The sequence below is a fragment of the Hemibagrus wyckioides genome, linkage group LG27, assembly GCF_019097595.1.
Source record: "Hemibagrus wyckioides isolate EC202008001 linkage group LG27, SWU_Hwy_1.0, whole genome shotgun sequence".
NCBI lineage: Eukaryota > Metazoa > Chordata > Actinopteri > Siluriformes > Bagridae > Hemibagrus > Hemibagrus wyckioides.
The window spans coordinates 11,058,111-11,130,199 of record NC_080736.1 but is presented as its reverse complement, the minus strand read 5'-3'; the positions used below and the strand labels follow the sequence as shown (position 1 = coordinate 11,130,199).

The following is a 72,089-nucleotide window of genomic DNA, read 5'->3' as shown; positions in this document are numbered from 1 at the left end:
CTATTACTACTATTGCTACTAATACTATTTTTATTTAGAATATCTAGGTGGTACAATTAAACTTAATCCAAAAATGTAGTAAAATAACACTGTGGTATTTGTAGTTTTTCCCAATAAACATCTTAAAATAATAGATCAGTGCTCAGTGTTTGTGAAACTCTCAGGTGGTCAAGAAGGTGTTCCGGAGTTGCAAAAGACACCTATTGTATTATATGTAATTCAGTTCTGGGAAAATGGCAAAGTTAGACCTGAGAAAACTATTTTTAAAAGGTCAGAAAGGATTTAAAGAGGTGAAAATGAGTGGAAATTGTGTGTCTGTGTTTAGAAAATGAATGATGGCGAAGAATGATGCTCTGAACAAGTCCATTTTGAACTATGATTCATATGAAAACATTGTGTGTAGCTGTATACAGTTGTGCTATTATACAGATTCACTCCGACATACAATACACTGGACAATGAAAAGATAAAACTTACAGAATATTGTTGTAATAAAAGTTTCCCAGAACAGCCACAGTCACAGTGTAAAGCACTCAAGAGCCTTAATGCCATTGTTTCATTCTGACTCAGGTTTTGCAATAGGATCTTCCTTGAAATAGTATTTCTTAACCGAACAAGCCCCATGCATACACCACGTTCACACAGATATTTCAAAATTAGAGTGGTATAAAAGGGCGGCTCTTTGCTAAGGCTTAGCAGGACAGAAAACATGATAAATCCAGTGGTTCATTTGGGAGATCTTGTCAACACTTTGTCTCAAGTATAGTATAACTCTGAGCGATTTATTGACATTACAGCCAAAAGGCACATGCTTTCATTTCATTCTTTGGCAGCCTCATGATTTATACACAACAGTGCTGTTAAAATAAACTATTATATCCTATTGATATTGATATTGACTTGAAAGATTGAAGGTTGTAGAAGGACTACCAATATTATTCTTAGGCATTTCTACACCTTATAACATTGCTGTTAGATTTCCCAATACATGCAATAGTAGAGTATTTTTCCAGTGATGTGAAGACATTTAGTCAATTAAATTAAGATGGACAAATTCTATATGTGAATGAAATGACTTTCTCTTTACAGCTACAATCTGGAGTCCGGTCATGTATACCAGAATCTAAAGATCTAAATGTCAGATCTAAATTTATTGGCTGTTTATATGGTAAATAAGATGAAATACATGCACATACACAAATGTTGGAGAAACCTACACATCCTAACATTGTTTATACAACACTGCAGAAATGACATTTTAGCAAGTGAAAATATATTGAATGTAATCAATATGAATATGGTCAAATATGCTGAATGTAGTCAAATGAATCTAGAAATTTCTATTATATAACAATAAACCAAATGTGATTATTAAATCTCTAGACATATCTCAAGCTTGAAGCAGTACTGTTCTATTGGCAGATATTTTTGATAATTCTAAGGGTTTGTTTATAGCAAGAAGCCAAATTATTATTATTATTATTAATCATTATTAGTAGTAATCAAGAATGATCAATTATTTTAAATGAATGTTTATAACTTTCACTTGCAAAGATGTCATTTATTTGCACTGTATCTCCTCTCATAGTCATGTGCCCTTATAAGATCTCCACAGTGAGCCTTCTTCCTGAGCAAAATGATCATTCTCCTTTCCCACAGAATATCCAGGATGTACCTACTCATTTCAGCCATCTTGGAATTAGTCCAAGGTTAAGTGGTGATAAAACATCCATCAGGATTTTGAGCTGCCATATTTCTGCTCTATGTTACATTTATTGGACATAGCACTTACAGAGCCTGATAAGTATCATTCTTCGATCGTTAGCAATGGCTCTTGGAGAAGATTTATAATTAAAAATGTGCATAACCTTACCATCTAGTGAATGGGAGAAAGTATTAAACTCTAAAGATATTAGACAGAATAAATCACTTCTAATGATGTATGGATTTTCTGTGCTTTGCCAAATAGTTCTGAAAATGAATGCAAGTCTCATTTAAACGTTAGAGGTTCTAAATGAGATTGCGACATTACAGCCTTCAATGGGATCGTTTGTCTTCATCAAGATAGAGAGAAGGTTGAGATAACTCAGGCAGGGTGTTGTGTGGAGTGATGGGGCCAGAGGAATGGAGCTTGGTTTTGCGGGGGGGCCTTTAACATATTCCCCTCCAGGGGGAGACACTTCCTCCACCATCACCCCATCAGATAACCAAGGGCACATATAAAACAAGAACATATGACTTGATCTATGTGACCGGTATAACCTGATATTGACTGAACACACACAGGTTTTGGTGCTCAGTCATTAGGAGCTGGTCTTAAAGGACAATATAAAAATGATGTGTTCACACATTTCTACAGGGTTTCAGTATATGATCTTTTTTCTTTAGTAGTTTTTACTTTACTGACATGTGGAATATATAGTGGGGTCCAAAAATTCTTTATAGAAGTCTTTCTATAATCTATAATCTAAATCTTTATAGAAACAGCTTTTATTTTACAATCTTTTCTAATTTAATACAACAGTTTTATGTTATGTGTTATGTGACTGATGACAACTTGAGTGAATTTCTTTTAAATATTTACATGAATTTCAGAGTCTCTTTGCATTTGGTATTTCCTTTTTTTTTACTTTAATGACAGTGTCCACTCAGACTGGCATGGACTCCACAAGTTTGTACAAAATCTTGTGATGTGATGATCTCTGTTAGATTAAATCCATTGGAGAGTCGTCTCATCAAACACTTCAGTTAAAGAGATAAGACAATAAGGGAAATCTGACATTTTCTACTAAGCAGTTAACATGGTCCATAATACAAATTTGCTTACATTTAGAAATAGACACATAGAAATAGGACAGAATCATGAATATTAATTATTAAAGTTATTGAACATGTGCTTTAAATATATATATTTTTTAATTTAAAACCTGCTGTTTATTTGCAAATTGAAATAAAAAAAAAATTAATCCCAGATTAATGATGTGGTCTCAGATTTTTGGACCCCGCTGCATATTTACAAGGATGTGATATAAAATTAAGTGTTAAAATAAAATGATCAAACTTCACAGTTCCTGTTAAAAACCTACTCCATTCCTCAATTCACAGCAGTCTGGATGTTAAAATTTGAGGGAATTAAAAAGTTAGAGGGCTTTCACAAGACCTACGCCCGAAGTAAGGTTTAAAAAGATGTGAAATTGTGTTTAGGGACAGCAGTACTGATTAAAAACCATGATTCAGTTAGAAAAATATTAAAAATCATGATTCAGCAAGGGAGAAAGCAAGAAATCAAGACCGAGGAGTGGAAGAAAAAATATCTGCTAGAGTGATTTGCAAAACAAATCCAAACAAACAGCATAAGACCTAAAGTCCTTAGAGGCATGTGGAGTAGAAGATCTATTTTATATCATATTCATATTCTCTCATACACTCGATGACAAATCGGTCTTCACGGACAGATATGAAAATTCTCTGTTCACTAGTGGCTCTTTATCTCATCTCCTGCTCTACAGAAGCTGCTGTTTATCTCAGTAGTAATGGCTCAGAGAATTTACTGTCAAATAGAGTATTACGAAGAAGCTGCTGAAGCTGTCAGCATGTTTTAAACCAGTGCAAAGTGCATCCAAATCCTCTGATCTCTGTCTTAACCACAACTACCATCGCAACCCTAAATCATCACTAATAATCAGCCATAACCGAGCACGCTGCAGGCTTCTCCTCGGGGCGTGACGGATTTTTGCGGAAAATGAAAAGGGGGGAAAGAAAGCAACGTGTGCATGAAAAAGTGCTGGGCTGCTGCCAAGTTCTCCGCGACCTCTGATCCCTTAGTTGGGAGTTAGCTAGTTTCCTCTTTCCTCTGACATCACTGTCCAAACCTTGAAGAACAATAACACGAGCTCGATCGCATGACATTACGGACTTGACGCGAAATCCCTCTCGCGCATAGACGCGCCGCCCGCGAGCTCAGTGTTCCCATTTCAGCGCAGCTGCACATCTGTCGTTCATGTGAGAAACACACACACACACCGAACTCTCATTGTGAGGACCTTATTAATGCAGCTAATTAATGATATGCGTCACCTAAATTTAATCCTATTCTCAACTCATTTAGGTTTTTAAATAAAACTGTAGTTTCTGTATAGAAAATATCTGTGGAGACCAAAAGGTAAATTGTCTCAACAAGATCAAAACTGTCACCTATTCTTGTGGAAGATATAGAAACATGGACACACACATGCGGACGAGAGCGCATGCACTCAGGCGCACACACACACACACACACACACACAGCACTGCCTGTTACAGAACGAAGACAAACATTTCCTAACACAGGAGTTTCCCAAATCTCTCACTGCACTCATCTAAACTTGGAGGGTCTCGCTGGCGTGCTTTCTGCATGACTGTGCTAACAGACTTCGTCAGACATGGTCACCTGTTATGCTTCTGATGTCACTCAAGATATTGAGGAAATAAATGTCTGGATATTCATCTGACAAACCGTGTTTAATAAATTTCTTTGCTCTAGGGCATGAGTAATGCTGTCTTGAAATGGCTTGAGTCACTGGTATGAAACATAGCAGTTGCATTGTGTTTTAATACAGCCTGCAAGTCATGTATCACAAATGGCTTACATTACAAAAGAGTTGAACATCTTTAACACAGAGTGGTCCCAGTTAGCTCACATATTCCATGAGCCTTTTATTTACAAGCCGAATGAATTACCCCGTCAACCACGTGAACCGAAACCCAAAAGATATGGGCATGTAGAATCCAGTCCACACAGCTGTAAAGCTCACCACACTCTTGGACTCTTGGTGTCTAGTTTACTGAAAATCCCCAAGGGAGTCTGGTTTTAAAATATTCAGGCAAATTGCTCTTTAAATTCAGCGCTTTTCACTGAGCTCTCAGATCTTAATTTGTTATTTTAGCCTATTTCAGAAACACAAGCCAAGTGCTACACATAGGCAAATGAAAGAGGCTGCAAAAAATGCACCTTGTGTGATTTATTTAATGCAGTCCAGATGTGCGAGAGGCCCAGGGAAACAGGTGACGATAGCATTAGGCTGGGATTGCACACAGATGGAAAAGGGCTTGAACCTATTTTTGCATCACTGCTGGTGCAATGTCTTTCACTTTCCCCTACAAACAATGAATACGATTTCCAAGTGAATCAACCTCCACATCATGCAGTCGTGCTGGATGGAAGGTCTTCTGTCCATTCCTGAAATGTCTGTCAAGTGAACAAAATAAATTGGGATCATCCTTCCATCATGGCCTTGTGTGTGGCCTTGTGTGTGTGTATGTGTGTGTGTCTGTGTGTCTGACATGCATGTTTCAATTCCATGCCACATGGCAAGATCATAAGTTCATTTGAATGTGTGCATGTCATATTCCTAGGAGGATATCACTACTCAGATTTTTAATTGCAGCAATTACGTACTCGCAGAGGGAGATGAGTTCAGCCCTTAAAGGCATATATAGAGGACCATGACTCTGCGCTCTGCATCCTGTCAGGTGAGAGGGCTTCTGGATAACGTCAACAGTAATCAGCGGCGATTGCGCGGCTGTCGGGGCTGCACTGAAGAGCCACTGCACGTGTCAGAGTTCAGTGCTCACCGACAGGGTGAGGACAGACGTTAAGCAGAACAGAGCTACAGATATGAGGGGGATACCAGAGTCTATCACTGGATGGAAAACCTAGTTTGCTCAACTACAGTTTTGAGGTTCTATTGATGATGACACTGATTTGCAGAGGAAGTTAACATTCAGAAATCAATCTGAAAAAAACAGAATGATGACATAAATACTGGAATTTACTCATAGTCTGGTTGAGCTGTGTTTCTGATTAAATGGAAAATATTACTTTGCCACTTTTCTCCGGGCCTGGATTTGGTTGAACACTGATGTAAACTGATGGTCTGCAGTAACAATATTATGCTAAATGGTACTATCCACTTTTACAATACATTGTTAATTAGACGCTAGTTGGAGAATGGAATGTAGAAATAGAATGGAAATTTTCTATTTATTGCCTAATTTTTTAATTTTATATTAAATAATAGTAATAGCTAATGAACATTTCTACTTTCACAGAGGTTGTTTATACATGGTTCTGCTGTTTTGCCATTTTGAACATTCTTCAGATCTCTACATATTCTGATACATATGTTTTCATGTCTTCGAGTAAACCTCATGATTATGATGCATTTTAAAGCACGCTATCACACACCAGCTAGGAATTAATTTCTATCCATCATCCATCAGAAAAAAACATGACTGAACTTAACCACTCCAGATTTTTTGAACTACAGAGATGTTTGCTAGCCAGCAGTAACATTAAATTCTTGCCAATACAAAGAGAAAACACAAAATGAATGTTAACATACAGTATTTTTTTATCTACAGTATTTTTTAATGCATGATGTATTTTTTTGATTGATAACTAATTGACTTTCAACGACTTGATGATTGACACCAGTGTGGTTAAACAGCATAAGAGCCGTAAGAACATAAACAACAAATTTCATCAAAACGACGTGAGCCACTATTTCAGACTGAATACTGAAGTACAGACTAAAAAAACTGTAAATTGTTGCACTTTACAGTTTAATTTAATGTCTCTTTTAAACATATTTTGACCAACCACATTGTGCTAATCACATTCGAACACTATTAAAGCCCTTTCAGTTGTTATTTGCTTGGTTTTGAATACTCAAAGTGTAGTTCATATTATGGAAAACATATTTAACCTGCATTTTAACATGTTTAGTGTTTAGTGTGTGTTCTCTGTGTCAAAAAAATCTCATGGCTTGAATAAAACATTGCTTAAAGTGTGTAATATCAGAATAGTTGGATTATCATTAGAAATGAAGTGCAAGCAACAGGGGGGGGGTCCTGTGGAAGATGTTCACACTGGAAGGGGTTTATAACTAGAGAACATTCGAGAGAACCTCAGTTAAATATTATAGTATCTATAATTTAACACGTCAAAACGTACTATTTGGGTACATTAGTCATTAAAAGTAAAACTTCTAAAAATAAAGCAAATTCATTGAAGTTCACTGCTCAGCGAAGTCCAGTGCTGTTGGAACTAAATGAACTCAGCCCTTTCAAATTTAACACACAATTGATAAAGAGATTTATCCAAGTGTTTCTAAGTGAGTAGTTTCCTGCACCCAAGAACTCTATTTCATCTCACACGGGTGCTTAACCCCACTCCTCTCTTCTCTCCCAGGCAGAATTACAAGACGCCCCTCCCGTCTCCTTAAAGTACCCCAAATGGGGCTCCTCTAGCTCTCTGTGGCAGCCATTTGGGAAGAGTGTTCAGCATGATGGATGCATAAGAAAGCGACACATTGTCCCAGCAAGGTGCCGGCGAGCTGCACGCTGATTTGGCCGCCCTTAAATCACCACGTCGCAGTGTGAAATGATTCATTGGCGTTAGCAGACATCCGTGTCCCCAGTGACCAAGCGCTCCCCACTCCAGATCTCACGCCCTCTCATACATGTTTATGCAGCTGGATTGTTTTATTGCACCAATTAAATTAAGTTGTGATAATTGAACGTAAGCACTAGGCTCTGGAGGGCTACCAGGGCACGTCCACCTGTCACACAGTGCTGCGCTGTGCTGTGCTGTGCTCCAGAAAACCCTCAGCACATGGCTCAGCTTGACACCTGTAACGTTTTAGCTTTTCAGTTTGCATGATTAAGTGCAGTTAAAAGAAGCTCATTAAAGATTAACATCAGGAGTAAGTGTTTGTACATGGCTTGAAAAAAAACCCTTCGTTTGGATAGCTGACAGTCGGCATCGGGTCACCGGCTGGGTGCTGCGACGTTTCCTGTCTTTAAATGGAGAGCTTTTGGAAAAAACTATTAAAATGCACAAAAAGATAATCTCATTTCCTTCCTTGAGATCGCATACCATGGCTTGTGACTCAGCAGCGGTGATGAGAACAAGAAAAGAGCATAGCGTGTGTTGGAGCTCTGTGGGCCACCTGACATACCTCTGAAGCATAAGCACTGAAAAACCACTCATTTTGCCTTTAATGCCAGCTGACTACAAATGTAATGGGAACATTTTTAATCTCCACCTGATTTCACAAAGAAGAATGTGCTGGATTTCCCTTTTGGCTCTACATTACATTGAAAGCATAAACAGTCATTGCATGATGGCATACACTGTAAACAAATGTGGGTGTATGGCAGAGTTTTATTATGTTTTATTACGGTGATGATTAAATGTAGTATTTTGTAGTGACTTATTTTTACTTATCTATACATCTATTCCTCCCAAAGGTTGCTTGATAGTTTATGTTGCTTTAGGCAAGATACCCATTGCAGTGGACAAAAAACATCTGATAAAAACACTTTTTTTAAAGAGTCATTCCTACATTAGAGAAGTCTAAATATCAAGTGGGTAAAAAAACAATTCTTGCGTAGTGGAAAAAAATCATGTCTATACTCAATAACATGTTGTTATTAATATTCCACTTTTTTTTTCTACAGTGAAAGACCAGAGAAGGCACTTTTTAATACCTTAACCACAGGGAACTGACTTTTACATCAGCAGCCTACCAAAAGTGAGCTCATGCTTGGAAGTGGCTTCAGGTCTTGTTCCTGATTGACAGTTTAACTAGTTTTCCTGATGAAACCATAGTACAAGTTAATGTTTTTGGTAAAAAAAAATGCTTCTTTCTACCAGAATTTCCTTTTCACTTTAGAAGTAGTTGAAGAAACAAGACATATTTGGTGCATAACATTTCTTTTTTGGAAAAGAGCATTCCAATATTATTATAAAAAATAGGTCTGTATTCACAAATTAAAGTGAAACTGTATCATCTACATAACCGCCAGTTTACAAATCAGCCTTCAAACCTTAAGGTGCTAGGACCTGAATGAAGTCTTGTGTTTATCCCACTCTGCTATTCACAATATGCTCAGCATATCATTTTAACACACTGTATAACTGTCTTAAACTCTTCCATATCTATAAACAGTCAATGTATAATCCCACTGTCATCCGGTTGAGAGTTTCGTCGTCATGTCATGTTTTTATTTGCCCCTTGCTTGTTCATTTGGTGTCAAATCTGGATATTTTAAAACAATTACGTTTTTTGTATTTACATTATAAAGTTAATGAGTTGAAAAGTAAGCACATTTATGATAGCAGCTGTTTTCTGGAACATGTCTACAGTATTCAGGTGAGATTTTCTGATAAAGCTGTGAGTCTTATCATTCCCTTGGCATTTCTGCCCCAAAACTCTACAGTGCTCTGTAATTATCAGACAAAACCAAAGATTTATATGCTCTATCCTTAGTTTACATTTCTTTACTCACCAATTATGCAAAACACAAAAACAGAAAAACAGAAAAACAAGACACACAATCCCCTGGTCCACAATGAATTATCCTCTGGTTTCATACAGATGTTCTGAGCCTGGCCAAAAGTGTGTCGATTTAGAAAAAAACAGGGATTTCTAAACAGTTTATGTTTTCAGGACTTAAAATTCACAGCTGTGCTGTCTTCGACTTCTTTTTCCTGAACGTACAGCTGCGAGTGAGTTTGAAAAAAACGGAGGAAATTGGATTTGACAGTGTTTTTCATTCTTTCATCTCCGAAATAACATCACCCCTGATTCCTCATCACCGACAAGTGATGAAAATGGACGAGGGCAAAGGTTTACGATAGGCAACGTTCATTTGAAGAAGGGGGCTGAGTGCTAGCGAGAGATAGAGAAGAAAAACAAATGTTAAGGGGTTGAGGTGCGGCACGGTGAGTGCTAGAATGCTCTCTTCCTCCAGCCATTGATGGGACAACACCTCTGATCTCTCATCTCGTCTAAGGCTTAATACTCAGCAGAGCAGCGGTGTTACTACTGAACACACACAGCATAAGCACACAGACCCTCTCACCCAAAGTGGCCACTGTAGGCCATTTGTTTTGTGAACTATGTGTTAAATGCTACAAGGTGATAAGCGAAGAGTGGTGGTGGGGAGCGGGGGGTGTTAAGACTTGAGCGAGAAAACACACTTGCTGTTGATTTCTGTCCTCCTTGAACTTCAGAAGTGACACCTAACACATGAGAAAGGATGGCTTCAGTGTGACTTGGCCAACAAAACCAAGCCTCGGATGATTCCAAATAAAACATGTTCCAATCCGAAACCCAGATCACCCATATATCTCAAAGAAAGATGCCGACATGGAGTTGTTTGGTTTCTAAACACCGCTTTGATATAAATCACACAACTGTTTACTGCTCGGAAAATAAAAATTCAAAGTACGATCCCCCAGAGGATGACACCATTTAGTCAAGTCCAATTCAATATGATTTATTCATATTCTTTTTTGTTTCCCAGGATGTGATACTAAAAAACTAGTGTGAGAATGTTTTACAAAGGAGGATCAGCACCAAGTGATTCATGATTCCTGACACTTCAATGAAGAGCAGGACAAAGCGCTGTGACATGGAAACATTTCTAGACAATATCTTACAGAGAAATATGAGCAAAAGAATTTATTTTTGATGGATGGGCAATCAAGGGCATCAAGTCCAAATAAGATCACATGCCAAACCGCTCTGTCCATAGTGCTTTCTTTCACACGGCTAGATCCCACAGCTGGTTAGATTCCCTCTAACCACGGAGGAAGCAAGTGTAGGGAGGGGAGAGCAGCCAGTATGCTGAACAGGCTTTCATAGTGATGACAACTGCTTCATTTTAATGAGAAAGGCCTCCCCTCTCCCCTGAGATAAGATAATGAGGAAGCCACTGATCTCACACTTCAATCTCTCTTTCGTTTAAAGTGGCAGATAAAAGCACATCATCCTGTTTGCTTATCCTGGCTTGGCCGATGCATGTGAGGTGCATTAAGGGTGATCTTAGCATGGATTCAACGCCGTCGGTCTGGAAAGTGCCAGAGTCCCAAAGCGTGGCTGCCATTCCGCTTTACTGATGCCAAAGCTTTTCTTTCTGCTCTCGTCTCCTTTCTGCTCTCCAGGAGAGCCGGTTTTACACTGTCCACATGCATTACGTCCCATGCCGTCTGAAGAGAGCTGCTGTCACCCGCCACTTCTCGCAGCATGCAGGCCACCCAGCTCGGACGAGCCTCACGCATACCATCAGTCTGTGTGGTCCTTCCAGAAGAGAAACAGATAGATGGCGGAGGAAAGGCAAAGCCAGTGCCAACGGGGAAAGAGATGTTTCAAAATCGGACAGTGTCATTTCTGGGAAAGGAAGGAAGTGAAGGAAAGGAAGAGTGGGGGTTAGAGAAAGCCCAATAAAACAAAAAAAGGCTTGTGAGTGTGGGCCGCCTGCCATCTGATGAAAGCAGAGAACTGGAAGGAAAGATCTATGAGGTGTGTGAGTCTATATATGTAAAGAAAGACAGAGAAAAAGAGGCAATGAGAGAATAAGACAAATCTTTGCCTTTTGGTAACACAGGCAAGTCGACGTTTTATTAGCATAGGACTCAAGAATGAAAGCCAGCCACAGAGGATTTTAAACCAACATGAATGCAGGAGAGCATGATGCTCCTTCCCTAGTTATGCTTCAGCACACACAAAAACATGTTATTTCAATCCACAGGGTATCCAACTGTTCATTAGGAGCTACTTTGCAGTCTTTACTGTCCCGGTCTCATCTAAGACATCTAAGACATGGGATCTCGTTTCACTATAAAAGCCCCCAAAATGGGCCCAGTAAACACAACAATTCCTTAAAGAAAAAAACAAAATCAGTCTATGTAAATCTATCTGTTAAGAGGGGGGAAAACACAACAGAATCCCTTCCTTTCCTTAATGGGGTTTATTTGTGGTTTGGTGAATTAAAAAGGCCTGTTTCCGGCCCACATGTTGGAGATGCTGGTTGCCCCTGAAGGTGTTTTGTGTGAGTGAGCAGAGCGAAGTAGAGAGGAGAAGAACAGCATTGCGTTGCAGGCAGCTGGGAGAGATTAATAAAAAGGAGCAGGCCTCGTAAACGCTGCCGCCCTGCAGTGATTAATGCCTCGCCAGACAGCAGGATGGAGAGATAAGGAGAAAGAAGACAAACGCTCCGTTCCGGCCAGGGACACACTGCACCCAGCCAAGCCCCAACCACCCAGGCCAGCAGGGCCAAGGGTCTCCAAGTACAGAGGAAACCAAAATGTAGTGGGACATGGGAATATTGAGCTCTGCCCATGTAACCTGGATCAGCAATATCCCGAGTGAGTCACTCTTGTAAAGAAGGACTACAAAAATAAAAAGTAGCAAATTATGCATGCACATGTTCCATCAACTCCTGTAAGCAGCAGGCAAGAGGAATCTGAAATAATGGCTGCCCATACAGACTCCACAAAAATTTAATAGGCAGGTAGGGGGAAACGTTAGGAAGGGGATGTACTTACAGTCAGACAGATGGCAGGGATTTATATGAAAACAAATATATAAAAGTCATGTTTTACCAGAGAGGAAGAATGCTGCGGTTATGCAATGGAGAGAGCGGAAAAACTGCGGTATGGAGAGAAGTTGGATTGTGCTTCTGGGATGATCTGTCCTTCTCATGGGAACAAAAGTCATATTCATGACCATAGATGAATACAACCAAATAGTATGTAGAGACCACCAAGGTGCGCAAATCACCCTAAACTGATTAAAATGAGCTTAATGTGTATTTGTGATGTCTCACTTTTCATCAGTCAGCACATGATTTAGTTAGAATACAAATATAGAATGATCATTTCAGTGTGCAATCTGATGAATTGTGCACGCAATTAGTGGAGGTGTTCTGCATGATTTAGACATTGAAATGCAATATGAAAAAAGAAATAAATAAACAAGCGAGTGCAAACACAAGCTTGCTTTTGTTCTTGAGGAAAAAAATATGAAAACCTCTCACAGGCTCTTTCAGTTCGTATGCTTGTGTGCTTATGAACGCAAGGAAAATATATTGTTCCAATTCAAATATTTTGTAATGCTGGGAAATAGCCTCGATACTAATATTAATATAATAATGGTTATATGTATAGTAAAAAGGCAGACACATGCATAAGCAAATTTATCACCTGCACTTCAGTTGTATTAATCTGACATTACAATTTAATGATCACAGTGCAGGTGTAAAACGGTTCATCACATTTTCCCTGCTCTGTATTGTGCACATTATACAAGTTGCGTTAATTTCTCCATATTTAAGACATATTTCTCTTTCATTTCGTGCCACTCTACTTCACTTTTCTCTTTCATTTATTCCCGTCATCACTCAGCTCCTTCCCCTCTCTCGTTCTACCACACTCCTCACTCCAGCATGCTGTCTAAGATAACAGTGAGATAAGGCTGCACTCAGGCATGCTTTAATTGGATATATTTACCATAATAGCTGTGCAAAGTATAGCAGTAACTTGTCCTAAAGAGACCATGGAGAATACCACAAGCACATGTGCTACATTTGCCATTGTTTGTTCTGTGCGTTACAGCCCGAGCATATGATTAATGGGTTATATTTTCTTGCTTTCTGCATGTCATCATCTTTATATAATTGGAGGGTGTGGGTCAAAAACTGGCACTGAAGATCGAAAAGAACGGCATTGTGTATGAAAAAAGAGATGCAGGGAAAAGGGGAGGCCAAGCATTGCCAGCTTATGATCGTTTACTCTGCCTCTAAATGCAGAATGGTGTCCAGCTAAAACACACTCTATCCTTCATTCATGCAAAGCTCCATCCTCTTCATCCTCTTGACTGTGAGTTCCTTAAGCAAGCCCTTTAAAAAAATGGCATCTAGCTCCCATAATTGTTTGTTTGAAGTGTCCCAGTTATTGACATTGTAAATATCTAATCTAGATTGAGAGTTTTCATTTCAGAAAATGCACTACAAACAAGTCACATAGAAAGCCAGAACTGTTTACTATTCAAATAATTGTCACATATAAATTACAGCACTATGAAATTATTTTGTCACATACTCCAGCTTGTTAGGAAGTTGGGGTAAGAGTACAGGGTCAGCATCCCTGGACCAGAGAGGGTTAAGGGCCTTCTCAAGGGCCCAACAGTGTCAGCTTGGTGGAGCTAGGGCTTGAACCGCTGACCTTCTGACCATTAACCAATAGCCTTAACTAAGCCACCACTAGTCCTGGCAAGCCATCAGTTAAGCAAGCAATTCCTTTCGAACTAGCAGATTTAAGACTTCTGCCTCTCCCCTATCACACAACAATTATGAGATTCTTGTGTTGTTGAGCTTGTGCTTCCTCTGAGACATATGAAGAAAGCCATAGCTTTTTTTTCAATGCACTGCTGAGCAGGACAACTAAATACTCGCCCTCTTCTGCAAACAAGAGCTCACAGACACCCATGAGTGGATAGAATTTGTGTGATTGACAGGAGAGATCCCTCCCACCAGAGAGCACAGAAAATTTCTGTGGCACCACATGAAAATCCAATCAGACAATGTTCAAGAAGCCCTTTTTCCTCAGTGCGTTATATTGTTTATTCACCACGGTTAAAATAAACAGAACTAAACTATTTGACTCTCATAAGTGTATTAATTATAAAATGATAACGGCATAGTTTAGCTTTTGCAAGGCAGTTAGCCAAAAAGTTTCCCAAGCATGAACTGACCATTCAAAAAGTTTTGATATTTGCTTATAGTTTTGATAAGAGCCATGTGGGAGTGAAAAAACATCAGCAATGTGACTGATGATGGAAACACTTATGCAAGCTTTAACCAAGACAAGTCACACCCAAAAGGTGAGCAATTTCTTTCGAACTAGCTCTAGGTACTGGAAATTCTACATAAACTAACAATCACTGATAAAGGTTTCCTTGGGCTTAATAACCCAAAAAGCTATTTATAAACTGTATGCTTGAGCTGAATTTCTCAATTACCTCAGATAAAGATATCTGGATAATTAATACTTATAATATTTAATATTATAAGTATTATAATACTTATATTATAATACTTATAATAATTAATAGCCATAGAGATTTTAATGGCTAGATGAACAGTGTCATTGTAACCATATGTTCATTAGCAGTTGCTGACAGTAGTTCACAATGTGAACTGAATATCTGTCACTGTGTTTTTGCTGCTGACTCAAAACAAAACCTTTTTCATCATTAAACTGGGGCAATCTGTAATGTATCTAAACCAACTGACAAATACGCAGTGCCGTCGAAGCCCAGTTTACTTAAACTGTCACACAGAATTAGTCTGTAAACTCGCAGAATCAGAAGAAAACTGGAAGACATTGATGCTTTCGACAGATTTAAAACTGAAATCAAAGTGTGTTCACACACTTAGGAGATATGAAAACAAGGATATCTTGCATCAAGGATCTACTATGTCTGTTATGTCCCCTGGCATGGAGCTGATGATGTCATGAGGCAGTTCCCGTGGTAAGGGGTCTGTGCAGGGGAGCTTTCCTTTACTGGATGTGTTTTTCTGGGCAGGCCATAAGGATTTACAATAACGGCTGGGGATCATTGTTGAACAGCGCAGCACATACATTTCCCCACCGATCACACACACACAAAACATTAACTCCTTTGAGAGAAAGGTGTTAATACCAGCGCTCAATACACTCTCTGTTTTGGCTACATCTCTGATATGTATCATGGATAGAAAGATCACCTAAGCTGGACAGAGTGGACTTTTCACGCCTTTTTTGTGTGTGTGTGTGTGTGTGTGTGTGTGTATTTTTGTGGGAGTCGATGCGTGGGCGATTATGTGGATGGAAAATGCAACACAATGACCAAATTGAGCAATTCTTATGTTTGTAAAATGGCATCCACTACCACACCCCAGGGAGCCGAGAAATGAGGGGTGAGGTTAGTTAACAATGACATAGAACATTTCAACATCATGGCGCACATTAACAAAAGGAGCACTTAATGAGAGACAAAGAGAGAGAGAGAGAGAGAGAGAGAGAGAGAGAGAGAGAAAGTAAAAAGCATAGGAGAGCAGGAACGCCAGCCAAGACGAAGGGCCAGTTTAAGGGGCTTCACTCATGACAAAACAATTGCTTTACAGCCTCAGATGGAGTCCAAACCTTTCTGTTTTCACATTGGCCTGGTCTTCCTGGCGAGGTGAAGGTAAGTTTGGCTGGGGTTCTCTTGAGGTACTTCCTAACAGTGTAGTCTCTCCATCGTACGTGATATGCGACTGGACAGGGACTCTCTTTAGCTGAATGGGTGGACAAATCTTTCATCTATCCTTGTTACATTGTGTCTGATGCTGTTAACTCAGAATATTCGTCATTTCACTTTACGGCATCCAAACTGACACACCAGCAGTCTGAGCTCCATCCGGACAGATGGATCATCTAAATTAAAGGCAAGGAACTCCAGTAATGACTCAACCAGAGATTAAGAAAAGATGTGTTTTAGCCTGTACAGCCTGAGGAGTGTATGCACAAATGGACAGATGTTTGAAGGATGCTAATTTACTCTGATGAGATCTTTTAAGTGGCCTTATTTCCTGTCCCTAGCTCTCAGAGCTCTTTATTGCAAATAGGTGCATTGTTTTCTGCATGTTTTTCCTTCTCTCTCTCTCTCTCTCTCTCTCTCTCTCATTTTCTACTACACAACTGGCAGGATTGACCACTGATCACTACAGTCCCAGGAAGCACACCCTCTGGCCATGGAGGCTCCCTTCCCCTGCGTGGCCTAAGTCTCTGCTTTCTGTACTGTAAATCCTGATGCAATGGCTTGCAGGTGTCAGTGTTAAAGAACGCTTGCTCGCTCAGGCCCTCCCTGCAGCCCGGCCACAGCTGGCCTTCTCTTTTTGCCAGTTAATGCTTTGCTATTTGTTTTGCTTTTGTAATCCCCCCTTCTCCCTATTTCTCCCTAACCATGTTACTCAGTGTCTCTCTCCCACCTCGAGTACATACTTCTTTTTGCATTCACTCTCTGTCTCTTGTTCTCACACTGCATGCCTTTTCCGGCTTCAGTACCAGGCCAGGAATGGGGGCAGAGCATAGAGCAGGGCATGGGAATCACAGTGCCCTGAATAATCTAGTCAGGATGGTGAGAGTGGAAAACTAGCACTCATAATTTAGGAGTGTGTGGTTTTAGATCTAGCATGTACATCCCTCTCAGCTGATACATGTATTTGAAACACAAATTAGTCACGGAAAAAATAGTTGAACATTTTGCTGGATTTTACCGAAAGCATACGCACCAGAATGCTTTCAGCTGGGATTTGTCAGCTAGCACCTGTATCCGTCAGAGAGAAAATGGAGCTCGGTCTGCCTTGTTAATATTCAGCATGTTACAAAAACCATTGCTCTTGTTACAGGACATTTATTACATGTTAAAAATGATTCATATGATCAGTAATGCCATTTATTTATTCATCATATCTTTGGCTAGAACTAGCAAGCTGGATGTTAGCTAATAGGAAAAGCAGCTATCCTAAGTAGGTAGTTAAGCAAAAATTTAGCATGTTATCATACATCAATACCTCATTAACAGTGTTAACTGTGTTAACAGTGTTAATGTAACTGACCTCTCATAATTTAGTGAAGGCCTTTTTTTGGAGAACCCTAGCTCTTGTCCACCAGCACTAATGTGACCTTTAGTAACTGAAACAGTAATATTAATGTTATTTAAAAAAATATATATATATTTCTGTATTTTTAAAATACAAAATACTGTATGTCCCTGTCCAGTCATAGAAACTCGAACCTGACAGCTAAACGCTAACTAGACACAATGCCATATTCTAATTCGATTACTACCTCATCCTAATTTGACTACTCCCACATCTAAATCATCCTAAAACTGTCACCAAACTGCACTAATACCTGTTTATTCAGGCATAAAACAGGGTGTGATTGAGTGAGCCAGGGTGGAAAGAGAGGGGGAGAGTCAGCCAAAGCTCTGCGAGGAAAACCGCAGGATTAGGCCGAGCCAGTTCTGACAGAGAGACAGAAGCCCCCATGCTGCGAGAGAGAGTCTCTCTCCCGTCCCTCCCTCCTCTCTGAAGTGCCTGTCAAGAGCTTCTCTCCTGTCACAAAGTGGGAGAGAACGTGAGCAGCTCTATGCAGACATGAGAAAAAAGAGACGGCCAGTTCTGAGGACTGTTTTTTTTTTAAGTGCATGACTGCAAAACAACAATAGAGTCTGTCTCACCATTCCGGGTGCGCTCACATCTCGGTCCTGTTGAAGTGACAATCGGTAGGCGTTTGAGATTTAAAGGCATAAAAGGCTGTCAAAACACAGGTGCAGGAGTCTGAGGATGCCTCTTGGGAAGCAATTGAAGATGAAGTTGCTAGAGACATCAGCAAGAAATACAGCTCGATGATGAAGGAACACAATAAATCTCAGTGTAACGCTGTGAATCTACACTCGAGAGTAGAGAATATTATTGAGGTTAGAAAGCAAACTTCTGAAACAGCCAATTTGAGCTGGAAAGATAATGTAGCAGTGGCAACTCATCCATAGGGGCTAGTGGGGAGGAACCACACAATATATACCGTACCTGCATCTCAACAAATATAAAACGTTTAATCTTACCTCTACACATTTTAAGCTATCTTGAAAAACTCACATCTTTTTAGTAATTAATCATCTATTTTTACAGATATGGTGATATTCCATTGATTGCTATTGTAGACATTGCAAAATCATGGGGTTGTATTCTCACTTCACCAATTAGTTCCATTAGAATTATTATTGTACCACTGGATTGCCAGGGTTTTACACCAAATTGGACTGGATGAAAATATTCATCAGCTGTAAAATCTTGTTTTATAGCATAATCGAAATTTAGCAAACGTCTGCATAGAAAGGCAACCGGTACAAAGTCCAAACAGTGTATATTCTTTTTATTTAAGATAATGTTGTTAGTAATGCACCATAGAGACTAAACACAGGCCCTTTAATCCCAATCAGACAACTCACATCAGTATACAGAATACTATATCTATTAAAATATATATATCATATCATTAGACCTGAATCTCTCTGCGCTCTTCTCATTAAGAAAAGTATATTTTATAAGAGAGTAAATCGGAAATGCCTGCAGCTGTACATGATGGTGAAATATCCTGGACTTGCTTTTCAGAATCTGTACTGTATTTTCCAAGACACAATAACACATGCTCACAATTTGAAATAAATTCCCCCCAGAATTATGTAATTATTTTAAAACAAACAAAAAAACCCTTATTTTATTATGCTTAAGGTCAAATAGTGGACGAATAAGTAGATTAAGTTCAATTTCATTAAAAAAAATAAAATAAAAATAAAAAATGATTTAAAATAAAAAGGAAATGAAATATCATCTCCATTTGTGATATTTGTGATCTGCCACAATGCCAACATCAGTATGGTTTTGCAGTGAAGTACTCTCAATCATCAGAGTTTTCACTGTGTTGAAATAATTCTAGAAAAACGGATAAACTCTTCTCAACCTTGGTCCACTTCCTGCTCTTAAATTTCTGTGTATATCAATTTTAAGTAGAAATATACTGAATTACAGTAGAATTACGGATCAGAGGAAGCCACATCACTCCTACGGGAATCTGTGCTTGTTTGGCAACCGTGCAAATAAAGCTGAATATTTTGAGGATGAGACGGAATGAACAGATGGAACAGCAGTCTCATGATGCATGAAATAAACATGGAGAAAGAATAAGAAAGAGACACAAAAACTGAAGAGGACACAGGAGAGGAAAGAAGAGAGCAGAATTCACCTCTCTTGTTGAGTGTGTCCCTGCTTCATATGCTCTGTTTTATATTACTCTGAACTGTGGCACCTGTAAAGGCAAGTATTACCAGCTGGAGGCTACGAGCACTTGCCAGACTGTAATGCATTCTTCATTTGTCATGGTCCTGTGTGTAATTTTATTTTGTTTCACATTGGCATTGAACAGAAAAGCACAGGAAGGCAAACATCCCATATGCATTTTGTTAGAAATCTGGGCAAACACCCCACCCTGTGAGTCACTCCTGACCCCCCATTATAAAAACGCCTAGAGATTTGTTATACACGATCCCCATTTAGAATGGCTATGTTCAGAAACACTACACTTTGCCTCTGGATCCACACCTGATATTAATAGATGAGAACATAATCAGTATGTTCCAATGGGAAGGCAACTAGAGAGATAGCCTTTTGGGCAACATGTGAACACATCCAAGATAAACACAGACCTGTTAGGAGGGCTGCTGCCCACGCTGTCTGAGGAGTACACACTTTATCTTATCTCAGAGTTAGCCAATTTTATAAATGCTCTCATAGCTGTGTTCATAGATTGCCAGAAGTCATTTCATCATGGAACACAACCTCACAGCTAATGTGACTGTATGTGACTCAAGTTCAGAAAATCAGTCTCAGTCAGAAATCGGTCGATTCACATGCTTCTATCTATCTATCTATCTATCTATCTATCTATCTATCTATCTATCTATCTATCTATCTATCTATCTATCTATCTATCCGTCCACCCATCTATCTATCTATCTATCTATCTATCTATCTATCTATCTATCTATCTATCTATCTATCTATCTGTCTATCTGTCTCTGTCTGTCCGTCCGTCCGTCCGTCCGTCCATCCATCCATCCATCTATCTATCTATCTATCTATCTATCTATCTATCTATCTATCTATCTATCTATCTATCTATCTATCTATCTATCTGTCTCTGTCTGTCCGTCCGTCCGTCCGTCCGTCTATCTATCTATCTATCTATCTATCTATCTATCTATCTATCTATCTGTCTCCGTCCGTCCGTCTATCTATCTATCTATCTATCTATCTATCTATCTATCTATCTATCTATCTATCTGTCTATCTGTCTCTGTCTGTCCGTCCGTCCGTCCGACCATCCATCCATCCATCCATCTATCTATCTATCTATCTATCTATCTATCTATCTATCTATCTATCTATCTATCCGTCCACCCATCTATCTATCTATCTATCTATCTATCTATCTATCTATCTATCTATCTATCTATCTATCTATCTATCTATCTATCTATCTATCTATCTATCTATCTGTCTCTGTCTGTCCGTCCGTCCGTCCGTCTATCTATCTATCTATCTATCTATCTATCTATCTATCTATCTATCTATCTATCTATCTATCTGTCTGTCTATCTGTCTCTGTCTGTCCGTCCGACCGTCCGTCCATCTATCTATCTATCTATCTATCTATCTATCTATCTATCTATCTATCTATCTATCTATCCGTCCACCCATCTATCTATCTATCTATCTATCTATCTATCTATCTATCTGTCTATCTGTCTCTGTCTGTCCGTCCGTCCGTCCGTCCGTCCATCCATCCATCCATCCATCCATCCATCTATCTATCTATCTATCTATCTATCTATCTATCTATCTATCTATCTATCTATCTATCTATCTATCTATCTGTCTCTGTCTGTCCGTCCGTCCGTCCGTCCGTCCGTCTATCTATCTATCTATCTGTCTATCTATCTATCTATCTATCTATCTATCTATCTATCTATCTATCTATCTATCTATCTATCTATCTACCTTACCTTACCATCCATCCATCCATCCATCCATACTCACCTTTTAACAAGAATTTCAGTCCATGAGAACTGTGCTGCACTTGCTCAATTCAATTCAGTTTTAATTATACAAAGCAGAAATCCAAATGCAGATTAAGATACATAATGAGCAAGTCACATGTGACAAGAAAAAACCTGCCTGATATGACATGAGACAGGAACCTTGAGAGGACTCAAAGGGAACCTGTTCTCCTATGGGTGACACTGTTTACAGGTGTAAAAGAGAATGAAAACATGAGCACAGGACGGAATTTATGATTACAGTACAGTTTTTAGAACGAAGAGACCGACAGAATCCAGAAACTCCATTGAAATCCCTTTGTATATGCTGTGAATGTGACTTAAAACCCTGATCTACAATGATGTCATCGTTGTGTGTTCTTCACTCATTATCTCATTGCTTCCTCACTAATTACTGAACTGTGTTGTAATTATGTCTAATCCAAATTCAGCTGTCCCTACTGCCACTGTTATGCATATGGGTGTTAGCTTTCTTGATAAAAATACAGCATGTTGTCATGTCAGTGGCACGTGCAGACCGTGTGGTGCAAATTGGGTGGACGGACTTCAGGCGCTGTCCATGAAACGCAGACAGTGTGCTTTTGCAACTCATCTGGTGTCAATTCAAAGTTAAGCCACTGTCCAATTTTGCTGTCATAGACAAAAATCACACATCATACAAGAACTATTTGCTCATGTGTTGAGATGACGGACTTGTCCGAGGATAACCAACAACCAAGTTCTGGCAGCATTAAGCGAAATCTGATTTAAAAATTTCATTACTTCATTACTGCTATGACACTCATCTAAAACTAACACAGGATTACGTGAAAGGATTTTGAGGATTATGTGAAAGTCATCAAACAACTATAAACATGATAATGGCAACGATTTCTACACTAGCCATGTTGATTAATGAACTACGCAGAGTGCAGTAATTTACTTTAATCAAGGGTTTATCTTCAGGGGATCTTCCTCGTATAATGTGACATGGACAATGCATTATCGCATGTTATAAAATTGGACCAAGTTTTTTGGAATTATCTCTTACTGTGACAAGTAATCTTAAAAGACTGGTGTAATTGTTCAGTTTAAAAACTGACTAGTCTGTATATCAGCCACCATTACCCAATTTTAATACTGGCTGTGTACAATGGATGAAGATCAACCGCAGCATCTCCACCCTCATTGGAAAGAGATAAAGAGCTGGCTCACTCAGCAGCACTCCCTAGTTTTATGACGTACGTTTAGAAAAATCTTTTATACAAAGAAATAAACAACTGGATACAAAACTCCAACACACCCACATGATACACAACCTGATCAAGTTATCAAGCACCTAGGGATATAAAAACACTCTCACACAGACACACACACACACACACACAGAGCAATCAGAAACACCAGGACTCCGCATTCACAGTGCCGATTTGGCCTGAGCACAACATTACAGCACATAAACAAGCACCATACCGAGGCCTCACAATCATTCTGTACCCTTTTACTGTTGATGTAGGACAAACGGCCTAAACAGCAAGGTTTAATGGCCTGAGACCGCATTCACAACCTCCAAAACGATTCCCAACACCCCAAAACCCCACGCTGTAACAGTGCCTTAAATATTTAGGTATTTCAATTAAAGCAAATAACGTTGACCTTCAGCTTGTCCCTCAAATCCCCTCTAGGTCCTGGCCTACCCACCTCCCTCGCACCTGGAACACAGTAATGTGAGCAGGCTGTAATGATATTTGACATTTCAGTGGTTGCATTTCATGACTCTTTAAATGAAGTTAGCACTGTGCTATTTGGAACGGCTGGCACTATTCCCTGAGTAGCTGCTAATTCACACTCCTGGCGCTTGTCAGTTGGTGCATTCACTAATGAGGAAGCATGATTTCACATGAATAGCATGAAAATAATCGAAGCCAGCATTACTTTGGATTCATCAAGGCTCACTCGGCGACGGCTATAGATTGACCTCATGTACACATGTAGCAAGCCGAGCAGCTCTGTTGCTTGCAACGGCTATTTGGGAACCGAAACGAATTGTCGGAGGGCTATTCTGTCATTATGCGCGGATCTTCTCTCTGGCGCTATGCACTAACCAACTCAAACATAAGGAATAAACATTCTCCCCAGCAGCTGTCCAAAAAAGGGCCTCCTATAATACGAGGGAGGAAAATAATAGACAAAAGCACATTGTTGTTACAGTAATATGAATACAAGAATGTGCATTTTCCTGCTCATTATGGCCATGCTGTTGGGCAAGCGGCTCTTCTTTCTCTCCCCCACCGTGCCCTGGCATCCCGGCGCATCCCTGCTGTGGCGGCTTCCTTGCCGTGATGAGTTTTTGACAGGCCTCAGCATTGCCCGTGCCAGCCCAGACGTAGCAGGATGGCAGCTTCTTGGCCGTTGCTGGACTGCGCAAACCGCAATCCAATTTCTTTCTCTCTTCTCTTAAGCACACGGAGAAAGAACGGGCGTTCTCATGATCATTATCCAAAGGTCTCAGAGTTTGCTCAAGCGCAGATGTGGACTATGGTTCTAGGATATCCCATGGATTAGGGAGCGCTCTAGATAAGAGGTCCTATTTTATCTGATGCAGCCTCCAGATGCTGTGATCCAATTATTCATCCTGTCCTGATATATATGCAAGTGTGTCCACAATTAAGTGTACAAATATACAAAGGATTATATTTTATCTTCAGCTATAAGCCTTGAATAAAATGTGTGTCTGTGTGTATATGCATATTGAAGAAGAGGCAATAATCCAACTTAGTTTGCATTAAAAGTGACTTTAAACAAGTCATAAATTTGTTAAATTTTAAAATCATTTAAATTCACATTCTTATAATTGAAGATGACGGCTAGAATGAAGACTTATCTAACTTGAACCTTTATTTATTTATTTTGGTGGCACAAAAAAACTTAAGAATCATTTCCTACTAGGAAATCTTTAAAGAAAACATAATATTAAAGATTGTTTTTGGTATTAAACGTCTCAGATCATGTGGTTGAAGAACCTTGGCATTGCTGTGAATAACATTTCTGACATTTCCAACAAGTTAGAATGGATTTAATAAAATCTGGCAACTCATTCGTTCATTCAGAGTCACTAAGCACTTTATCCTGGTCAGGGTTTCACTGGATCCGGATCCTATCCCGGGAACACTGGGTGTGAGGCAAAGAAAGACACACCCAGATGTGCCACCAATCAATTACAAAGGACCATGCCCACGCACATTCATTCACAATTCAATAAAGACAACTTAGAGTTGCCAGTTTACCTACCCACGTGTTTTTGGGAGGATGAAGGGAACCTGATAACCCAGGAGAAACCCATGTGGACACAGAGACAACATAAACAAACCCCCACAGACAGTATCCCAAGCTGAGTATCGTACCAGAGACCTAGCTATTCATATACACTTATAGTGTTGTGTTAAGTATGTGTCTGTGTAGTAATGTTTGTCTTATATGAAAGCCTCAAGCCTCCAGGAACAGACTAATCCTCATCTCATACCCTGAACACACCTTGCTTTCTAAAACAGTCTCTTCAGGCATGAAAATCAAGCTACTGCTGCCATCTCCTGTCTCTACGCACTGTTTAAACACTTTTTATTAAAGCAAACCAAAAACAAGGCAGAATCCAGTACAATACATAATATATAACAATATTACTGAGATTGAATCAAGACATGCAAGACTTTTGTAGAAGAAAACAGAAAGCCACAGTTAAAAACAAGGAATGAAGTTAGTATTAGAACACAGGAGTACTGCAAATACTACTCACAACACACTTGATAAGCCTGCGGGTGGAAGAAGGGTCACTTTCATTAACCGTACTACACGTTTCCCTCCAAATGTATTGGAACAACAAGGTTAATACTTTGACTTTTGTTAAACACCGAAGACATTTGTGACTGCGATCAAAAGACGAATATGAGATGATAGAATTTCAACTGAATTGTCGCATATGCATCTCCAGATCTTAAACCCAAATGTCTCCAGTGTAGAGTACAAACAAAAGAATGAGCTTTGCCATTCAAATACTTTTGGAGAGAGCTCTATGTACTTACAAAGAACTTCTGATAACCTCAAAAGATTACAGCATGGTTTTCCAAATTGCATCCACGAGTGACTTAGGGCAAACCATTTCCCTCACACAACTGTTGAAATGAAAAGAAACTTGCACAATTATGACATCTATTATCAGATATATAGTTTATCTGATATTGGCCCTGTGTCAGCCTGAACAAAAAGCATTCGTTTATGCTTATTACTACACTGGCCTTTGCAATATGCAAAGTGCATGAAGCGCAACGTACAGGAATATGTACACACCCACCATCCACTTTATTAGGACCTGGACAACTGCATGTTCATATCGCTATCTAATCAGCCAATCATGTGGCAGGGGTGCAATGCATTAAGTCATGCAGATACAGGTCAAGAGTTTTAGTTGATGTTCACATCAAACAGTATGAAGAAAAATGTGATCTCATTGACTTTAACCAAGATCACATGCAGATGGGCTGGTTCACACACAACAGTATCGAGAGTTTACACAGAATAAGGAAATAAAAACACCACAGAGCACCAGTTCTGTGAGTGGATATACCTTGTTGATAAGAGTTGTTTGAGCTGCCAGCAAGGATGAAATAATCGCTTTTTTTATGGTGTGCAGAAAAGCATCTCGGCATGAAGTAAACATCAAAACATCAAAACATCGAGGTGGACGAGAGATACAACAGCAGAAGACCATATCGGCTTTCACATCTGTCAGTCAGCAAGAGGAATCTGAGGCAATTTATACAGATTCACCCAAAGCTAGACAACTGAAGATTAAGGGGGAAAAAACCTGCTTTTTATTTCCCACTCTTCAACTGTCCAGTTTTAGTGGACCTCTTCCAATAATTATTTAAATATATATAGTTTGAAAGGGGAATGTCCATGGCATGGCAGTCATCCATTGTGTTGTTTCAAACTGAGAAGTGACTCTTGACAGGACTAACTGACACTTGGCTTTAGAGATCCTTTGCAATGCTAGACTCTGTAGGTTTAGTTTTAATATGAATGCAAACATAAACCATCAAAAGATCTCATGTTTCTTCTTTTATTTTTTTTTTTAAATCAGAGATTAACAAAAAAAAATGAAATTTGTGAGGTGACAATGTGGAGAATTTTAATATATGTAGTATATGTAGTGTGAGATTGTTGAAAAATGTAGATTCTTATTAGCTGTTACTCTCAAACCATACAGCTTCTCCTTACTTGTGAATAGTGCAGCCTTTGAGAAAGTGAGCAGGTCATGTTCAGACAACGTCCAGTGTATTGTCCTTCACTTCTCATTCAAATGCAGTTGTTTCGTTGCTTTTCTCTTACCTCTGTCGCACAATATGGAAACGGGTTGTGTGCCTGTTGTACCATGGTTCTCCGAGCTCCATATTTCAGAATAATTGAATGTGTATATGGATGGTATAATGATGGTTTATTAAAGGATAAAGTTTCTAAATGTTTTAAAAGCGTCTTTACAAGCGACATATGGTATCTTGCAGGTGCGTTTTGTGACAGAAATGTCATATAAAAAAAGAAAACATTCCCCAGTTGACGGAGCAGAGGAACAACCGATAGTCTCCTTTCAGCCAGGCATTCAGTTGAAGTAAATACAATTTCTTGAATCTTTACACTTGAAGAAAGAGCAGATGTCGACTTGAAGAAAGAGCAGATGTCGAGTCACAGCTATATGCTGCTCATGATTGGATGATGCTGGAAGACTGACGGAGTGGCATTTTCTTCTTCACAGTAATCCCAACCACCTCATTTTCCAAAAAGCCAAGCATGCCAGCTTGCCAAATTCAACCGCTGCCATTTCAGCAGCCTCCAAATAATGACATCTGATGGCCAATTATAGAGCATCGTGCTCCAAAAACAGTTACACTGTCTCCTTAAAACATTTAAAACGGTCTCGACAAGCATCACACACCATTAATAGTTGTGTCTGCTCAGCTGTATCCTCTTAAATCTGTTACAGATGTACCCTGATATACTTACGCACAATGTGTTTGTGATAAAAATGACATAATAAAGCTGTTGTACATGATGGTAAGGAATCATGGGTCGATAAGAAACCCTGTTAGCTGGAATCTTGTACATCATTATTATCACAAACACATGGTCTAGACAACACAGTACACAATGTCGGAGATGCTCAGTCTGTGGTGAAGGGGTTTGAACCAGAGCGCCTCTGTGCTTGGCCTTGGTTTTTGAGGAGCACAGATTGTGGGAGGATTGTTAGCAGTGCAGGCATTGTAGCATCTTTCTTTTAAAAACAGCCACGTCCACGTCAAGGAAACTTGCGCGCCGGAGGTTTACTGAGAAAGCAGATCCCCTGTGAGGCTTAAATATTTTTTAAATAGACTTTGACGTATATACTTCATGGACGAGACATGAATCAAAACCCTAATAAAAGAAGCCAGGGAAACCTGGAAGATTTAATTAAATCATGTCCAAGTGGAGAAAGGCAGAGGGAAAGAGATGGTTTTAATTGGGACAAGGAGATAGAGTGAAACCCGATCTGCAGGAAGCCTCTGAAACGTCCCAGCACTGCATTACTTTACCACAATTCAGACGCTGTGAAAACCACAAAGGACAAAAAAAAATATCTAAATCACTAGTGAATGAAAGGAATGACATCAGAGTTCGTAATCTTGCAAAAATAATGCAGTTGTTCCCTTGCTAAATCAAATGGTGGTCAATGCCAATATATACATCATGCATGCTTGATATAATGCCATGCTGGCACGTCTTTAGAAAGACATTCAGAGAAATTATATACTATTGTTTTATCCCCCTCTTTGCCTCCCAGAGGTTATTCACGATCCCTATGGACGCGATCTCGGACGTGCTGTTGGAGAAAATCACTAGCAGACCCCATGAGGGGTTCATTAATCTGAATGGGTGTGTAATTCCCTGCATGCACAAACAAGTGCCAAAATGTACAGCTTAAAGGTTCTGGCTTCAGAGCCAACGCTCGGTTCCGAGCCAGCCATAATCGACATACGTGAGTAACCGTGGACAATGCTGATGTCAAACAACCTTTAATTGGTAATTGGTAACAGCCTCCAAGCAAGGTGGGCTTTAATTAACACCAGCAGTGAGAAGATCCTTCCTGGACATGTATGGCATATTTATTATCAGATGTCTGCACTCTGGAGCTCTTCATACTCACAGTTATGAACACAAAAGTGCCAGATGCACCAGGTTCCCACCATCACACGGGGCAGCAATCAGCAAAGGTTATCACAGAGCATCGCACCAGACTGAGTCTTATTTAAAGGAACGTACCTCTGACATTTAGAGAGTTGGAGAGATTTACTGTGAATGAAAGCTGGAGGGCTTTGAGGTTATTGGCGTTTCTTATCTGCACATTAAGCGGGAGGATTGTATTTGCCATATGTCATGTCTGTCTGCTGCCATCCCATCATGCACTGCCACTCTCTGCGGTAACATGAGCTAAATGCACTCCAGATGTATTCCAGTAATTTGGGCCAAATTTTTCAAGCTTCAGTATTTCACACTGCATATATATTAATCATGGGAGGCATGGCACAGATTTCTGCATTGATAACATCACACACTTTAAAGATGGCTGACTCGCCACTCTAATCAAACCAAAGTGGGGTCAAGGTTAACAAAACAATTCCAGAGAAAAAGAAACTTCTTTCAAGCAGTTGTTGCGCTCATATGTCATAACAATAAGTGCTTCCACATTGGAGTTTTTTTTTTTTAACTTATGGTAAAAAACTGACATCAGATCACAGACTTATGCTGTCAACATTATTTATTTTTGACTGCACACTAAAAAAAAACAGGTCTTGCAAAAAAAAAAAAAAAAAAATGAATAAATTCTTGCATAATGCGTTTTCATATTTCTGAAATCAAGTCATAGTTATACAGTGCTTTTCATTCCCAGTGTTCCCAGCGTTGTCATTTCTGGATGGTCCCTTCTGTAGAACACCCGGCTCGGCTCATGTACGGTTTAATAAAGCCCTGTCGAGCTAAATTAGGTGTTACATCAAAGAACAGAAAAAGATTTAGCGCTCATCATACCAGAAATTGATTTGAGAACGACTGTACTAGCGCTTTATTCAAAGCGCATTCCCAGTAGCAGCTTTTCTGTTTCCAAACTGGCTTCCTTGCAGTATAATCTGCAGAACGGCATCGTTATGAGTCAGTTAACTCAAGGAAGTACCTGAGACAACGCTGTTAAAGAAGCTGATCTTACAGCTCCAGATGTCTCTATCCACAGGCTAAGACAGGATCAGTCTCCTGGGTCAGTCTTCCTCTGAGAGTGCCCCATCATCATCATGCACCTCTCTGTATGCAGCCAGAGCGCCCCCCTCAGGATTATAGCTGTTCATACTGACACTCAGACCCTCTGCCAGCTTCTGGGCAGCCAGTTTGGCTTGGAGCTCCTGAAAGATGTTGGGAAACATATAAATACAGATGTGCATTCAGTAATTTGCCAGACCCGTCAGCCAAAGTGATGTGGGGGTTGAAACTAAATATAATGCCAAAGAGTGTGCAGCTATTAAACAGGCCAACAATACATACTGTACATAACATAGTAATAGCACACCTCTGAAAACAGACCATCAATCATTACAAAGATGAAAAGGCTTTCACTGAAGAAATTTCATTTTCATGCTTCACTACTACCCAATTAATATACGTTGTTAAGACTATAATCTGGTTACCTACATAGGAAATTTGTAAAAAGCACTGCATTAATTTTTTATAATACAATCCTTGCATTGTAACAGAGATTGTATGTCTTTAGATGAAAAAGAGACCCTCAGTTATCCATGTAGCATGAATTTTAAAACCACACTTTGCTATGACATTTAGATTTGATTCCCACTTTAGTTTAAGAGCACTAAAACCATTCACTTGGCTTGACTTATATCACTTGGCTTCATGAATAAGTTGAATTGGAATGGTGCTTTATAGTAATTTCGAATCCAAATGGACCACCAGCAAATTCCTATAAGAAGCAGATGCAGTAAACTTTCCCGGACGTAAAATGTCAGATATACAAGGCAGATTTCACAACATTTTATAAAATACAGTTGAGATTTAAAAAAAATTAAAACGCACAACAATCTAAAATCGTTGACCACAGACGCCTCTTCTGTCTTTTATGTAACGACAAAGTATAAAAACCTTTAATATCATCTCCTGAATATAACATCCTCAAACCTCGAGTACAGAGCAAAGAAAGAAAGAAGGCCCAGTGTATAAATCCTTCAAATAAACTATTTTTTTTTAACCACAGTACTATAATCCTATTCAAAACAAATAGACAATATAATCAGAAAGCTGTTTCACAGTGCTAACATTTAATCCAGATAACTATGAACCCTCACAGACATGATTGAGTTACAAAGGAACAGCTTTGTACAGCTTTATACAGAGCTAGGTAATAACACATTGTGAGGTTGTATAATTGTATGATTAGCTATAGGCAGCTGTACCTGATGCTTCTTTGTCTGCTCCTTCAGGAGGGTGACAGACTCCTCCAGTGATAGTAACTGTGCAGGACTGTGGTGCAGCGGAGGAAGCTTGGCGGCTGTGACATCATCAAGGTGCTTCCTGTCCCTCTGTCTCCGGACCTCAGTGCTGAGCGGGGTAACACTGCCAGGGGACTGACCGGGAGATGGAGAGGCTGACTTCACTGGCAGTCTGAGACACATAAGACACAATATCAAGTCTTTCTTGTTACTGATATAGACCTGAATGAAATATAATACAGAACTTAAAATATACATTGTGATGCCAAAAGTATGTGGACAGCAGACAAATCAAACCTATATGTATATAATGAAGACCATATTATAAATATAGTCCTTGCTTTACTGTTATAATAAGCTCCACTCAGGTTTTCCACTAGATGTTGTTTCGTGGCTGTGGGGATGTGCGTTTATTCAGCTACAAGAGCATCAGTGAGTTCAGGTGCTGACGAGGAGGTCTGGGGTTCAATTAATGTTCCAGTTAATCTCAGAGGGGTTCAGAGGGGTTGAAGTCAGACTGTGGTCAGGTACTGAATACTAAAGTTCTTCCACTCTGTACGGTGTACCATGTCTTCACAGAGCGCAGTTTGTGCACAGGTACACCACCATGCTGGACCAGGTTTGGGCCTCTTAGTCCCAGTAAAGGAAAATCTTAATGCTACAGCATACAAAGACATTCTATACAATCACATGCATCAAACTTTGTGGCAACAGTCTAAGGAAATATAACATATGGGTGTGATGGTCACATGTCCACAAACCTTTCACCATATGGTGTACTTTGAAGAGGAAGGCAGCTATTAAAGAAAACTATTGACCTTGCTGTGACCTTAACCCCACCTGGATCAATTTCAATATTTATTCAGTTCATGTGTTGGATACAATGATCATTTCATAAGTCTCAGACAGACTAAACTTAAACAATCAAGATAAAACATCAAGCTAAACTTTAAAGTACATCGGGGGAAAAAAAGTATGCACTCACTGATTGAGTCTGAATCGAGGTTTGGTCACACTTTGGTCTGATCTCTCCAACACTTCTACGTAATGTGGCTTCTTCTGTTGCTGTGAGCCTGAGAAAGGGTTTCTAGTCATGTCTCTAGGAGGAACAGGGTTCTCCTCGGTTAAAGTGACCCGTTCAAACGCCACCGTGAGATCCGTATCTGTAGCTCCGTCTTCATTCCCTGATGCTGCTGTGTCTCCAGATGTTGTCTCATTGTTCTCTATACACATGGACTCAAGGCTATTTTCTCCATCTGCTCTGCTCGCAGCTTCCACCGGGTGTGACGGCTCTGTGTTCACCTCTTTCTCTTTAAGCCTTGTTCTAGCAGCAGGTGCATCGGCGGAGACGACATGCCGGCGCTGAGTGAAAGCCTGCTGATATCTGGCCTGAAATTCTGATCGCACAGAGTCCAAGCTGGCCTGCTTCTTCTCTTCTTCGTCCTTAATCGCTAGAGCATGGCGGACTTTCTCCACAAACTCAGAAATCTTCTTTCCTTTGTCAGGAAGGGTTTGGACAAAACGCCTGCAGAGATAATGTTCATTATTTTATGTGATAGTTGTACAGACCAAAAACTGTATGCTACTTAATTATTAGCTCATTTTTAATAGGATGAATCATTGTGTGGGGGAAAAAAATTGTTCGCTTAAAGTGTTTTTTCCTTTGTAAGCAATTCATATTAGACGGTACAGCTGAAGGTTATACACACAGCACAATGTTGTTTAAATAGAATAAATACTGGATAATATAGTGCAACATTAAATGAAAAGGCTTATTGCTTTAACGTCAGTGTCAGATATTCTATAATTTATCACGTGTACATAAACAGTGATTTACAGGTGATGCAGCTAGAACACAATTTATGTGCAGGTAGAAGTGTGTGATTTACAGTGTGTGATGCAGACTATGCTACGAGTCTTGAAGACCATTATCTTTTAAATATAATTAGAGTTTATGGCTTGTCAGATATAATGAATGGACAAAATGCAAAACATTCTCTAAGGTACGACTATCTGAGGTTCTGTATCCCATCAGTCTGACTTCATCAGGCAGTCTGGTGCTGATAAACTTAGTCCAGAACCCTTTCTGTTCATATAATGAGGGAGTTTGACACATGGCCAGCAAACATTAAATAACCATTAGCATTTCATTTCAATCTTGTATCTAGAATATATCTTGCACCAAAATGCTCATTGGTCACAATATATCATTATATATTTATATATATGTGTATATGTGTGTGTGTGTATATATATATATATATATATATATATATATATATATATATATATATATATATATATATATATCTGTACATTTTGATGGTAGTTCAAGCCCCAGTGCCACCACCATTGGGCCCTTGAGCAAGGCAATCAAACCCACCCTGCTAAAGGGACACTGCATCATGGCTGACCCTGCACTCTGAACTCAACCTTCCAAGGATGGGATATATGAAGAAAAGAATTTCACTGTGCAGTAATGTACACGTTACAATTAAAGACAGCTTAAGAAATTACTATAAAATGATTGATGGTAAGCTGCAAATATTTAGCTTATTTTCCAATTTCAAATACACACCATTAAACCAGCTGTAAATAATTAATTAAAGCAGCCTAGAAACTAATCTAGTGACTTTTTGTCCATCCTTTTAGTCTCTGTTTAGTGTCCATTTTTTGTTATTATAATATTTCATAAATGTGTAAACAGTTCATTTGTGGTGCAATGAACAAAGACGATTTTTCTCCATGATAAATAAGTTCAAATAATCATAATTATTCATCTTCAAATTCTAGTCTGTTCTAACTGTCTTCAGAAAAAAAAAATATGATATAATACATTTTGATATGCAAATGACTATAAATACAATATATAGCCAAAAGTTTTGGGACACCCCTCCAAATCACTGAAATTCTGGTGTTGTTTTTCAGGGGTCCATGTCTTTATGGACCTTGCTTTGTGCACTGGTGTGCAGTCATGATGGAACAGGAAGCGGTCATCCCCAAACTGTTCCCACAAAGCTGGGAGCATGAAATTGTCCAAAATGTCATGATATGCTGAAGCATTAAGAGTTCCTTTTACTGGAACTAAGGGTCCAAGCCCAACCCCTGAAAATTACACCTGAATCCAATGATTTGGAGGGGTGTCCCAAAACTTTTGGCAATATAGTGAATATCAATTCAATATATTTGGAGACTGTCTGGGGACAGTCTCCAAATTAGTGAAAAAAAATCACACATTTATCTGTTTATACGTTTATAAAGACTAGAAGCAGTGCCTGGTGTCACTACTCGATCCGAACCGGTAATACGATTAGTACTGCGCATGTGCGGAAACTCTGCCCATGCGCGAAATTGCTGCCAACAACCCATTATATTATTAGCAGTATTATAACATACAGTATTAGAAACACCTGAAACTGCCTTAAATCGTTTCGTCATATGTTCGCACATGCGCAGTACAGATCATGTTTCCAGTGCGTAGTGAGAATATGTTGAGCTCCACAGATGTTAAGCAGCGCGGGAAACAGATACTCAACTTAAAGAGCTCAGTTAACTAAACCTAGCTAATAAAAATCACACACTTATCTGTTTATACATCTATAAAGACTAAAAAACAGTGACTTAAGATGAAACCTCTGTCCAGTTACTTACTTATTGTTCAGTAACTTTTCTTGTCGTGACAGTATTTCACCCAGCTGCTCCTTACTCTTGCTGTCCAGGTCTCCGATTAAACCCTGGCGCTCCATTGTAGCTAACTAAGCTAACCCAAGCCCGAACTTTAAAACCAGACTATAAATTAAAACTTCAACAGCATTTTCATTCATGTCCCGAACCTCACTAAAATCCCCATCTGGACCAGTTAAACACATGGCTAACAAGCTAAACGCCAGGACGCTACTGTCAAAATGCGCAACAGAGAATCTAGAAAGGTCCAATCTCAAATGACCATGACGTGAGAAATTTTTGCCCTACCTAGGGTGTATACATTATAATAGTGTACCCTAGAAAGTGCACCTATGTAGGTATGAGGAAGCTGTTTGGTATTCAAGCAGCGAATGAAATGGCAGGGTGAAGTTTCCGATTACACGTTAACGCATCTGTTTCAAAATAAAAGACAATAATTACATAATAAAGGGCCATAATGTCTGTTTTTTTATATCTTACACATTACCCCTATAACCATACTTTATGCTGGAATATTTTTAATTTATTTATTTTTACGTGTTTTAGTGTTTCTTTTTTCCTGTTTAGGAAACAAACAAAAATATTTCTGGTTGTTATTATTGAGTTGCTAGTTTATTATGAACTCTGTTCCCACCAGGTGGCGATGTGGAGGCTTTTCTGAAGATTCTGGAAGTCGTGAAACATTAGAGAGCGTCTAAATCATCCCCCTGATGCTTTGTTTTCGTTTGGAGTTGTGTAACTTGGTGCATGCAGTCTATTTTTGTTACAGTGAAACATATGAAACGTATTACCTAGAGCTTTCTAGTACATCGACTGTGTATGAAGTAATGCGTTAAAAAAATCTGCACCAGAATAAAATTTCTTTCACAGCCTTTTCATTCTAGTGTGCAAATACACCGATCAGCCATAACATTATGAGCACTGACAGGTGAAGTGAATAAGACTGATTATCTCCTCATCATGGCACCTGTTAGTGGGTGGGATATATTAGGCAGCAAGTGAACATTTTGTCCTCAAAGTTGATGTGTTAGAAGCAGGAAAAATGGGCAAGTGTAAGGATTTGAGTGAGTTTGACAAAGGACCAAATTGTGATGGCTAGACGACTGGATCAGAGCATCTCCAAAACTGCAGCTCTTGTGGGGTGTTTCCGGTCTGCAGTGGTCAGGATCTATCAAATGTGGTCTAAGGAATGTGGTCCAAATTCCCTAGATCTCAATTCAATCAAGCATCTGTGGGATGTGCTGGACAAACAAGTCCAATCCAGGAAGGCCCCACTACGCAACTTACAGGATTCAAAGGATCTGTTGCTAAGATCTTGGTGCCAGATACCTCAGCACACCTCCAGGAATCTAGTGGAGTCCATGCCTCAGTGGGTCAGGACAGCAAAAGGGGAATCAACACAATATTAGGCAGGTGGTCATAATGTTATGTCTGATCGGTTTACAGTATGTATTTTAGAATTTGTTTGATATTTTACATACAATGCTTTATAAAAAATTTTAGAAGATTAAGATAAGAATTCCACATGCATTAAATGATACTTTGAGCTCAAACTTTAGGTCTAAATATCTTTACACAAAATTTCTTTGCACATGTTTTTTATTCAAACGTTAAGAAATTACCAGCACCGTAAAGTCTGATAATAAAGTCTAATAAGGTTAGAGATCTTCACTCCTCCTTTTCATAGAGAATTTTCTTAATGAAGAATTTCATATCCACAATACCCTATTCATCTGCATAAACTAATGTCATTCATTTCCTTTATTGCAGTGAAGCAGAAACAGACATAGTCTAAACAGTTATTTATTCTCACCGTCACAGTTAGAATGCAACACTATCAGTATTTATGTAGTTATGGTTCTGGAAAGGAAATGTCGAGCTAAGTGCAAAATGTTTTCACGTTATATTCTGCTGCTTACTGAACTGAATTGAGGAGACACTTTACTGGATTCACAACATCCTGGGACATTAGCAATGGCAGCTAAGTGCTCTAACACAAGTTCACATCTGGAGCACTTGATAATCCTGGTTATTTATAGGACTACTTTCAGAAATGACCTGTCACTTACCAAGAGCAACGTGGAAGGGGTTTGACCCGCTGTTTCGAATGAGCACACGTATGACGTCTTATAGACCCAAATATTTCAGAGTAGTCTTTGTTTAATATCGCATCATATGTGAACGATGTAAATATTGTTACGCAAAATGATAACTGGGTGAGAAATGAACTCAAAGCTAGCTGACATAGTAAGAAAAGTGAAATAAAATTATAATATATCTTAGCCTATATTTTTGTAAACAACATGAAAAGTGCATCAGAAAATATCTATGTTGATGATATATATATATATATATATATAAACAATATAATGTATATACTTAATAAGTTATTCACAGCTCACTAGATAGGTTACAAAATGAATAAGAAGAAAAAAAAAGACAAATACTTTATTTTTTCAATTCAAAGCTTTCTTCACTACATGTAGCTTGGTCTAATTTACGTTTCGATGAGATCTCCATCAGCTTCATGTATGGTGTGTAGACTCGACTACTGGGTCGATGACTCCTGGCAAATGACAGTTCTGTATATGGGGAGGTAGGTGGCGTTAGTTCTTCATGATTGGGGCTTGGAGCTGGTGCTACGTTTTCTACAGGACTTGTTGAAGTATCCTGTGTGTTTGTTGTGAGCATACTGCTGTACTGCAAAGGTGTATATCGGAGTAAACTCTGATTCAGTCGGCTCGGAGGTCTCGGGTACGACGGAGCTTCGTACGGCTGAGGATCAGGGCGACTGTGAAGAATGAAAGCAAAGGATGTTTATGAAGCTGCAGATAATGTGACTAGAGCGGCCTAGAAATTTGAAATAGTATTATAATCCAGCACATATTTTTTTACCTAACGGGAAAGTCGCAGCCAACTCCGATATCTTTAGTGATGGGCTTATTTTCAGTGGCTTTCTGTACAGACATAAAATACTTCAGCTTGTCTTCTAACTCATTATTCTGGGAGAAGGAGCAAAGCACAGCACACAGTCAAACCAAAGAAAAGAAAAGTCCAAGTCATCAGAAACAATCAGAAATCATGTTCAGAGATCCTGTTCAAGAAATCCAAGCAATCCATGCTGAATCATCAGTGTGCATCTTTGCTGTGAAGTTGGTTTGGCCTAAATTAGTGGTCATGTGACTTTTGAAACATCTTCCTTAGAAAGGGGATGAAGGGAGGAAGAAATATCAGGAGCAGAGAGATGTTTGGTTGCACATGTTTATGGAACAGAATGGAGCTGTAAATTGTGTAGAAATCAATTGGTAACTTATGGTTTAATAAATTGCAAAGAGCCAAATATGCAAGGTTATACAGAGTTTATGAGCCTTTATTATGACTCCAGTTTAACAGGACGGGGTTGAGTAACTTTCCCTGAGCGGCAATTTGAGTGGCAAATTTGCGTATTCATAAAATCTAAGAATTCTGACGAAGGCCAAAAATCTATGCAAATGACACGATTTATTTTTTGATATAAATTATGTTCTTCAAAGCAAGCTTTGGGTGACTTTGATGATCCAGCGCCTACTATTAAAAGCTCTGGGCGCTTTCTAGATTCTTCCAAACTTCACAGCAAAAGCCTTTTGTTTGCCATGCTACTGCAAGAATGAAACATTGTGAAATAACTGCAAAAACAGCTGCACGAATGCTGAAGAGTTTCAGAATGCTCAACCCTTCTGTGCATATTGAGGACGAGAAGCATTCCAAAGCACAGCCCGCAAGCCTTCCCTCTTTTACCTCACACTCCACTATCGCTAGCCTGTCCAGCAGCTCGGAAATGTACACATCCTTCCGTGCCACCTCAGCTCGCAGCGTTGTCACCTGAACAAAAGAACAAACGGCGTGACTTTCCTCTTCAGAAATATCATTATATCGTATTATTTTACATAATATTGCAATGTTTTGAATTTATTCATTTTTTATTCAGGATGAGTTACAGCTAAGGCAACATCCAATGTTTGACGTTCAGGGTCTCAAGGCTCAGGCATTGTTCAGTTCTCTGGCATTGCTGGTATTCAAGCTCACATCATTTGTACAGAGCTGTAACCACTGAGCTTATCTCTATGCTAGAATTCTTGTTCTCTTTCTCGCTTTGGATAGAAAGCGAAGTATTTAACGTAGTGCGGCTCAAGACTGTGATTATAAAAGGGATAGTTTTCATTCAGAAATCATCCTTTGAAGACTTTACTATTCATACACCAGCACAATAGCTGAATTCTGTTTTGATGTGGCATGTTTTTAAAGCAGTAATCCCAATCATAAAGTTATTGTTCTGTCCATTGCATACCCTAATCTTTGCCCATTATGTTGCTTAGCAACTAAGCCTTACTCTTAAGCTAACTCCACTGCATGGTGTAAGAACTGCTTATTGAAAATATTTCATATAAATACGCTGAATTATAGAACACTGGATTTTATTATTAGTGCCTCATTAAAATCAAAGGGCATAAAAGTTGACCAGCATTTACTGTTTATATATGTTTTATATAAATATAGATAACAGTTGGTTTGAGGGAATTCAGTCTTTTGTCATTTCTTTGTTGCAAGAAGTTGAGTTTGTTGAAATTTGTTAGAGAATTGTTGATAAAGTGTTGTTCTGCAGTACAGCATGAGCTCTCACCTCTTCTATCATGCCCTTGACCTTTCTCTGCTGGCAGAACACCATGTCATTCAGGTGCTTTATTCTGTCTTTCAGCTCTGACGCCTCCCTCTGTAACTGCTCAGCCCTGAAACACAACACTCTGTTATCATGCTAGAAAGTGTTTTAGTCGAATTAAATCAAGCAGCACTGACTTCAGACCACTTCTGAGATCATTAATGTCTTTTATGCTTACTTTTTAGCTCCACCCGAGTCTAGCTGATCCTCACCCAAGCTGCGTAAGCGCAGTTCACATTCACAGAGTTTCTGGGTTAAGTGTGCCTTTTCCTGCAAAACAAGAACATGTGTTATCTGATATTTTCATTTATTAATGTAATATTTTTCCTTGGAGGTTTGTGTTTACAGACTTACCTGAGCCATGCAATCAAGCAGACGCTCCACCTCGCTGATCCTCTGGTCCCTTTCGGCTATTTTTGCCTCAACAATCCTCATGTTCCTCTCTGCCTCCTCCAGCCGACTCATATACTCCTCCAGCTGGGCCTGAAATTGATCACAACAAGGTGTTTCAGGTGTTAAGTTTCATCAGGAAATGCAGCTGTCATATTCTGTTCATCCCATCCATCTATTTTCTATTTCCTACACAGGGTTATGAGGAGCCAGGAGTCTACCCCAGACCAGGTGCAAACGGGGTGTCAAACTGTCAAAGAGCACAACCTCACTCACACTCATACACACACTACGGAGAAATCAACCTCTTTGGAATGAGGGAGGAAACCTGAGTACCTGTTGAAAACTGCTGAAGTACAGGGAGAACATGCAAACATAGGGCGGAGGTGGGACTCGAACACCCAGCCCTGGAGGTACGAGCATACAACCTAAGATATCGTGCCTCATCTCTTCAATTCTACTCAAAATGTAGTCACTAATATCATTCATATTTATTATAAATGTATTATAATTGTTTAGCTCTGTAGTAAGAAATATCATCAGTTTCCTCCAGTTTAAGGATTAAATATTTTTATTATTTCTTATCATTTTAATATTGCAGAAAGTACTATTTTCTTTTATACTGCAAAATATAAGACTATGCATAAAGTCATAAAGCTTACAATTTGATCTTTTAAGTGACAATTATATTATATTATATTATATTATATTATATTATATTATATTATATTATATTATATTATATTATATTATATTATATTATATTATACCTTGCTATTATTATTATTATTATTATTATTATTATTATTATTAGTTTTTATATTATTAGTATTTTATATATACATATATATATTATTTGTATTATTATTAGTAGTAAAATTAAGGCTTTTTCAGTTATGAATTTTTAATCACAACATTCGGTTATTACTATTAATTATCTAGTAAATGGTATCTAGAACGCTGTTTGCAATAACATGTCTCAGGTGTGAATAGAATAAATAGATGAAAGGTAAATGGAGTGATGAATGAATGGATGGATGGACAATTAAAATCAATAAAAATTATACCTAACTTCCAATCTAAATTTAGTAATACATTAACTGAAGAAGCCTAACTGTAGCTGGTGTAAATTTTAACGGATGCTCACAAATTCATGCATAACATTCCTATAATACGACAGAAGCTCTTTATGCAAAATGCAAAATACTGTCTGAGCTGTGGTATTTGTGAGGGTTATTGTGGCTGTGTTACAGTAAGTGTGTACCTGCAGAGCCTCGATTTCCTGTCTGTGTTTCCACTGCTGTTCCTGCAGCTGCTGGTCATACTGCTGCTGGAGTTTCGCACTCATCTCCCTCAAAGCCTGAGCACTGGCCTCTTTAGCGGTCTCTACCTGCACACACACACACACACACACGTATTCAGAGATGGAAACGAGTGTGCTTTAATTTAGATTTGGATTATCATCCATAAAGACAATGTTGTGTTTTGTTTATGCAAGTGAACAGATATTGATCCATATTTGCACTCCATATTTGAAAAGACAATGTGTGTGTGTGTGTGTGTACACAGTACCTGTTGTTTCAGTATGCGGTTTTCAGTATGGGCAGCAGCCAGCTGTCGCTCCCTCTCTCTCAGTTTCTCCTCAGTCTTTTCGAAGGAAATGCGCAGTGTTTTCATCTCTTCCCTGTTACCCACACGACCCTGACAGCTCTCCAGCAGCGACTTCTACACCCAGCACATACCAAACACACTGTCAGTAACACACCTTGAAAGGATAATCCAGCACATTTCACATTCAGGTTGCAGGGAGTTTGACTGTGGAGAGTGTTGTGTGTGAACAGAGGCTATAAAAGGCAGAGTATGTTTGTGTTTTGCATTTGTGTGGGTTCGTGGGAAATTCTAACCAGGCAAGTTAATCCCGTTAAACTTTTTCCTACTCATTTTTGGCGTTCATATCAGTACCTGAAGCAACTCTTAACTGACAGGGGGTTGTTGATGTTTTGTTTTTTTATTACATTACCTGCAAGTCGATGTTGGCTGATATGAGAGAGCTGTTCATCTGATCGAAACTATCGAGAGCTGCTCTCCCCGATTTGACTTCTGCTTCCAAATAGCGCTTATGTGAGTTAGACACCTGTAACACACACAGCCACAGCATGCTGTTAGGCACAGTGTAATGATTCCAGCCTGAAATGTATTAAAATACACAATACTATGCTTGCTGCCTGTTTGTGTTGGATTTGTGTTACTTAGTGAACATAAGAACACAACTCACATTTTAACACTCTTTAAACACACCATTGTTGACTTTCCTTTGCCTTGTTTCTTAGCTGACTCACACCACATGATCACAGAGACTGTTTCTTTACTGTACAGGTCATGGGAATTTTTTGGAAGAGTTAATAGCAGCATTTTGTTTGTTTATAAAAATATATTTTTTTCTAAAGGCGGCATGGTGGTTTAGTGGTTAGCACATTTTCCTCACACCTCCAGCGTCCTGGGTTCGAGTCCTGCTCACTGTGTATGTGTGTGGAGTTTGCATGTTCTCCCTGTACTTGGTGGGTTTCCTCCCACAGTCCAAAGACATGCTTCTAGGCTGATTGGAGTCTCTAAATTGCCTGTAGTGAATGTGTGTGTGCCCTGCAATGAGTTGGCACTCTGTCCAGGCAAGCACAAGCTCCCTGTGACCTGATGATAGATCAGATAAGTGGTACAGACGATGGAAGTGGACATTTTTTCTATATTCTTCTTCTTTTTTAATTCATATTTAATTTTAATTGTTTTGAAACTGGGTTCAGATTGTAAGTTGTGAATTACATGAATACACAACACATTCAATGGTTAATGTAAAATATAAAGTACAACTGAGGATTAAGGGCCTTGCAGTGGCAGCGTTTGGTGGTCATGGGATTCAAACTCACAACCTTCCAATCAGTTACCACATCTACCACTGTAGCTACTTTATCTAGTTTTATATGACACAAGGGAATTGGGCTACAACTTATTTTAGGTCTGACGGAATTTCTCACATAAATTATGCTGGTGTTTTAACTCAATTTGAGTATTGTTTTGTTTCATTTATTCATTTAAAATAGGTTTAAAAAATTAGTTTATTTTTAATGCCTTCTGATATATCAGTCTCAGCAGCTGAATTCAAGCGGCATTGTGGGAGTCATCATATATATCTGACTTTAGTAGATCTAATAACAGATTGCAAATTAATAGACTTTTATATGTAACTAGTTTAAATGTCATTTCACCACAATTTGTTACGGTTTTTAATCAGTTCTGGACATTGTAAACTTTGCTAGGGATGGAATCTGTCGATCCAATATGGCAACCCAGATTTCCCAGAATAATTGCTTCCTCTTAAGGGAGAAATGAAGAAGAAATCCAATAGCAAATGTGGATTGCAGTAGCATACTGATAACAATATCACATAATGGCATTAAGCTTAAAAAGGATTAAAAGAGTGGTGAAGTTTATAAAGGATGGATTACATCCACTCACAGCTGCTCTTTAGTCCTGAGTTTTTGTTCTTGTGTCCAGGTTGAGTTCCATTCTGTGCTACACCATTAATAATAATGCTTATTAATAGTTCAGAACACTTTTTATATTCTTACCCTTAATTCTTGTGAGAGTTTTTGTATAGATTGTTGCATCCCTCCAAACTGACCGTACATCCGCTCTCTGACTTTCTCCAGAGAGTCCCGCACCTGAAAAATAAATGTTTCCTACAATTATATCAGAATCAGAATCAATTTTATTCAACACATACCTTTACATGTATTAGGATTTTTTCTCGCTGTTTGGTCCAATACTGGCAACTCACATATCACAAACAACACAGCACAATTACAATCACAGTATACATATACTGCATTACAAATGTGTGTGTGTGTGTGTGTGTGTGATATGTGAGTTCATTCCAGTATTGGACCAAATATATTTGTAATAATATCAATGATACATATTGCACTGATAATACATATAAATATTTAATACATACTAATAAATTGTACTATTAATTAATAATATGAGAAAAATAATTTTAAATAATTTAAAAATAATTTACTACTACTACTACTACTACTACTACTAATAATAATAATAATAATAATAATTACAATAATAATAATAATAATAATCATCATCATCATCATCATCATCATAAAGTGTAGGAACCACGAATCGAATTATTCATAATAAAAAAAATTAAAAATAGTGTAGGAATGCTTGTTATTGGCAGGTCAGCACTGTAGTGATTACTGAATGCTGCCTAGCCCGAATTCTTATTAATAGAAATTACCAGTTGACAGAAGCTGTTTCGATGACGTGCACTTTTTGTTATCAGGAAGCAGAATCTCTTTCCTGGTGGTAGTTTTTGAAATTAGTAGGGTGGAAGGTGTGTCTGATGATTCTTTCTGCTTATGTCTATATTGCAGTGACAGTTTAAATGAGTTTTTATGCAGTAAACAACTGACAAGCTGTAAATCTAACAGAAGCCTGAAATGAAGAAACTAGGATGTTTTTACAAACTGCATTTAGATGGGAATTCAATTAGAAATGAAACTGATTGTATGTAAGATATGCATACAGTTTTTCAACCCTGGATGTTCATGACCAGGGCACAGAATGCAGCTTCAATGAGGCCTACAGTATGATGTCACTTCCTTTCTGCACTCAGAGGCAGGGAGACAATAAGGAGGAAGTTTTGATTGATTTCAAGTTAGACAAGATCCCTGTAATATATGTTCTAAGATGTAGACTGTTGGATACTTGGTCTCTTGTCCTTTCTGCACTTACTTGGTCTCGTCTCTTTCTGCACTCACCTCTCTGATGTACCTCATGTCATCTCTCAGTTCACTGGTAGGTAGCTCACGAGCCATCACTTCCTGCTGCACCACACCGAACACCCGGAGTCCCGGCAGCGTCTCTCGCTCAGCAACATCACCATTGCTCACGCTGTAAGAGTGCTGAAGAAGACAACGTGACGGGGTCAGATTTCTATCTGAATATATGTATGTGCTTGACAAAATGGGCGAAGGTGACTGTTCTGTTTATGCCATGTGTGCAAATATGTGTGTGGAGTGCACATGCTCAAAACACCTGTGTAAATATAAGGAACTGTGTAGTTTGGCTAGTGAGAAGGAGAAAGTGTCTGCATGCGCATGCTGGGATGTTTTGTTTTTCTGTACAGTGTTGCTGAGTTTTCAGATATGGGATGAGTGTTCAGATTTGTGAACAGGCAGTGACAAAAAGTCCTAACTGATGGTGTAGTATTTCTGGCTATACAGTGTTGAGAGCGCTCTGCCTCAGTGCTGCTGTCTCTCGCTCTGTCTGGGCTTCAGCTCATAGAGACAGAATATCTATAAAGTAAGCATGATCCTTATTCTGAAAACATTCAGAACTGTATTTTCACACTGATAACTTTTCTAAATGTGATGAAGATGTCATCAGTGGATGTGCTGGACATTTATATGTTTGGTATATCTTAATAATGTGCCTAGCTTAAAATAAACACTCTTACTTGCCAAATGTATTTCATGTAGTCTTCTAAACATACTGTATGTCACGATGACCAAGAAATATGCAAAAGTTATAATACACACTACATGTCAGGAATAATGAGAGCAAATATTACATCCTAGAGTTGTTCATAGAGTTGAGGGTTGTTAGAATAGCAAAGGGTAAATGCATACAAGCCATTTCAGAATATCGTATTCAATAAAGGGAGAAAATTACCTGAGCATCTCTGTTAATTAATAAAAAACACCTCACAACATTTCAACAATGTCACAGTGTCTGAACCATGTTTAGATCAATATTGCTTGAGTATTTTAAAGTTTGACCTAAGGGTATGCAAAGTTTTGCCCTTAGTTGAATCCACATATCAAGTAGCATGTTAGAACTCATGGTGTGGTAATGACCTGGAGTGTCATCACATTTTAATTAACACATGTTTATAGAGGGATATAGATATAGAAAATCCTCCTTTACATTAAAGAATAATAAAATATATAATATCTAAGAACAGCTTCACTAAGCGTAACTGTCTGGTGTGAAATTAGCATTTCAGATGGTGACTGCAGACATGACCTGAGAATCAAAACAATAAATGGCAGGAAACATGGACAAAAATAGCAGTATGAGTTATGCCATGCATACAGAATAGAGGATTCATCTAACAATGCTCCAGACAAATGCAGCTCTTGATTACATCCTGTTGATAAGGGTTAGAGCAGAGAAAATACAGGAACTAGCAGTGTGGAAACTCCAGGGATGAGCTGCAAGAATCATTTGATCCAATCAGATTTTGGTAAATTGTATTATCGATATATACATCCATCAATTTTCTGTACCTCATATACTACACAGTGTTGCAGGGAACCTGGAAACTATTCCAAGGAACCCGGAGCACAAAGGTGGAGGGCATCGTAGACAGGGTGTCAACCCATTGCAGGGCACAATCACACGAATGCTCACACACTACAAACAATTTAGAGTGCCAATAAGCCTGCAGCGCATTTCTTTAGACTCGGGGAGGGAACTGGAGTACCTGGAAGCCAATCCCTGAACCACAAGCAGAACATGCAAATTCCACATACACAGGGCGGAGGCGGGAGTCGAACTCTCAGCCTCATAGGTGCGAGGAAGACAACACCTTCTCCTGTGGTTAAAACAATCATCTGGGTTTAATTCTGATTGCCCACTGTGATAAAGTCACCCATCTGCTCAGCATCAGTTATGTTACTCGCAAGACCATTTGCCAATTACCATTTTACCAATTTATTCCCTCCTAATCTCTTCAGGATTAAAAAAAACAAAACGAAACTGAAGCTAAAATTTATGTGATAAAGAAGTAACACCAAAATGACATAAATTTTCCAAAAAAAAAACTTAAACCAGGATTAAATTCAGCTTAGAAAAAAACAATCTTGGTTGCATTTGAATTCATGAATAAATTGGACCGAGAAAGTGAGAAAGACTAGTGTTGAGAATCAGTAGAGATCCAAACATTCCTCAGGCACATATTAATATATTAGATAATATTTCAGTGCTCATAGTTCCTCTGTTTTGCGTCCTCCTCCAAGCAATAATAAAACAATCACATCGCTTTAAACATTCAGCTCATGGTGTGTGTTCAAGCAGCATTGCAGACTGTGAAACACGGTGACAACCAACATCTGTTTAAAGACTACACTATCATCGTCATCATTTTAGCACTTACCTACATGCTAGTGTGCTTCTGAAACCGAACAGCGAAATAGTATTATGATATTGATGTGTCTCCTACTCGTACCTTCTCCTCAGCAGGTGATTCTCTTCCTGGAGGTCGTTCTCTCAGCATGAGGCCATTCTTCTTCCTCATCCAGCTGCCATTGACCATCTTGCCGTCCTGCAACACAGCACACCTTTAGTTACTTGCGTCTGCAGATCTCTGAACTGTTTTTAATGAGAACTGTGCAGTCACCCATAGCAGGTGTGTCTCTTTGCAGCCAAAATGTCACAAAACAGGTATTTCTCCATACAACTGGCTATAATTGTACGTTCTCAAAAAACAGAAGACTATAATTGTTATCTGTGGCCTTTTTAATGCTGAGGTGGTGTGTGTTGTTTTATATGTTTTTTTGTTTTGTTTTCAAAAGTTATTTAAAGGGACTTTTTCTTGACGCTGGGGTGGTCAGCTCAGAGATTCAAGTTCAATCCTTTTTCCTAGGAAGGTATATGTGGTGAACCCTTAAGGTATATAAGGATCTTTAAGGTCTGGTTATGTACCGGTGACTATTTTTAAAGGTATAATACAGTCATGTTTTTAGATAAAGGATCCATATGAAAGATTTCCTATGAATTTGAAAGTTTACTACCTTTATTTTTGTGAGTATGCATAGTTTCTACCAGTTTAATTAAATAAACAAAGGAATACAAATTTTACCCCCAAATATGAGGCAAATACATTGACTACAATGATTTAGTGGCCAATTCAGTCAGACTTGTGCATTTTTGGATGGTGTGACTGTCTGATTCCTTTAATCTCATTCATGTAAGTGGAGGTTTAACTAAATCCAGACGTTTCCTCGAATTCAGGAAGAAGTATTCCCTTTTCACCAATGACCACATATTTTATCACAGATGTAACTGGGTTCATGTAGCAGCTGCGCCTTCTTCTGTTTTTCCTTTCTACAAAATGCAGACGATACTCGACTAAATTCCGTACGCCACCCTTATAAATGATCTCATCTGTAAATAATAGCCATATAACATTTCTCGTAGCAGTCCTGCATGTAAACTAAACTATTTATATAGTGATCTAATGACAACAGAAAATTGGCACACACACTTCTTTCAGGGAGACAAGAACAATGATTTCTTTCACCGTCCTTGACTGCAGGTATCACTCAGGAGGATTGCACAAAGAGCAGGTTGAGAAGAAAACAAATATGAATGGCTTGAGGAATTTTGAAAGGAGAGGCACCAGTCAATCAAACTGTGGCGGCTTCAATGAGCCAATAGAATTAGATATCACTGCCATGCCCTGTAATATGGTGTCGTTTTGGTGAATGAGTAGAGCACAGAGATAGCTTTCTAGAGTCGGCCATAATTAGATGCTTGATCTTTGGATTCAGGAGAGGCGACTTCCTGGCTTCTGCACACCCTGGATGTAACTTCAGACAGGCAGATAAGATAAAACTAGTCTTAAAAACAGTCTTAATCATCACAGGAAATGGTGGTTATGTAATCCTTTAAAAATCTTCGAACCACCCATACTGTTTACTGAACATTTTTTCTAGGAATGGCCAATTTTGAGCTATGTTATCATTATTGTGATAAATTATAACTGAAAAAATATCATCTGGTAGCAGTTTTATTATTTGTAAATATTTTTTCCTTCACTTCATTTTGAATGCTGTACTTCTGTAACCATTCACTGAGATATAAGTTACGTAAAACGTGACACATCAATGCACTGAATCTACAAACCCAACAGACACTACCAGTCAAAAGTTTGGACAAACCATCTAATTCCATGGTCTTTCCTGATGTTTATTTCTTTCTACATTGTAAAACAAAGCTGAAGGCGGCCGAAATCCACAATAATGTCCTTTGAGCAGTTGATATTGAGATATGTCTGCTACTGATGCTCTGTAAAGCCTTCATAATGGCTCTAATCTGAGGTGCTGTTAATTGGTGATTTCTGAGGCTGGTAACTCTAACTGAACTTCTCCTCTGCAGCAGAGGTAAGTTTTGGTCTTGCTTTACTGGGATGGTCTCCATGTGAGCCAGTTTCATCATGGTGCTTTATGGGTTTTGCAAATGCACTTGACAATACTGTTCTTGCAGGAACTATTCCAGAACACCTGACCTTCGTGTCTTAAAATAACAACTGACTGTTTTTTGTTGTCATTACATATGGATTACTTAAGTCCATGTGTGTTATTTCATAGTTTTGAAATCTCCAGTATTCTTCTAGAATGTATAAAATAAATCCCTAACCAAAAAACATTGCATTAAAAGGTGTGTCCAAACGTTTGACTGGTAGTGTATGTACATGTATGTATCATGAAAATGTGTCATTATATTGCTTCCTTCCAATAAAGAAACATCAATAATAGTAGTAACAAAGCTTTATTCATGTAACCCATACTGAGTAGCTGGTACTGTCAGAGCTGGTCTCCGATAGCCTGAATATCCACAGAGCATTAGGTTACTGGGCCAACCCTATTTAATTACATGATGGATCCCTATCAATTTTGTATTGTTATGCCTGTAACACAATATTTGTAGCATCTAAATATAAGAATGCGTTCTTGTGACACCTCGAGCTTCTCAGCAAGCTAGTTTTACTTGTTCTCTTCTTCTGCGTCACAGTGTTTTGTCCTTTTCTCTGGTCTGCGTAGGTGCTTAGAAATAAGTTGTTCTTGTTTTGGAGCTAAATTTAAACTTTGCTATGACCACTGCAGAGGATCTATCTATGATCATAATGAAGAATTAACATATGTTAAGCAAAAATAAGCAAAAAAGTTGAGGATTCCATTAAAATATTTATTTAAACCTGCATTAACACATAGAAACACGTACATGGTTTTATGAAAATATTCTAAGTTAAATATTAATATTTAAAGGTATAAAGGGGTAGGGAGGAATTCTGGAGGAAGTTAGATTTTAGGATTTTTTCTTTTCTATTTTTCCTTTTTATTTTTCCATGGTCTCCTTTTATGAGTAGTGATTTATGATTAGACTGACTTTAAGTGAAATGATCATTATAATTGTAATTTGATTTCTCAAAAATCAGTTTACAACATGTTAACATAAAGGCATTTACATAAAAATGTAATATAAATTAATCTCTAAAGATGTTTAAAAATACAGGAACTAATGACAGTAAAATTCATATTAATTAAAATAACTTAATTTTGTATGTCTTATTTACAACATGTTCTAATTTGCCGAATTTGCTCATCAAATTCAGATCAGCATATTTGATGAATATATTCCCAGTGGATCCTGACTTTACAGACATCCAGTATATTACAGTTAACCTAAATACATGCCAGTAAAATACTGGCAGACTCCCTATCTACAGACAGCAACTATAATCTTCTAAGCCTGTAGTCAGGACTGTTAAGAGGTGGTCTAAAGAAGAAAAGCTAGAGTTTTAGACTTCTAACATTTACCCACCAAGATTAAAAACCATTCACCTTCATAAAGCTACAGAAGTGTCCTACAGAAGTGGGGTCCAATTCCTACCAATACCAATCATGTATCATCAGGACAGAAACACATTGACAAAGGTGATAAATGCTAAGAGAAGCTGAAAAGCTGAGAAACAAGTTCTCAGGTAACATTACCGCCAACAAGCAAACTTCCCCACCTCTGTGTACAATAAACAGCTGATGAACTGAAGGTGTTCTATTATAGATTCCACACACCCAGACTTATGTGCCACACCCACTCCTATAGTCTCTCTATACATCCATTAATATCCACTCTAAAGTCTGTTAAATATAATGTTCTGTGAGGAAGATGTTTGTCAAGACATTCAGGAACAAAAGTCCAGTAAAGCAACTGGCCTTTGTGTCTGAGAACTTGTGCTGACCAGTCTACACACAGATCCTCAACAATGGAAATACCCTCCTGCTTCAAACACCACACAACTATCTTCATCCCCAAAAACCCCACCAGGCTCACAAAGCTATGGCTACAGACCAGTGTCTTTAACATTTGAGGTCATAAAGTATTTTGAGAGACGCACCTGTAGGACATCTCTGGCTTCCTGCTAGACCCCCCTTCAGTTTGCCTATCAAGGCTAATAGGTCAATGGTTGATGCAATCAACATGGGACTGCATTATAGTCTCCAACACTGCTGCCATACAGAGGTATGCAGGGATCCCATTTATGGACTTCAGCTCAGCATTTAACACAATCAACCAAGATCTCCTCCATACTAAATTGATTCTGCTCTCTGTGCCCACCTCCAATTGTCAGTTGACCAATACAGAGACAGCAACAGGTGAGGTTGGGGTAATTCAATCTTGCAACCTGCACGACCAACACAGGTGCCTCCCAGGGATCTAGGTTATCTACACTGTGCTTCTCCATCTCTACAGACCCTTTATTCAAACTGCTGAGGTTTGCAGATGATGAGTCCACACACTGAGACAAGGTCAAGCATTTTGTTGTGCGGAGCAGGCAAAACAACAAGCTCAAGACAGTTGAGATGACAGTGGACTTCAGAAAGAATTCCCCCAAAAGCCCTAGACCCTAGACTTCCCTAGACTAGCCCTAGACTTTCCCTAATAACCATAATGAACAGCACATTGTCAGCTATACAGTCCTTCAGACTCCTGAGCAACACCTCTCACAGGAACAGACGTGGGAGTCCTATATTGATTCCACAGTGGAAAAAAGCCCGGCAGAGGATGTACTTCCTCTCCCAACTGAGGAAGTTCCACAGGTCACAGGAGCTGCTGAGTCTGTTCTATGCATCTCAGTAACTGTCAGGTTTGGTTCAGCCACCATATCAGACCAAGGCTGTGAAGACTGCTCAGAGGGTCACTGTACACCCCTGCCCCTGTTTCAGGACATTCCCTTAGTCAAGAAGGTGACAGAAAGAATAATCACATATGCCACACACCCTAGGCATGGGGCAAATATTTAGTGTGACTTTTGCTTTAGGGTTAGGTTTAGCAAATGTTTTAAGATAAGATAAGATATGATAAGATAAGATAAGATAATCCTCTATTTGTCCCACAGCCAGGGAATTTGCAGAGCAAGGGCAGCTAAAGAAAAAGATAAAGAAAAGGATAATATCAAGGCAAGGTGAGTTGAAATTATAAGAGATATAAAAGATATTTTAGAGAGACTAATTATAGACGTCATTATAGAGAGACTTAATACATACCACATAAGTTACACCATCTACCTGTGTTATAAAGTTCAGAATATATAGTAATAAAAGGCTTTAATTCATCCCACCCTGGCAGTGTGCAGCTTATTACACAATTCTGACTTTTGTTCACACTCTACACAGGTTACAGGCCAGTTCCCATTTAATTAAAGTAAATACTGCTTTCAGACTCATCCACATTACTGCCGGTCTTATCCATTCTGTACTATATGAGCCAGTGGCTATCAGAAATGGCAGGCGGGTATCAGCTCAGCTTTAAGGAGGAGGCAGTGGTGTGGCAGTGAAATCATATCAGTCCAAGGTACAGAGAAGACAGAACACGCACACAGTGTGACAGACAGAGACACTGCTATTTTCTGTGTTAAATGTGACACTGCCATGTTCTTCTTAACACACGCTAATGTGTTAATATTTAACTGTAAACCAAATACTAAAATGCTTCAGTAACGTGTTCAGCAATTCAGCCATCAGTTGAAAACTGTATGAGCATGAGTTGTGCTAATGTGATAATATCTACATGTCTGATGTCATGTCTGATGTTATGTGTGTGTGTGTGTGTTACTACACTATTATTTGTCTATTAAATCCAATTCCTGTACCTTTTTAATTGATAAAACTAATTGGCCCATAAATAGCTGTATGTCACTGAAACCACAGTATTGCAGTATATGTAGTCATTCTTGTAGTTATTCTTTGTGTTGTCTTATTAATTTAATTACTGTGTATATTACTGTCATATTTTCATGTATACTGTGTACTGTGTATTCATATTTTGGTTTATTTTTTAGTAATATAGTACTCTTATTATTACTGTATATTTATTATTACTATAGTATTGCTGACTTGTTATGTAATTAGTAAAATGTATCAAATAATAACCATCAGATAAGTAAAATATATATTTATTAATTATTCAATAGAATACCTTCTAAATTTCCTACTAATCCGTATATGATATACTACTACAATTATTTTTATATTTCATTATTATTAATTCTATTGTAACACGAATAATAATAGAAGGGTTTTCTGTAAATGATGTAAATGAGGAGAAGTGACAGCTGAGAGGTCTCATCTATGCAGATTTTAGTGACGGATAAAAAAAATAAAACACTTACCGAGAGCACAGAACTCTTTGTCTTCTCATTCTGTCCAGTGGGGATGTCGTCAGATCGGAGGGTCAATCTCAGTCGCCTGACTCCTCTCTGAACATATCAGTGACAAACACACACACACATGCAAACACACACACACACACAAAACAAGGGTAATAAAAGGTCAGTAAAAACAACATGACAACCGTAGGACTAGCCATTTATCAAGGTCAGTCTAGTGAACATTTTCATTTTCTGAGAATGTTATCTCAGATCAGAATTTTATCTTCAGCAGTGTTTCAGTCAAACCCTGACCTCATTCAAGTCTGGTATTTTACTGTACTCTTCGAATATCTGCATTTTTTTTTTTTTTTTTTTGGAAGAAGCCTGGAACATTTTATATCATTTTGCTAATATTCAGATGGTCTGAATTTCAAAGAAAGTCCTACTCCCATTCCCTGCTTTCATCTGTTTCAAAGCCTCATTATGTGCATGTAGAAGTAGAGCTTATGGTATGAACGTGTTTTTTTTTTTTTTTTTGCAATTGAAAAATGATGGCAACACATTAGACGGTTAGTCGAGTATAAACAAAAATTAACAAACCAGCTTGATGACTATTGTGTTTAGATTCAAGCCATTGTTTACATGCTTTAGATGCTTTGTCAAGAAGGAAGGAAGGCAGGAAGGGACCATGAGGGAAACTTGGCGAAAATAAGACCTGTAATAGCTAGTGAGCTAAGTAAACACAGTGGGAGGGATAAATACAACATGTAAGTCTTATAATAAACTCATAATAATGCTTTATACAGCTACCGGGAAGTGATATAGCTACCTCTTTATTTCTTATACTCCTTATAAATTCCTTATATCACCAAAGTGGTCATTATTAATCACAGTAATAATGTCATGTGCTGCACTCTTGTTTGCTGCTGTCCACACTGGAGATATATACACGCTGTAACTACCACACCCTCGCTTACGGTCCAGGCAAATTAAACCCCATGCAAATATTACACATAATCATGTGTATGCTGAAGTAAATATAAACAATATTCCTTTCATTCCAGAGGCTGAAAAAGCAACCTTGAATAAATGTTAAATGTGTTTATTTAACAGGCATTACAGTTTTTCTGTAACACCAGCCATATCACCAGGGCATTTTGAATGCGGTATATAATTTATAAACCTACAGTTGTACACTCCTAACTTGTTCATTTATTACTTGTGTTTTGCTTGCTCTATAGCGGCCAGTTTATGACCCCAGTAGCATCTGATGCTTTTATACCAGCAGCATGTCAGTGTTTCTGTGCTGAGAATGATCCTTTACTTAAATTATCAGCTCAGTGATGGTCTTACGGTGATCCCTTTTTGTTCATAAGTAGAGAGTGATAGCAAATTGTATAGCAACAGCTACTAACTGTGAAATTACAAAGCATGAACTAATTTTCTTGAGAAAAGTGTAGATTATTGTAGATATGCAAGACAAAAGGGGTTTTCAGAACCGCAAAAAAATGTAGCTTAACAAAATAAACAAAACTGATCTGATGTTAGATATAGAATCTAGATCATTGTACTAAGTAATACATTTCCAAGCTCTACACAAACTGTCCACTATGTTAGAAACACCTTTACACCTGTTCATATCTAATCAGCCAATCGTGCCATCATGCAGCCATCAATCAGCCATCATGCAGATACGGGCCAAGAGTTTCAGTTATAAAGGGGAAATAAATGTGATCTTTGTGAAACAGTGGATGCTGGTGCTAGGCTGGTTTGAGCTATTTCTATAACTCCTTAGATTTTCACATACTACAGTCTCTAAAGTTTACACAGAATGGTACGAAAAACAAAAAACACCCTGTGAGAGGTGGGATGAAACACCATGATAAGAGAGCTCAAAGAAGAAGGATGACACTGGTCTGAGCTGACAGGAAGTTTACAGTAACTCTATCATGCACATAACAGCATCCCAGCATTGAATCTTGCAGTGGATGAGACCACATCAGGCTCCTCTCCTGTCAGCCAGGAACAAGAATCTAAAGCTGATAGGCACAAACTTGCCTAAACTGGACAGTCAGTAAATAGAGCAGCTTTTCAGATCTTCAAGTAATTTGAATGAATCTGTACCCATGATGTGAAAGTCTGTTATTGAATCCGAGCCCAATGTCAACTTCTGCTGTTCTAGCCATTCACCATGAAGATAGATTTAAGTTTTGCTCATGCTGAGATGCTTTTCTGCTCACCACAGTTTTGAAAAATGATTATTTAATTGTCCATATTCCTTCCTGGTGGCTCAAAAACGTATGGTCAATTTCCTCTGTGCTCTCATATCAACAAGGTGTTTTACACCAACAGAACAGTCACTCACTCACTGTTTTTAGATTTCCACACCATTCTGTCTAAACTCTAGAGACTGTTGTGTGTGAATATCACTATAGGAGGTCACCGGTTTATGAAATACTCAGCTATCTGAACCTTGGTACCAACAACCATGCCACGGTTAAAGTCACTGTTTCTTATTCTGATCTTTGATAAATGAAGCTCTCGACCTGTATCTACATGACTTTTTATATTGAGCTGCTTCCACATGAGTGGCTGATTGGATAACAGCTACACTGAGCAGGTGTACAGGTGTTCCTGTTAAAGCGGAGTGTGAGTGTATATCCTGTAATAATTCTACATATAGTTTTTTTTTTTTTAATATAAAAAATGAACTGTCTTTGAACCAATTTTTGGTTCTGACCACTATACACTTGTCATAAATTGATGTTTTATATTGTCCTTTAGATGACTTTTATGGGGATTAACTGAGCACTCGTGTTGATTAGCCGTGAGAAAGAGCTCTCTGACTGACAATTCAATGGCAGGCGCTGATAAAATAAACATGACAGGGCTCTGGCAGCTCTCATTACACTGCCTGTTCTCTGTGCTAATCTTATCCTTGAGCCAACACAGAGACCAGCTCTGAGAATGATTAGCCATGATGTGTTAAATTAAACCATAGCCCTGAGTGTGAAAGATAGACATGTAGCCAAAGAGAGAAGGATGTGAACAAACAAATATAAAAAACCCAACATTGGTCAATGGTCAAAAAGAAGGGAAATGAGAGAGGAAGTGAGACAGGACATGTCCTGTTCTCCAATGGTTCTTACTTACCTCACTCCTGTGCTCCGGAGTGGACGTGGTAGTGAGCGAGGAGCCTCCTGTGCCATTTCTCAGCATGTCTCCGTACTACTGTCCCTCTCTCAGACCACAGCAACACACACACATTCACACCCACTCAATGCTGCCACCTGCTCCACCACTCTGGGCAATTCAGCAACTTTAGAAGTTAGCGTGTGAAAGAGGCAGGATGGAAAAAAGAGTTTCCCTTGAGCAAAAGGCCTGTGCTAGAATTCCTTCCTCTGGATGGTAAGCAGCAGGGGAGAAAAAAAAAGTGGCCAGTACTCCAAAGTGCAGTGGACAGTGGAAAGAAACAAACTACAGCATAGGGAAAAAGTCCAAAGTGTGTTACACACACACAGAAGCATGCACAACACACACACCCACATGCACACACAGACAGGCTCCTCCTAACTAGAGATAGACAGAGAGAGAGTGAGAGAGAGAGTGAGAGAGAGAGTCAGTGGGCATGACAAACTGAGAGGCCACTAGAAAGACTGAATGTGCATGTGCGTGTGTGTGTGTGTGTTACAGCTATGTTGGTTGTGGCGCTGGTATGACCTGTCCTTCTACATTTCTCCTGTTCTATGGTCTCCACCCACTTGCTTGTATCTCAGGACTTTCAGCCTGCTGTTTCTGCTTCGTATGTGTAGCATAAACACACCAATACACACCCAGAACAGAAGGAGAACAGGCATCACTCCAGCACCGAAACTAAATCCTTCACCTGTGTGAAAGGTGGAAAGCTATGAAAAATTTACACTACGCTAATTAAACAAACCATCATCACAGCAGCTGCTCAATGACATCGTGAACTACAAGTTTATTTTTATTGCATTAAATGTTAAACTAGGTGGCATGGTAGGCATTAGAAGTATGAACCTCAGGCTTCCACATCATACAATAAAAATTTGAATCTTAAGGCAAGGTTTTAATATTTCATGATACACTAGCATTTAGATTAACATGACAACAATTCAATATTTTATGATACCTATGACTCTGCTATGATATACAATATAATTTGATTTAGTAGCCTCAGATAAATATGTGACCAGTATATTATTTGTTTTGTATTTAGGGTAGGCCAATCATTAACTTATGTCCTATAGAAGGTAGAAGTTCTGGGCAAACCATTTTAAAATTTAGCTCACCAAATTTAGCTCATTTAAACATCTGTTCACACATAACACGTTATTGAAAACCAGTTATCTGTCCCTTTTTAACTGATGTATTGGTCCAGATTATCTGATGGTTACACCTCAATACACAGTCTCTCAGGCAGCTGGATAAGATGACATAATCTTTGTTTTTTTTTTGTTAGCTAACGTATTAGCTACCCTGTAGACAGGCTAACAAATGAGGTAGATTGCCTGTGAACATTTCCAGCGTGGTGTTTATATTGTCAGATATTAAATCTATTGAAATAGATATGACCACAGCCAAAATGGTAACTCCCAGTTAAACCACTCACCGAACCAAAACAAAGGACTTTTCACCACTAATCTACATTTATAGCCTTTAGCAGACACCCTGCTTTACAGAGGGACTTACAGAAGTGCTTTTAGTAATCTCCACTAAAACAATATCATGTTACTTATGTCAGGGCCAAAGTATTTTATTGAGTTAATGTTTTGTTAAGGTGGATGATAAGTTAAAATAGCAAAAAATTAAAAACCAAAAAAAGAAGAAGAATACGAAAGAAAGAAAGAAAGAAAGAAAGAAAGAAAGAAAGAAAGAAAGAAAGAAAGAAAGAAAGAAAGAAAGAAAGAAAGAAAGAAAGTCAATGTATTTTTTATTTCATAGTCATGCCTATATTACAAGGATATGCTAAATGTAAATTTCCTGTTTGACTGCAGCTTTAATTTTGAACATATGGATAAAATATATAAAATATAGTATATACTATAAAATCTAAGAGTGACACAACTGAAAATCATTCTCCTTCCTGAAGAGAGATCATGACTTTGAATCCCAATGATGCCTCAGCCAGCCGTGACCAGGAGACAAGGGAGCAAAATTGACCATGCACTCTGCCTAGGCATCTGTGAGCTTGTGTATTTGGAAGAGGGTAGATAGAGCTGTCCTCTGGGTGTGGTATGCTGTCCACTAACTCTGCCCTTGGTGGGGAAATTGGCTGGTAAACAAACTGGGGAGGAAAAAACAGTTGAAATTAGGGTATATTATATATATAAAACACACAGCAAAGGTTTTACAGAATCTCAGCTCAGTATCTCTGGCATAGCTAGTTTAAAATGAAAATCACTGATAGGTATTTGTGACATACAATGCATGCATTGTTATCCCTGGTATAAACCTACAAACCAGATCTACTTGATTTGTTCATTTTAAAGCGATATGTACTGAACATTGCATTTGTCCTGCTGTGAGCTTTATATCTGAACATCCTGCAAGAGAATAAAAAAGCACTAGCTCCTTTTTTTAAGTTCCAGTGTACATATCTAACTTACACACCACAACCGTCACCCTCTCTGGAACAAATTATTGCCAGATGCTTTTTTTTGTTCATATTTTCTGGCTGACATAATGCTGAGGTAAGGTACAATGAATATCCAAATTATTACAGTATACATATGGCACCTCAGACAGTTAACTAGGTCTTCAAATATCCATACACACCCCTGATGTAGAAAAAAATCCTGGTTAAACTGGAACTTCTAAGCATTTTCTGTTGTCTAATAACATTTATGTTGAAAGTGCTGAGGCTTTCAGGACTGAACAGAAGTTGACAAGCATAAGCCTGTAGCAGGAGTTATCCTAGTGCCCTTGCTCTGTCCTGCCATGACTGAGTCCTTAAGGAAGGCTCTGAATCCTTAATTACTCTGAGGCAAAGGGACACATAAGGCTCAGGATACATGGAAAGGAGAATTCTGTGTTGCACCTCTAATTATCAGATACCGGCTCTGTATTATCAGTTTTAAAGGTACTTTACTTCACTTGAGTAAGTACTTAAGGGGGAAAAACATTGGCTTAGGGCTACAACAGTGTCAGCATTTGTACACTAAGACTGTCAATTTTTGATTTGTCAGCAAAGAGATTTTTGTTGATTTACTTGAAATATCTCATTGGGCACTAGATAGTAACTCATTAGCTCAGTCATTTAACACTGCACTGTGATGCTGTATAAACATTAACCAGCACATTTACGCTTTGCATCACTTGTGGAAACTGTTATTTTTGTGTTGAACAGGAAAACAGGAAAATCTAAAAAAAAAAATCTTTTAAGCCCCACAAAAGTGAAGTTTATTCCACCACAAAAATATGACAGGAAAGGGTTTCTTTTCTTGACAGAATGTGACGTGTTGTTTTGTCTTAGAGACGACAATTATATTTACACACCGAAGGAAAAAATACAAACTAACAACTAACCTACTGCTAACAACAATTCACTAATTACCTGGTAATCCATCTCTAGAAATCTTTAATGGTACAAAAGTTAATCCAGAAAGGATTATTTAACTAAATTCTATTCAGATTATTTAACTTGTTTTCTTCTTTTTCTTAAAAAAAACAACATTTATATAATAATTTTTAATTTCACATTAATAAAAAATACATTCAAGTTAATGACAAGGTTAGATATAATGATTTCTGCTTGAAATAACAATTTAGTGTGTTCATAAAAAAATCTTTTATTTGCAGACCTCAAAAACATCCTTTTAGACCTTTGCCATTCTGCCAGTCGGTTTCTTGAGGCAATTTGCATCATTCACTCTATTCTTTCTAAAGCACCTTCAACACTTTGGATTGACTTGGCTCTTTTTTAACCATCAAGTCAAGTGGCTCCAATAAAAAATAAACAGGGTTGAGATTCAGTGATTGCACTGAACAATCCATTACGCACAGAATACCAGCTGACGGCTTCTTTTCTCAGTAGGTTTTGCATAATGTGGAGCAGAGTTTTGGGTCATTGTCCTGTTATTGGGTGAAACTGACTCCATTTAAGTGTTGTTCTCGGGGTATGGCATGGCTTTGCGAATTGGAGTGATTGCTGTCTTTGTTCAAGTTTCTCTTCACCCTGTACAGGCCATTACATTCCCTCCACCATGCTTAACTGATGGCTGCAAGCACTCCGCCAGTCTCGTTTCATTTGTTCTGTGCCTAAATGTTCTTCCCTGTGATCGAAATTCCTCAAACCTAAATGTCTCTGCCCATAACACCTTTTTCCCCAATCATTGTCTGTTCAGTGTCTGTGCCTGTTTTAACCCTTTTTATTTATAGGCCAGTCACAAATATAGCTTATTTCTATGCAAATCTGCCTAGAAGGCCAGCATCCCAGAGTCACCTCTTAAGTGTTTAAGAAGATTGGTGTTTTGTGGGTCTTATTTAATAAAGCTGCTAGCTTAGGCATCTGTTTCTCAAACTAGAAAATCTGATGTATTTAATCTCCTGCACATTTGTGGGAGTAGAACACACCTTTTTAAGATATCTACAGATCCTGCCAATTTCTCTCATGCAATAGCTTCCACTTCTCAAAACATACTAAAAGCCAAGAATTTCTGAAGAAAGCTTTTACTCTTGAGACTTTTTTGAGACTGCCCAATGCTCCTGAGACTCAAGTAGCCCAAAGAAATCTAGTTTTATTGGTTCCTTAAGCAGAACAATGCTTTTCAGCCACGCTACATAACATAATTGCACAAGGGTTTGTGATGACAAATTAGCCTTTTAGCATACTAAAATCAGATCCCCCATGCAGGTAATAATAAATATTGTCTAGCCTGTATTTCTGATCTATATTGTGTTAATTTAGTTAGAAAAAAAGTGATTTTCTTTCAAAAGGTGATTCCAAACTTCTGAAAGGTAATGTGCATGTATTGTTGTTGTTGTTGTTGTTGCTGTTTTAAAGCCATGTTCAGAGTATTATTTATCCAATAATGCTTCATAAAAGCCTCTTCATATCTATGCAAAAGACAAAAAAAAATATTATATTACTCTTTAACTTTAACTTTACTTTTCCTGGTATCCTGGCAAAGAAAATTAGCTAATGATGATGAAATGATAATATATTATATGGGTAAGACTTTGCAGTAGTGTTCCATAACTCATTAGTAACTATGTAGGAACTAAGCAGAAATGAATGAGTAATTGCTAGTGAGTTTTTAACGAGTAGCTTAACCTGCTTATGTTAGTTCTATCAACCATTAGGAACTTCTTAATTACTCGGTAAGCAGGGTAGTTCATGGGAGTTCACTAAACAGTAATTGCTCAGTCTTCTAGTCTTTAATAGTCTTTTCTGAGCCTTACATTTCTCCTGCATAGATACTACCTAATTATGGTCATTTTTTATAATAACTACTGATTAAGTACTGATTACATTAATTTTCAAACCCTTCCTTATGAATCTATACTAGGTAATATACTGTAATCTGATCTAATACATCAGTGTCAAAAGTGTGTCTCACATTTATACTTTAAAATTTTACTCTTAAGTAAATAACACACAGTAATCAGTAACGAAATACCATAATACATCAAATGTCTTTCATTTTATAATACTGTTCCCCTTCATTGATCACAGCTGATGGACAACACAGTAACTCTCCAGTCATTAGTCAAATTACACTTTATTTTTTAATCTTATATCCGTATAGCTGCATATGGTTATGCAAAGCAACAGAGTCGTTATGATGAACTCAGCAAATACTGATCATAGTTCATAGCGAACTCCTGCTAACATTCTGAATAATTAACTTATTAGGAATTAAGTATAGATCCCCTAGAATCCCACTAATACGTTTTAACATGAAAATACACTGACAAAGGACAAGAAGCACAGTGAGTGACAGACAGGAGAAAATTCAATAAATACAACAAATACAGACAATAGACTATAAAATTAAGAACAGGTTGCAAACCCTGGTCCTGGAATTCCCCTGTCTTTCACATTTTAGGGTTTTTCCTCCTCTATCACACATCTAATCAGCTAATTAACAGTGCTTCCTCATCTGACGTGGGTGTGTTACAACAGGACAAACACTAAAATGTGCAGCACAGGGGTTTGTCAGAACCAGGTTTAAGAACCAGTGCAATAAACTATATAATAAACTATAGATTAAACACTAAACTATACACGGTTTAAACACTGAAAATAGTTTCAAGCAGCAGTATGAATATGTAAAGTAATGTATTAATGGCTCAGAGGAAGAAAGCGTTAAAATATAAACATGGTGCAAATGAATCGGCTTCTCTGTAACCTTCTACCGGTTGGACAGTGAAGAGTTCATGGGACAGCTGACATCAAGCCTTCGAGATGCTGTATGCTTTCCTTATCCACCACAAACAAGACCCAGTAACAGACCGCTCAGTCTTTACTACCCACTGCAGCCCTTTGACACAGAACAGTTTCTATACCAGTCAAAGTATTTCAGACTTAAAAGGAATGATTTTGATTAAAATTACGAGTCATGGCATGTTCTTATTTTGAACACATTCTCACACCATGGGTGGAGTTCATACATTTCTTAAAGCTTCATCATGGAACAATTGAATAAGAATAACCGAATAAGGTAACTGAATAAGAGTACACGTTTTAATTATTAATTATACTCAGGTGCCAAACCATCAAAACTATACCTAGGTATAGTAACAAAGTTTATTTTTCTCTGGTTTATTATTATATAAGCTTTGCTAGCTAGCTTAGTAAGTACTTTAACTCTTATATTGATCTAATATTGGGTAACAAGCTTATAAATGCTACCGAATTATTGTAGTGATATCAAGTCTGCAACTAGATGATCAAATTTCATTTATGCTCCATATTTGTTGACACAGAAACATGTCACTCATCAAATTTGATTTAATATCTAGGAATGTGTCTGTTCTGATGTTACAACTTTTGTCTAATAATAATATCATAATGAAACACAAAAATAGTGGAGAAGTCTCTCTCATAAGGACACTAGCAAACTTTAAAGAAGCCTACGAAAGATTTTCATGGACCAACACATAGACACGTCATTTTTATTGTAATTATATGCAAACGAACATTGAATACACTGGCTAGATGGAGTTGTCTGCCATAAAGGCCACCGGTCTGGAAATCCTCACCTCCTTTCCTATTGCCAGCATGTTTACCATCTGTGTCATCGCATTGTTTAGTCTATGGGCGTTTTAAAAAAATCTTTTTATTTAATCCAGCTTGTTCCCTTTACATACTGGATGAGCAAGATTCCCAGAAACACAGCTCACAGACATCAGAGCATAGATATGAGACAGGAAAACAGAAAAACACTGCATAACTGTCTTCAGAGCAGCAGCTGAACACACCTTTGACCAACACTTTCAGTGTAGCCTGATTTAGCCTATTCCTGTCCACAATGTCAAGCTAAAAACCCAGTTTAGTGTGGTCATTTTCAACACATTACTCATCCTGCATCCTGTTCTCTTAATATGTTGTTGCCTGTATCATCTCATCACTTCTTCTCCATGTGGGAGGCTGTGGAATGTGCTGGAAATGTTTACCTGCTGTTGTTAGCAGTAAACGGTAATGCTGGTTTGTCCAGGTGTTGTTCATAGTAGAGTTTGTATTTTAGAGTCTAACCAGTACGGCAGCTCTTTTCTCCCTTACTTTAGATGAATGGGTTATGAGGGTTTTCTTGGAATGGACTGTCACACACTGCTGGCTGTTTCAGAGTCATACTGTGCTCAGAGAGAGAGAGAAAGAAAAACACAGTTCATTGTGTGACATTTGACCATGAAACTGCACACGACCTTGAGGCATTCAGCAGGGTGCTATTTCAAATGTTAAACATTCTTTTGTGTTGATAACAGCTTTTTAAAAAACTTCCTTCAAAATATTTCCAGAGGACATTTTACCTCGAGTTCAGCTTAAATACCGTTCACTGCCAGTCAAGTTTCAAACGTTTATGCTTTTGCAGTTTCACTGAAAAAATCAGAAATACTCATTTTAAACAGGCAATGTGTAATATTTAGAGCCTCTCCTGGCCGTGAAATGAATTGAAATTTCCTTGAATATATTTCCATGATCTCACCCTCCTGTACATGTGAACAGAACTGGGGAAGCACAATTTGTGGCCTAAAAGTAAATTTTAAATAGAAGCATAAAGAGAAGCAACTGGCAAGATCCATTGCATGGTTTGTTGCATTGCTAAAATATCATAGAATCAGAAGGTTTTTAAGTGAAAATGTCATGATAACATTATCTCATTACTGATTCTGAAATCTTTAGTATCAGCTGGTTTCGAAACCCATCTAACATCCATCCATTCATTTTCTATACCTGCTTTATTCCTAATTAGGGTCACGAGGATCTGCTGGAGCCTATCCCAGCACACAATGGGCAAAAGGCAGGGCCACATATATAGAAAGACAACCACATACACGGGCAATTTTATACTTACCAATCGACCTAATGTAAATGTCTTTGGACTGTGGGAGGAAACCGGAGTAAACCCATGCAGCCACGGGGAGAACATGCAAACTCCACACAGAAGGGCCCCTGCTTGTTTGAACCTGCTTCTTTAGAGGTTAGCAACAGTGCTAACCACTAAGCCACCATGCTGGCCACCCATCAAACATTTTCATTTAATTTCAATGTCTGTACTCGGGTCACGGGGAGCCTGTGCCTCTCTCAGGCGTCATCGGGCATCAAGGCAGAATACACCCTGGACGGTGTGCCACCCCATCGCAAGGCACACACTACAGGCAATTTAGAGACTCCAGTCAGCCTGGAAGCATGTCTTTGGACTGTGGGAGGAAACCGGAGCACCCGGAAGAAACCCACCAAGCACGGGGAGAACATGCAAAACTCCACACACACAGACAGAAAACTAGACAAAACTAGGCATAAGTAAGTGCACCCCTGTACTATATATATGTTGGTTAAGTAATCATAAGGAAGCAGCCAGTCACCTTTAGGAAAATAAAGTTCAAGAACAATAGGAAAGGAAAATGGAAAATAAAGAGGAAAATCTGAGATCTGAGGCAGATGGAAACAGATGTAGGGGATAAGCAAGCAAGCAAGCAAGCAAGCAAGAAAGAAAGAAAGCAAGAAAGAAAGCAAGAAAGAAAGAAAAAAGACAGTCGAGAGAGAAAGAAAGAAGACAGTCTAGGGAGTGAGACAAGCAGAGAGACTGTTGTACAATCAAAGAAGATGAAAATCCCAAATGAAACAATTAAAAGCGTATGAAGGAGAAGGAGCCAAAACATTGTCACTGTGGTTCCTTCCTCATTGTGGCTGTCATGAAGGAGAGAAAGGGAACATAACTCACACTGAGAGCTGAGACACACTTCACACTCTGCCAGCAGTGAAATGAATAGCAGCTTTCAGACACAATGCATGGAAGACAGAAGAACGGTGATGGCCTGCAGCTCTGCTTTTCTCTGTCCATTCACACTGCTGACAGACAGATCAGCTCAAAAGCTCACGTGTTTAGGGCCATTGCATTCCAATGCATTCCGCTGGATCCATTTGCTTGTTCATCAGAAACAACTCCATGTACCAGACATTCTTTCATCAGTTTATCAGGTACAAAGGTTTCTGCTTAGTAGTAGGTCAAACTATAAAAACAACCAAAGTTTTAGCATGCTGCTGAATGTGCTAACAAGAAGGCAGCCATCTTAAGTCACTTATTTCCTTTTCACAATTTGACAGCATTCTGCTCCATGAGTCCATAAGGCTTGGTGGTCATTTTTTACTGCATTTATGAGACCCCCAAACAGGAAGTTTAAAATAGCATTCCAAAGCACAAAAAATTGTGCAAAAATTGAGTGTTTTACTGAGATTCTACAGAGAAAGACTCCACAAACCTGTCAAATGTTACATGTTAGCAACATTAGTCCCAAAAAAGACAGACACCAAATATGTTTTGCCTAATTTATCTGTTGAAAAGAATCTATCTATCTATCTATCTATCTATCTATCTATCTATCTATCTATCTATCTATCTATCTATCTATCTATCTATCTATCTATCTATCTGTCTGTCTGTCTGTCTGTCCATCCTTTAAGAGCTAATAAGCGCCACGTTACTAATTTGCCGCCAGGGGGCAGCAAAGAAACATATAATGACAACACACTAAAACCTTAAAAAACAGGACACGATCTCACTGCTTCCAATATTATGAATGTATTTGAAATCTATTCAGATGCTTGCTTGCCTTTTCTGATCAACAGAACTATCATGTTCCTTTGCTTTCATGAATGGGTGGATGTCCTCGCCATGTATGTAGAAATGTTTCACATCGGCAGGGTTGTGGGTTTTGATCTTAAAATAATCCACCACCCATGCTGCCCAGGCCTAACAATAGCGTCGGAGCTATTGTTGACTGGTTACCAATGCCTTGTATCTGTCTGCTTTTCTTTTTCTCTTCTCAGCTGTAAAGCGTGAGAGAAAAGGATGAGACCAGAGTTCCTAAAGGCAGCCACGCCTCACACACCCCCCTGCATTCCAGCATGTAGCTGAACATGAGGGGCTGATTTGGCTCTCCCTGGTTTTCCTCTGTCTCTGTCGGCCTCAGGCCTCAGGCTGTGTGACCCAAAATGCTGAAGAATCTGCAGTATAGATCACACATGGAACATAAAGATATTAGGGCGAGGGAAAAACACACAAACTTTAAAGGGCAAACGCTGTTGACACAGCTGCATAAAATAGGTCACTGGGTGAAAGACAGAAGTGGCGGGAATCGGAATGCAATAATAATCGCTCACGCTAGTGTAAATATTATTAGAAATAAGAAAGCATTTTCACATCTGATCTTAGATTGAAGATATGCTTATAGTTTATATTCAATGATTGTACCTTTCTCAGCCTCTTCCCCACCTACACTGACCAAATAATGCTTGGATTAGTCTGAGCACAAACCTGCGATATAGGTATCGGGTGCAGCAGTTGTATTGGGATTTGATACAATGAAGTACTATAGTGAGATTAAATACACTTGGAAAATGTTAAGCTTCACAGACATTGCTGCATTGCATTCACATGAACATTTACAAGATCATGTTACTGCCAGGTCAGCGTTACTGCTGTGACCAATCGAAATAATATCTGGTCATTGACAGTCCTGCGCAGATCCCCATTTATTGACGGTCAGAGTAGATGAGACATGGGTTCACCTACAACATAAATGGCCTAATAATCTGGAGGTGTGTGGCTTATTAAATAATAACCAGGCACAGAACTGCGATTAACTATTTGTGGCTTTATTTCACTTTTTTTAGTCTACAAAATATAAATGCATACATAGAGGTAGTGGCAGGATTCGTTCCGTTTTCCTCCCCATTAAGACAACCTTTTGTCCCATTGTACAAATTCAAATAAAAATGGTTTATAAAAGATGTGATTCCTTAAAAGTTTTATTGTGCAGGAATGTGGCCAGCATTTAGCACACTCTCGAACAGCTGAGCAAGAATAAAATTTTGGCCCCAAACCTAACTGGCTTCATGCAAAGCAATGCCTTACTGAGCAAAAAGACATGAATAGGTGCGAGTTACTCGACTGCAGAGTAAAATGTGTAGCATGCTGGGCAAATTCCTTCACGGAGAGGAATCAAAAATTTGGGATTTAACAAGAGGAATGCTCTCTCAGAAGTCAAAATAAAAAGTCTGATACAATGTACAGTGCAAATAATCACAGTGTATTGCAAAAGAAAAGAAAAAAGTTGATTGTCAACACAAAAAAAAAAATCCGTAATAAAACTGACAGAGGACGACTCCCATAATAAATCAGGGTAGTGCTTTAGCAGTGGATATGTATAATAAACCAGATCAAACAGAAGAGTTTACCCTGCTCACTGATAAAGGTTACTCATGTTCATTCCAGTCCATCATTGTTTAAAGTGGGAGTGTTGCAGACCTGCAGCAATACTCAAGCCCAAGTGTTTTCTCTGTTTGAACACCAGCTCACCCCACACAGACCTAATAAGCTGAACTAGTGGACCTCTAGGCTAAATTAATAAATCACAGTGATCACTCATAAAGATTACAACATATCTGAGACGCTGACATTCCTTCACTGTTCCAAACATAACAGCATTACTCCCACCTGCACAGCTGAGCCATCAATCTGAGGCTTTCTGCTTCTCTGTTCTTTGCTGATGAATAAGAGGTGGATATTGTGCTTCATAATGTACAATCACTCCAGTTTCATATCATCACACATGCATCCGCCCACCCAGCCACACACACGTGCACTCATGAACACACACAAACAAATACATAGACGTACACACATGCATACATGAGCGCACACACACAACCACATAGTCACACAGACACACACACATGCGGACACACTCCAGCTGACTTGACTGAGAAGGGAACGGTCATATTGGCCATTTGAGCTGACTTCACAAACGATTCAAACACTAAACATAACCACTGCTTTAACACGAATGCAGATTTTAAGCTCCCACAGACACAGATAAATGCTAAAGGTATCGAATATGAAAAACACTGTGTGTCAAATGTTTATATTACAGTCATAACACTGTTTTTTTTAAGCCTCAGGATGAAACCTGCTTCCTGCTTCATAGCACACTGTGTCGAAACCTCACTTCACATCATGGGCTTTTATTATTTTACATTTTGCATGAGTGTTCAGTGGAGCACAGAGCTCTGAAGAGGTTAACAGGTCATTAACGAGAAACTGCAAAAGCAATTAAAAATAAAAGGCAGAGCAGCATAAGACAGTTTCTATTAGGAGAGAGAGAGAGAGAGAGAGAGAGAAGTAACATTAAAACTGCTTTATTAAAAAAAAAAAAAAAAAAAAAAAAAAAAAAAAAGAGACAAAAGCTGTTTTGTTTAAGAACAAGGAACCGTCTGTTGGATAGACTTTTATATAAAAAACGAGTAATAGAACCCCCATGAAGATTAAACAGTTCAGTGGTATTTACCACCCTTCCATATTTCAATACTTCATACCCCCGGTGATTAATAAATTACAGAATTTCACACCTTAAATCATCATCATCATCATCATCATCGGACTTTAACATTGTTTCTTGTACAGGCACAGCTTCAACAGGATGTAGTTTGATCGTTTATAAATGTACTTAGAATACATTATATTACATTAGAATAAACCTTCTCAGTCCTCACTCAGAGAGACAACGTGTTGATGAAGCCGTCCTGACTGCTGGAGCGTTTATACCCTGACGACGAGCTGAAGTAGGTCTCTCCGTCAGTGCTGATGTCGTCGTCGTCATCGTCATCATCATTCATGTTGTTAATGAGGGGAGCTGAGCTGTTCTTTCGTCTTTGGGAGGAAACAGAAGTACAGATAATGTCAGTGTTCATGCTCTGTTTACTACATTGGGAGATAATTAGATTACTTTAAAAAAAAATTCCATTTTGAAAACAATATTAGACTTAATTTAATCTAGAAGAAATGCAATCATTATACCCCGATCAGGCATAACATTATGACCACCTGCCTAATATTGTGTTGGCCTCGCTTTTGCTGCCAAAACAGCCCTGACAGGTCAAGGCATAGACTCTTCTAGATCCCTGAATGTATGCTGTGGTATCTGACTTAAAGGATACTTTTGACAGATACTGACCACTGCAGACCGGGAACACCCCAAAACAGCTGCAGTTTTGGAGATGCTCTGATCCAGTCGTCTAGCCACCACAGTTTGGCCCTTGTCAAACTCGCTCAAATCCTTACGCTTTCCCATTTTTCCTGCTTCCAACACATCAACTTGTTGCCTAATATATCCCACCCACTAACAGGTGCCATGATGAGGAGATAGTCAGTGTTATTCACCTGTCTGTGCTCATAATGTTATGCCTGATCTGTGTACGTAATGCAAGACATTTGATACTGAACACTGCAGAATGTAATGTGGTTAAAGTACATCCCTGTCCTTGCAAATTTAGTCAGGTGAGATTAAAAAGTAATCGCCCTAAAAGCACTCAAATACAGTTTATTTAAAAGCCACTGCTGCTCGATTCAGGTTACCTCATTTCACTGCGTAAGGCTTTGAGCTGATTCTGGAGCTGCTCGTTGGCCTCCTGCTGCTCCTCCAGGTCCCTCTGTAGTTTCTTCTTACTGTGCTCCAACCGGTCAATCTCCTCCTCTGCCTCGTCCATCTGCCTCTTCAGAGCCTTCAGACGCAGGTTCAGCTGCACACACAGCGACACATGAGATCAACTCCTGCCCACCACGACTGTGTAAACCCTACTCACACCCACTCAATCCTGCAATAATAACGAAAGACAGGTTTGTTGTGCTCACCTGGTCTTTCTGATCCTGTAGCGAATGCTGCTCTTCATCCATCTGCATCACCATCTCCTTCACTTTCCGCTCCAGCCGACGGTTCACCAGCTGCAGGTTTGCACGGTCTCTGTCCAACAGAGAAAAAGAATTACACAGCTAATTAAACTGGGTCCTGATTTTTTTTTTTCCCCCTACTGTTAAAAAGAGTTGTGATTTTGTAGCTTCAAACCTTTCTTCTGCTTCCAGTCTCTCCTCGAGCTCCTGGATACGGCTCTCCAGCTGGGCCACTAGCCCCTCTTTACTAGACTTCTGCGAGTTCTCCAGATGAGATATTCTGCTCTTCAGGTCTTTATTCTAACAATAACAGTGCACAGTCAGTGTACACCAAAACCTCACACCATCTTTAAATCAATGCTGCATGAAGCTAGTGACAGACGACAGGAACTGGCAAGAATGATAGCTAAGATGATGAAATTTGAGGAGCAATAACCCTATTCATAACAAGGATCACTTGTTGTGGTTTGGTTCCTTTTACACAGAGATTTGTTGTTTTTTTGTTCTTCATTTTTTAATCTAAGTGTGGGCCAGGTAACGATCTCTGGAGAATCTTGGAGAATATAAAGTGCACCTGTGTAAGAATACTCTGAAATTAACTCTCATATGAAGCCCGTGTAAAATGAACAGGGCTTTTTTGTAATCCCCCTGAGAACTGCTGTGCTCTATAGCATGAAAGAGGCTTTTCATGTGTACCTGTCTGTCCAAGGCAATCTTATCACACTCCAAGTCTTGTTTGCTGGCTCGCTCCTGCAGCAGCTCACTCCTCAACTGCTCCATCTGTCACACACACACACACCATAATTAGACACTGTAAACATATTGCACTCTGTACAACAACAAGACGCGTAGGAAATATCTCAGACAGCATCATGTTGACGCTTCCTCTTAGAGTTGGTGCCACGGCAACTGTATAATTACCGGAACATTCTCAGTAGTAATTTGCATTTTTTTTGAAAGAAAAAGGTAAAAAGGTTGGGTTTCTTATTGAGCCGCTCTTAGAAATTCTTGCCAGGTTACATTCTGAAACACACTTCCCCTACGTGTATTTCCATAACACAGCCAAAGTGACTGAACTGCTGAATGCTCTGACGCCTCCATCATTCCTCACCTGGACGGACGTCTCAAAGCATGACAGGTAATCATTACAGACTAACAGCTGAATTCTGTAGAGCCGAGCTACTTATTAAAGATTAAACCACGATAATTGCTCAAGTATATGTAATATTTTATTGAACATCTAAAAGGAATGGCTGAGATGGTTTAACATCACGTTCACGCTATTTTCCGATCGACCTTAAATGTGACTGA

General features: G+C 38.7%; 3 protein-coding genes across 4 annotated transcripts in view; all 3 read right to left on the bottom strand.

The window, feature by feature from the left end:
• Positions 1-29,361: 29,361 nt before the first annotated feature.
• On the bottom strand, positions 29,362-35,017 carry polr2m (RNA polymerase II subunit M). The gene is made up of 4 exons (XM_058381945.1): positions 34,739-35,017; positions 32,073-32,612; positions 31,052-31,259; positions 29,362-29,992 (listed from the first exon to the last, which is right to left on the bottom strand). The coding sequence occupies exons 1-4, from the start codon at positions 34,831-34,833 to the stop codon at positions 29,852-29,854; spliced, it is 984 nt and encodes a 327-aa protein (XP_058237928.1). The 5' UTR covers positions 34,834-35,017; the 3' UTR covers positions 29,362-29,851.
• Positions 35,018-37,193: 2,176 nt separating this feature from the next.
• myzap (myocardial zonula adherens protein) lies at positions 37,194-57,018 on the bottom strand. 2 transcript variants are annotated; one of them, XM_058381944.1, is made up of 14 exons: positions 56,518-57,018; positions 53,386-53,472; positions 47,161-47,256; positions 44,690-44,833; positions 43,481-43,573; positions 41,878-41,991; positions 41,430-41,582; positions 41,122-41,247; positions 39,822-39,950; positions 39,646-39,737; positions 39,432-39,537; positions 38,549-38,632; positions 37,667-37,728; positions 37,194-37,562 (listed from the first exon to the last, which is right to left on the bottom strand). In XM_058381944.1, exons 1-14 carry the CDS (start codon positions 56,581-56,583, stop codon positions 37,220-37,222), a joined length of 1,695 nt encoding a protein of 564 aa, XP_058237927.1. In that variant the 5' UTR covers positions 56,584-57,018; the 3' UTR covers positions 37,194-37,219. The 2 variants fall into 2 exon arrangements, with proteins under 2 accessions (XP_058237927.1, XP_058237926.1); XM_058381943.1 differs by having other exon boundaries at positions 37,667-37,773; positions 56,518-57,017.
• A 10,674-nt stretch (positions 57,019-67,692) lies between these two features.
• The window catches only part of cgnl1 (cingulin-like 1), a 33,822-nt gene continuing 29,425 nt past the window's right edge, over positions 67,693-72,089 (bottom strand). Inside the window, exons 15-19 of the mRNA XM_058381640.1 lie at positions 71,475-71,558; positions 70,954-71,078; positions 70,743-70,851; positions 70,467-70,630; positions 67,693-69,761 (exon numbers count right to left, since the gene is read on the bottom strand). Of these exons, the coding sequence (XP_058237623.1) occupies positions 69,605-69,761; positions 70,467-70,630; positions 70,743-70,851; positions 70,954-71,078; positions 71,475-71,558 (639 nt within the window). The 3' untranslated portion in view covers positions 67,693-69,604. The remainder of the gene's footprint in view (positions 69,762-70,466; positions 70,631-70,742; positions 70,852-70,953; positions 71,079-71,474; positions 71,559-72,089) is intronic.

Coding starts and splice junctions, on each gene's coding strand:
- myzap (XM_058381943.1), bottom strand. CDS start 56,583: ATGCTGAGAAATGGCACAGGAGGCTCCTCGCTCACTACCACGTCCACT. Junction 53,473..56,517: donor CTCCGGAGCACAGGAGTGAG/GTAAGTAAGAAC, acceptor TGATATGTTCAG/AGAGGAGTCAGGCGACTGAG. Junction 38,633..39,431: donor TCAAGGGCATGATAGAAGAG/GTGAGAGCTCAT, acceptor TCTTTTGTTCAG/GTGACAACGCTGCGAGCTGA.
- polr2m (XM_058381945.1), bottom strand. CDS start 34,833: ATGGAGCGCCAGGGTTTAATCGGAGACCTGGACAGCAAGAGTAAGGAG. Junction 32,613..34,738: donor GAAAAGTTACTGAACAATAA/GTAAGTAACTGG, acceptor TTATCTCTGCAG/GCGTTTTGTCCAAACCCTTC. Junction 31,260..32,072: donor CCTCGATTCAGACTCAATCA/GTGAGTGCATAC, acceptor TATGTGTCTCAG/ACTGCCAGTGAAGTCAGCCT.